The sequence below is a fragment of the Coenobita brevimanus genome, chromosome 61 (genome assembly GCF_032717465.1).
Source record: "Coenobita brevimanus isolate Jiangsu-jjx chromosome 61, ASM3271746v2, whole genome shotgun sequence".
NCBI classification, from domain to species: Eukaryota; Metazoa; Arthropoda; class Malacostraca; order Decapoda; family Coenobitidae; genus Coenobita; species Coenobita brevimanus.
Window position 1 is genome coordinate 39,295,327 of NC_137014.1, and position 60,948 is coordinate 39,356,274.

Consider the following 60,948-nt stretch of genomic DNA (forward strand, 5'->3'; position numbering starts at 1 on the left):
TTTCTTCTGTAAATATTCTACACACACCTTCCACGTCCCCCATCTGCTCCAATTCATATTTGCCCAATCGTTCCTCCACTTCTCTCTTATACTCTGCCTTTCTCTCATCCTCTTGTAACCTTTCCACTCTCCTTGCAACTACTCCTTCCTCTCGTCTTTCCCTTCTTCTGTTCCTCCATCTTACTTGGACTTTAATTCTGGCCACCACCAAGTAGTGGTCAGAAAGTCCACTCCCCCAACCTCTATAAACTCTTGCATCCAATATACATCTTCGCATCCTTTCATCCACACACACATAATCAATCATTGCCTTCCTTTCATTCAGTTCACCACCCACCCTTCTCATCACTCGCCATGTATACCTGTGGATCATTTTATGCCTGAAGAGGGTATTGGCTATCACCAACCCCCTCCCAGCACAAATGTCCACTAACGCACTGCCATTCTCATCTATCTCAGCAGGCACACCCCACTCACCAACTATTCCATCCACCTTCACATTCCCAACTTTACCATTCATATCACCAATCAAAAACACTCTCTCATTCCTTCCAAACTTTTCCATGCACACTTCTACATTTGTCCAGAACTCTTCTCTCACTCTTCTAGCACGATCTTGCGTTGGTGCATACACACACACAATCGCCCACATTTGTATTCCAACTTTCAACTTTACCCACACAATCCTTGATCCAACTGATCCATACTGTCTTATGCTCTTCTTCCATCTTTTACTCACAAAAATAAATAATTGGTCATTCATTTTATTGTATTAATCTTATTGATTATTCCAGTATGACTGATAGTTACCCAGATTTGTCAACACATGCAGTCAGATGTCTTCTGCCATTTGCATCAACTTCCATGTGTGAGAGCAGATTTTCATGTTTGTTGCACATGTCCAAACAGAGGAATCGACTTGCAGTGGAAAGCGATACTCATTGTGCATTACCAAGGACCACTCCTAACATTAGAAAGCTTGTCAGTGAGAAGAGAATCCAAAAGTCTGGTTGCAAAGAAAAATGTTGGTTGTATACTCATACATAATTTTAGAATTTTGTTCGTTAGAAATAAATTTCACAGATAAATGTTAGAGACGTATTCATGTATTTCCTGGAAATTATGTTTAGAAGAAATATATTTCAGACCAAAATGTCAGCTGTCAACTAGTTTGTATCATTTCTCGAAATTCTGTTTGTTAGAAATATACTTCTAACCAAAATGTTTGTTGTCTATGCTTTATTTATCATTACTCAAAAATGAAATGGTCCACGATATTTTTTTTAATTGGGGTGGTGGTCCATGGCCTGAAACGAATTGAGAACCACTGCTCTAGACGATTAAATTAATTCAGCTTAGTGAAGTCCTCTCTTACTGATGGGGTCAGTGTCTCCACACACACACACACACACACACACACACACACACACACACACACACACACACACACACACACACACACACACACACACACACACACAGTGGTAACGTTCTCGCTTGCCAACTGGTGGACGGGAGTTCGCGCCTCGCTCAGGTTGCGAATAGTTTCACTGACGAAGCGGGTGGTTACTGTCCCCCTTGAGCAAGGGGACGGGTGTGTGCGTGTGTGAAGGTCACAGCCTTGCCCTTAGATCGGACTATATGAGCTCTCAGCTCCCTTCCGGGAGGGTAAAAAGCTGACTATCACGACCATCAAGTGATCCTGACCGACCCGGTGAATTACATACACACATGGTAAGAAATGCAAAGTATCGTGATCTTGTATTTACCCTATTCAATCTCATGACGTATTTTGCATCTATTCTTGCAATTTCCAGACGATTTTATCACCTTAGTATAAACTGATCCAACAATGGCGCTCTCCCAAGTTTAACAGAATCGTCTGGAAACAGCAAAAATACTGTAGGGAAATACACCTTCTGGCTGGAAGTTAAATCTACCAATAAGTAATGTAAAAAAAAAAAAAAAAAAGTGTCATGTCTATTACGATGTTTTTGTCTGTATTCAAAACGGAGAATTTGCTAGATCTATTTCCTCCTGCAGAGCTATTGCTGAAACTAGTTCTGATACTAAAAAGTTCGACTAAAACTAAGTTTTATATTACTGATCTTGATATTTTGGGTTTCCCCCATCATCCCTGTTATACCTAGATAATGTTACTGCAAGCGGGGGCGAAGCCCTCGCTAGTCTCTCGTCAAGTAGTGACATTTTCTCACATAAGAGAGGCCCGACCCGGCCCGACCATAACGTTTTTGAGCTCATATTTCGGCAACCGCAGCGCTGATCACTGCATGGTTTGCACCATATGATAATCTAATTCTTTAAGATTTGTTTTTGACAGGTTTCATCACACCCGGGCGGTGCACGTGGAACGTGACACTCGCCAAGTGCAGCATGTCAACCATCTTCAAAAGAGGGCCACAGGCCAGACAGTTCGTCGTAAAGGCGTGACACTTGGTAGGTAGATAGCCATCAATATACAGTAGGCATCCTCGGGGTGTAAGGCGGCATTTCAACGCTTTTGTATTTAAATGGCCTCGCTCGCACCTGGCCGGCAAAGGAGTTTTACTGGTTGTACACTAATACAATGGTTCTGTCAAATTTAAGCTAATTTTGACTTTAACTGCAACGTACACAGTGAGTCACAATCAAGCCAACGCAACTGACCACTTGGACTGAGCAAAATCGTCTGGTGTTAGCCTCAATCCCTAGATATTAGTAACAGAGAGAAGCTATTTGACAAAGATTTTGAAGCACATGATTGCCAGGATTTCTCATAGTTGAAAAAAAAAAAAGAAAAAAAAAAAATCTAGTATTAATCCGAAAAAAAAAAAAAAAAAAAATCTGAGTACACCAACCTCACAGTGAAAAGGTTAATGTAACTTGCCTTTGCCAGGGTGCGTGCCAGAAAATAACCACAAGCACGAATGATGTTAGGTATTTTTATGGTACGGGGAAATACAGAGAGAGAGAGAGAGAGAGAGAGAGAGAGAGAGATGTAAATATAGACAGATTTCGGCCAAATCTGACCACGGACAGTGTTAAGAGTTAATGAACTATGCATATACTCACACGGACAGCAACTTCACATTATAATTACCGCCCATGTAGTATGCAGGTAATGTTTTTGGTCGCCCTTGTCTATGTGCACGCATGTGTGTCTATGCATGTGCGTCTGTCTGCTCGTCTGTTGTCTCTATACGTCTGTGTGCCTGTCCTATTATGTCCGTCTACATGTCTGCAGTCTATCCTTCTGTTATCTCTATGTATGTGTGTCTGTCTGTTCGTCTGTTATATCTGTCTATATGACTTTATATCTGCCTGCTCTCCTGTTTTCTCTGTCTCAATGTCTGCGTGTCTGTTATTCCATCTAATCGGGCTAACTCTTGAAAGACTCCTTTTCTATTTGTGGGTTGCATTTGATCATATAGCTTAGTAAGGTTCGATTATGAAAGCAAATGGCCAAAAGCCAAGGTCATCTGAGTGAAGAGAAACCTTCCCCAAGCAAGCAGTTGTCCGTTGTCGCGGGGAAGGGAGGGGTGTCTACAGTGATTTCCTTATGAGATCAACATCACCAGTATCCTAGCTCAGTTTCTATATTCACGTGAATTGAGAAGATGAAAAATATGATTATCTCCTATTGGAAATGAATCAGAGGATTTTGTTTCTACATTCACGCGGACTGGGAAGATGAAAAATTTGATTCTTTTATCTCTTGGGGGACATGAATCAAAGGACGACGGAATTACTATCATTCTCTCCTCCTTAGATTGTAGGAAGTACAGTACAATACTGTTTGATACAGAAATGCCAATCAGTGTGGGCGCTATATCCCTGCATAGGAAAAGTAATAAGTATGATATTTATCTTTTTATCCATATACCGTATTAATTACGTAATGCCACATTCCATAAAGTGCTAAAACCCCACACTAAGGTACGAGACTGGCAAGCGAAGGTATGAAGTACTTTGTCTTGCAGCCCATTGTCAGGCAAGGTACACTCACTCCTCACTTAATCCTTTATGTGTGCAGGCAAAATACTAACTTACATTTTAAGTGATAAAGGTTAGCTGCTAAAAGCCCCAAACTACTCACATCTGACTTCAATGCAACTTATAATGAATCACCAATTACTTCAAGTGAGAAAGGTGAAGCGAGACATAAATGTGCCTAGACTTTGCTAAAGGCTGTGCTCTCGACAGCTTAAGAGTCTCCCTAGCACCTTTTCTTTGGGTAAATATTTTGTAACGCTTCTTAACCCTTTTGATACAAGAGGTCAATAGTGAGCTGAAACTAATGTTTGTAGTAAGAACTGAAGAAAATAAGACGTCAGTGAAATTGCCGTTTTGGGTGATTTTAACGTCCATAATGTAGAATGTTATTACATTCTGCTGGGACTAACGATACTGGTCTAGAATGCGAGCTGTTTGAAGAATCGTTTACCCCCACGCAATTGGTAAAACAACCAACCAGAATACCAGAGAATCCTGACCATAACGACTATATCTTGGACCTATTCCTGACAAATAATCTAGATCAGTACAGGATAGATGTACTACCACCACTTGGATCTTCCGACCACAATCTTTGCAAAGCTTCATTAGTCAGTTGTCCCAAACCTCCCTGTTCTGAACCAGTCAGGGTGACCAAATGGCACTTTGATAGGGCAGACTGAGATGGATTTAGAAATTATCTTGATGATATTCCATGGCAGTCTTTCTTCTCCATTGACATCAGTTCTACCCAGTCCCACATTAATGACTTAATACAAGCTGGCATGGAATTGTTCGTACCAAAGCAACAGCTCACTAAAAGATCGGACTCCCCAAAATGATTTGATAGCAATTGTTCCAGAGCAACGACCCAAAAGTCCTTAGCATATAACTCAAAATCATCTGAATTACACTATCAGTTCTAAATTGCTAGAAACCATGCAAATCAGGATAAATCTCGCTAAATTAAAATTTCTTCACAACCAAGCACCAATCCCAATGACAAAAGAATATTCTGGTCAACTCTCATTTCTTTCATTAATAACCTTAACAAGTCATCACCCATTCCCCCACTAAAATCTTCTGATGGTAACACTGTAAATGACCCTCGTGGTAAAGTGAACATCCTTGTCAGCACATTTGTCAGAAATTCTACCTTAGAGAAAGTCAGCCTTCCCTGTAGTGGATCGTGGCTCCCGAAATCGCTCCATTTAAGATACAGACTAGATACGTAAAATCCATCTTAGACAATATTTACCAACCAACAAATCTCCAGGTCCAGATGATATTCCTCCAGTTGCTTTGAAAAAGTGTTCCACAGAACTTGCTCTTGTTCTAGCTATATTATTCAGACTATGCATATGTACTTCTTCATTCCCTAATTCTTGGAAAGAAGCCAATATCCACCCAGTTCCGAAGAAAGGAAGTTCCTCTGACTCATCTGATTACAGACCAATAGCTATCACATCTTCTCTTGGTAAAGTATTTAAGACTGTAATTAACAGGCACATTGTTAAACATCCTGAATCCAACAACTTGATTAACGACAAACAGAATGGCTTTCGCCACGAAAGATCCTCTGTTGATATATTCAGTCTCCTGACTCATACCATCCATCAGTCAATTGACCAACATGGAGAAACTCATGCAACAGCCCATGATATTTCTAAAGCTATTGACTGAGTGTGGCATCGTTCCCTTCTGTCAAACTCCCTTGCTATGGCATATCATCTTTATTCCCCTGACTTCCTCATATCTCACCAACAGAATGATAAGAGTGAAAGTAGATGATGTACAGTATATTCCAATTTCCACTCGATTAATGCCGGCGTACCACAAGGATCCGTTCTGGCTCCAACCCTATTCCTAATTCATGTCAGTGATCTCTTATCTGTCACCTATAATCCCATTCATTCATATGCAGATGACTCAACACTTCACAGTTCATTCACACTTAATCAACCATTCACAAAGTTTAATATCTCTAACTCACAATTCAGTATAGCAATCTCCATGAACCAAGATCACTGAATGGGGACAAAATAACATTGTATCATTTAACTCAAGGAAAACCATATATATACAGTTTACTAAGCCTGATTCCTATAATACCTTCAATGCTACTAATATTCCTATCTCTAAAAGAATTGAAATTCTCTGTGTTTCACTTAGCAATGCCCTCAGCTGGACCTCTCATGTTAGACCACTTGCTAAAACCGCTTCAGCGAAACTTGGATTATTGTACAGAGTCCGTAACTTCTTCACTGGCGAGCAGTTAGCTATAATTCCAAGTCATGTACGCTCTCAGCTGGAATATTGTTCACCCTTGTGGAATGGATGTCGAGAGGCTGCACTAAAACAACTGCACAAAATTCAAAACAAAGCTATTACAATTATTAATAACCCTACTATTACAAATGAACCACCTCCCCTACATGAAAGAAGGAATGTTGCCTCCCTTGCACAGTTTTACAGGTACTTTTATGGCAAATGCTCAGAAGAAGTGGCATCCACTGTGCCACCTCTACACGCCTTTCCCCGCACTACACGGGCACCTGGTAGAGCTCATGACTGGGCTGTCACACTGCCATACCGCAGGACTTCAGCCTATCAGAATTCCTTTAGTCCCCGAGCTGCATCTCTTTGGAACTCGCTTCCCCAGAGTGGTTTCCCAGTCCCACCAAACTTCAACCTGTGGCTGTTAAAGTCCAGCTGTTACAGATTTTTTATAAATGGAGGACACCTGTAATCTGGTGTATGGATTTTTTTTTTATTCTTTTGTTTTTCCTTCTTCTGTTCTATTACTGAGAGAAAAAAAAAAAAAAGCTAAACCAATACTTCCACTTACACATGCAACACTCTCACTATAGTCATTCCCTCATGATCTGTGCCTGGCTAGCATCAGGAAGGGCTAATTTTGGCAATCGTTCTTCCTCGGAGGACAAAATTTGGTCCCACAGTGTACTTCATACGAACTGATACAGATACAGACATAGATATTCTTCAAGAGAAATTTCTTCTAACCTGTGCAAAAAGGTTTATGGCCAGTGTGTTCGCTTGCATGGGAGATTCCGAAACATCTCGTTCTTACAATCTGACTTTCATAGTACAGATCTACGAGTATAATCACTTGAAGGTATATTAATGATCTATTGTTCACAACTTTACATCCGTAATATATTAGGTTTAATGTACAAAGCATATCTCTGAAGAAGGTGTTACGCTGTTTATCTGTGTCCACGGCAGATGCTGGGCTATAAGAGATACTCATCGAAAAGGATACAGTTTGGTGTTACTCGTCATTTTTAATTTTTTATAGGAACTTTGAAACTGAAAAAGGTTATCCACATCCTGTGGCCGTAGGGAGTGTTGCTGTAATGTTTCATCAATATCAGATCACGTGTCTAGGAGTAGCTGAACAAACAAATATGCAGACAGACCATAGCACGAGTATATACAGTATAGTTACTCACAAGAAGGCTGGGATTTGTTAATTATTATGGTAAAGGTGCAATAAACCACAGATACTCCCCTCTTATTAATTACCATTATTTAGCACCATCTGTCTGTGTGTCTGTCTACCTGGTTATGTCTGTCTGTCTGCCTGTAGCTAGAATTAAGAATGAACTGTCTGCCTGTAACTGGAATTAAGAATGAACCGTACAAACGTGTTATAACCTCTTCAGTCCGGGTCACGTCCTTTATATTTTATTTTTGCTAATACCAGATGATTTTATGCAACTTAGAAAATGCTTTTCGTATTTCGGGAGTCTGGTAAGACTAGTTAACCCCTCCACTATAAAAAATCGAAAAAAATAAACAGCCAGAATGTTAAAATAAAAATACAAGATACAGACGTTCTAGGGCTGACTGGATTTACTACGCCGAAAGGAAAGGCGAGCTGCACGTGAAACAGGCAGGGGTGTGTGAGACGCGTCCCCAGTGCAAGTGTTGTGACATAATCCAACTGGTACTGAGAATACCTGAGTTGCTGTGTGCTGCCCGGGTTTGGGAACTGGTGTGACGACTGAATGACACTTGATATGACTGCTTTAGACATGGCAAATCCACCTTTATAGTTCACCCTCTCACAATGAAAGGTCCTCGTAAATGAGTTGTTATTATTGTTTGCCTAGCCGAGCAGACTCGTCGACCACAAGTAAGCAACCACCTCTGTGAGGCCGTCCTAGAGATACAGTGCAGTATATAAACAGTATAGGGATCAGGCGTCCCGTATTGGTTGACAGCGCCTATCTAGGGTTGGACAAGGGTCCTTCCCCATCGCAAAGTGCGAGAAAATGTGAGGAAGATTGGCTTCCGGGTAGACTGAGCGTTTGCTCCTCCCAAGATGTAGGCTACAGCGCCATTACTTGTAGGCTTCTCATTTCTCTTAACCTGAGCAATTTCATCAGGTGGTAGATTACACAGGTCCCGATTTAGATGGGATGTGAGGGAGGCAAAAGATTCGTATCCAAAATTTTCTTGCAATGTCTTTTGTTATTATCGCCAGCCTTTACCAAGACGGAACGATAATGTTTTTGCTTGCCTCTTTGTGTGTGTGTGTGTGTGTGTGTGTGTGTGTGTGTGTGTGTGTGTGTGTGTGTGTTCCCATTATATCTCATGACCGGCTTGAGCTATCAACGTGAAACCTTCAGGGTATCGAGATATGGCCAAAATCTTGGACAAGTTCGAAAATGGGCAATCGGGGTCTAGGTCAAGGTCACCAAAATGGCTACCAAAGGTCAATTAGTTTTTATCACTAGCCTTTAGCACCATTATATTTAATGAACGTCTTGTGCTATCAACATGAAACCTTCAGGATAGCAATATATGGCCAAAATCTTGGACAAGTTTGAAAATGGGCTGCCGGGGTTAAGGTTAAGGTCACCAAAATGGCTGCCAAAGTCAATTAGTTTTTATCACCCGTCTTTAGCACCATTATATCTCACGAACTGCTTGAGCTATCAACATGAAACATTCAGGGTATCAAGATATGGCCCAAATCTTCCGTTCTCCCCCCTTGGGGGGCCGCCGCCCCCTGGCCCCCTTGGGGGTGGCGCCTCCCGGCCCTCCCAGAGAGAGGCGCCGCCATCCGTCCCCGCAAGGGACCCCCTGGGGGGAGGGGGGGCGCTTGTAGCTTAGCCAACAGCATATTCTGGCGGGCGATTAGCATTCGCCTCCCGAATGCTTTTCTTTCATTTTTCAAAATGGCTTGAGAGTATGATCGAAAGGTTGTTTTTGAATCCTGATCCAGAGCTGGAATATGAATTAGAACATGATATCATCGCACTGAAGGGATAGAACAAAGACCGCTGACGCCAAAGTAAAGAGGCGTTTGGAGGGGTGGCATTGAAGCAGACATCATCGTATTGAAAGGGAGAATAAAAACTGTTACTGACCATTAATTCATTTACTCCGATGACATTTTTTTCCTTTTATTTGATTTGGTAGTGTAGTCTAGTTTAGTCAGTTTAGGCTAATTTGCTTTGGTTAGGTTAGGTATGGTGGTAGGCTAGTAGTATAACGAATGATTGCTTTAGTAACTGCTGTCATTAGTACTGTATGCCACTTCAGAAAGCATAAAACTTGCTTACATTTTGCCAGGAGTTTTGCATAGCACCCGAGTCAAGATGGTTGGTATTTACATTACTTCAATGTCCCTCGTTCAAGCATAAATTTGCCTTTTTGATATGTTTTCTGCGCCCTGGAATTCTTTTTGCCTTTTTTTTTTTCTTCTTCTTTGACACAACTATTCTTTGGTCTGGAATGGAAGAACAAATTTAAAGACCCTTTCAGGTATTATGTCGAATTAAGGCAACGAAAATCTGCTGAAAGGAATCCCGTCTGCCAGCAGTAATAAATTATTACCATAAAATAACAAAACTGTGGATATCAAGGAAGAGTGTACAGCCAAACTTACACATTTCTGACGCCCTAGTTTTGTCGACTTTCTTTGAGGCTAGCCTTAACTTTACCTAATAACACTACTAGAGTAAGGCAAGGTTGTTATATGAACACATTATAGTGGTTTTTGCACTCACATATTAATTTCCTTCCACCCAGAAGAATATTGCAAAAGCCTCCATGTCGGATGTTTGTGTAGAACCAGCAAGACAGTTGTCATGGTTACGTGCGACGTGAATTTCTTGCTTTACCACAGCATTCACAACTGTGTGATGTCAATTTTAGGTTGTTCAAATGAAATTAGTTAAATTTCCCCTCCTTTTGACGTCGTTTGAGGGTTAGGGTATGCTGTTTTTCTAACGTTGCCAAACTGTGAACCCCATTAGTTGTTATTATTATTTTTTAGGGGGTTAAGAGAACTAATTACAGCCACACTAGAAATACGGATAAAATAATTGCAGTCATTCTCGAATTCCGCATAAAATGCGGGTTATCACATTTACTGTTAAAAAACAAACAAAACGGAAATATGGGAGTGGCAACTATTCAGCCATTTCCATTGAACTCGAGGAGTCGAGCTGGACCGGTTCAACTCAGTCTGCTTTGGAGGAGGTATTGTACTGTATGTGCGATCATCATTACCTCTCCCTTACTGATAGCAAGAGGCGTTACGTTTCTTATCAGTACGCCTGGCTCATGCGTTTTTAGCAGAACGGCAGCAGGATTCAGCAGAACTTTCAGGATGGGGAAGGAGAAGAAGCACAATGAGTTTTATTTCTTCATGTTGGATAAGAAGGCCGAGGTGGAGAAAAGGTTGGGAAGGACCGTACCCATTTCAGAGATGCCCCAGCATGTGACCGCTGAATGGAAGGTGAGATGCAATACCAAAGTGTATTGCTTACACAGCTTTCTAAGCATGACAGAAATATACTGAACAATGTGTACATTAGGAATATAAAGTCCCGATATGTATGCCAGTTCTCCCCGACAAGGAGAGTATCTTTTCACCCCGGATTGTTCTTTCCGACAATGAGAGTATTTTCACCCGTTAGTTTGTCTGTTAAGAGGATTACTCAAAAACTGAAAGAGATATCGACCAAATTTGGTGGGTAGATAGCCCATGTCCCAGGGAACAATCGATTAACATTTGGGACCGATCCGGATCGTATTACAGGTTCTGGATCCGGAAAACACTTTGCGAAATCCTAATAGATAATGAGAAACCCTAACCCGTTATGAAGAGTGGTTTGGAAATTACGTTGCCCCTCTAGTTTGTCAGTCTGTTAGGATTACAATTAGGCCTGAATGAGAGATTTGGACCAAATTTGGTTGGTACCTTAGATAGCCCATGTCTCGGGGGAATAATCATTTAACTCTTGGGACCAATGTTTGTTTGTTGTTAGCAGTATTATCAAAAACTAAAAGAGAGATTTGGATCAAATTTGGTGGGTAGATAGCCTATGTCCCAGGGAACAATCAGTTAACTTTTGGGACCGATCCAGATCATATTACAGATTCTAGAGCCAGAAAACACTTTCTGCGTAACTAATTGGCGTTGAGAAAACTTAACCCATTATGAAGGGTGGTTTGGAAATTACATCGACCTTGTTGGAGAGTTGCACTCCACTGAGTGCCCCTGTAGATATTCCCTGGTCTAACAGTGTTGTGACTGTTTTGTGTGCTGGGCGAAATCACTTAAGCTGCCATAAGTAAATAAAACCCTGTGTTATTATATTAGTAATAAAACTGTACCATGGTATGGGCTCATCAATTCCACTTTACTTCATACATGCACCGAAAACTACCATTAGTACTGTGTGCAACACAGATAACAGATTTTTAATCTTAGACTCCAAAGTTTGTTTTTCATAGCTACCCCTTATGATTTTTAACCACCTAGAATGGCTACGTGACCTAATGTTGAAGCCCTCAATCCAAGCAGACCAAAACTTCTAACCTAACCTGCCCTAATTAACCTTTGAAAGACTCATTCGATTAGGAAATTTAGAAGACCTGTCCCTCTGCTGAAGCATTAATCTTATTTAAGTTGCCAAGTAGCGGTACCAGATAACTGCAGAAGCATGGCTTTAATTGGTTTACTGTATCATATGTATTGTCAGGTGCCTGAATCTTATGCCTGTCCCAGGGGGGGTGGCCACAAGCAGATCTTCATGCTCCCCCAGCCTCAGCCAGCAGGCTGACCTTCCTCCAGTTTGCCACCTTCATTCATATACCTCTTTCCACCCCATCCCCCCACCTTCATGGTCTCCCCCATCTTTCTACTCACCGTACTCCAACGCTCCTAGTCAGTCTCTTATCCTCCATTCTCTTCACATAGCCCTACCAATTCAAGGTAGTCAGCATCAAAAGACCTGTCCCCTCTTCCATGTTCCTCTTCTTGTACCATACTCTGAATGTTGTTGTGGTGAATCTGCAGCAACTGACACTAATGACTTTAATTGGCCACAGAGCAGCAGCATCAGTTTTGTTTACTGGGGATTCACCAAACTGATTTTCAGAGTCAAAGATGAAAAAAACAGGAGAGGTGACAGGACTTTTGATGCTGACTATACACTTCTAGCACTTTCCAGCATATCCGCTCAACACAGCAGCAGTCTTTAACTTCCATAATTGTCTGTCTGTCTCTCTCTCTCTCCATGTAACTCAACATGCTCTTTATGAATATACGGTAATACAGTACAGTAACCCATTTCCACTCCTCTCATCAAGGCACAGAACTAGAAGATATACTCTGCCATAGATCCTGAACCATGTTTTTTCTGACCAGTTTGTTCCTACATGATCCATCTTTCATAGGTTCATACTAAATGTACTTTATGGAACAGCCATTATGTTGATTCCCCAGTTCTAAACAATTTTTGCTAATGCCTCATACAGGAGGAGTGCAGCTAAGATTCAAAAGATAGTCTACCATTATTATTATTATTAGTCCCCTCCTATAGTCAGGGACTATAGGTTTGCTCGGTTCCGTCAGTACGTCCGTCTGCAGTTTCATGTCTGCTCTGTAACTTCCACATGCTTGGACAGATTTTGATTTAACTTCACACCCAGTTGTTCCCCATACCATTATGGTGTGTTGTGCACAACCTGCCACCTATCATACTCCCAAGGTCAAGGTCACACACAGGTCTGAAACGAGGTCGAGTGCTGTCATATTTAACAGCAATACTGTACAGTAATCCCTTGATTATATTAAATAGTAGAGCCAAAGGCATGTCCAGAAAGTGGATCCATCCGGATAATGGACTTCTCCCCTGGCCCCCCTTTGTACATAATCTAACATTGAAATCCATTGTAAAAGGCCACTTCAGTACATCGTACAACCCCTGTTCCTATTGTTTTACACTACTGTATCTGGTCAAACAGGCCTATAAACCACGGCCAATTATTTACCATGGTCAAGCAGATCCGGCAACCACAAACAAGCAATTACCACTGCAGGGCCATACCCTGCAATCATTCGTTCATTTTCGTTCGTTTTTAAAGGCTCCAACATGCTTGCATGTGTCGGCCTTGGTCACTTAATGGCGGCTCTTCACGCTGCATGATCCATTGCAGCCTCCCTGTTCAGTCCCTTAACCCTGAGGTCACACTTAATGACCTCATCCCATGTCTTTCTTGGTCTACCCCCTCATAACCCCACCCCCAATATTAACACTTCTCACCTTCCTCACCCAATTATCATCCCTCGTCCTCTCCACATGTCCAAACCATCTCAGTCTACCTCTCCCCATCACAACACCAATACACTCCAGTCCCATCCTACCTCTCAACTCTTCCATCGTAAACCCAGCCCCTCCAGGTCTTGGACGCAGGGTCGCACCGCACATCCACCTAATCATTGTCATTTTTTGTACGTCTGAGCCGGCGAATATCTTCCTCTTTCACTGCCCAGGTCTCACTACCATACAGCATTACACTCCTAACACATGCTGCATACAAAGACATAAAAAAATTGGCTGCACAAGAATATGCAGTGGACACACAAAACATAATGGTAAAATGGAATAAAATCATGGTAAAATAGCATAAAATCATGGTAAAGTGCAGTAAGCTAGAATAAAGTCAACATCATCACTCATAATTCCTCACAGGGCATCGTGCTGATTAACCTCCTAGCTCCTTGACTCTGTTTCACTGCTGCTGGTGACGCTGTTGCGCTGCACAGTCATCCTTTGTGGTCTGGTGACATACCCTGAGGAGCTCAGTTGCAGTCAGAGTCAAGGAGGAGCTCCAGCAGTCGGCCCAGGGCAGCAGCTATGGGGCGTTGTGATGTACTGCCTACTTCAGGTGACTCGGAAGGCAGACGCAAACTCACGTCCGGGGAAGACACAACAGCTGACGACTTGCTAGGTTTTGGTTCCGTCGTTGAAGGCATGGTTTGATGCTGTGATGTTGGCAGAGAAGAGGTGGACTGAGTGAGGGTCAGAGGCCTGAAAAAAAGAATCGACCTTTGACTGACGATAGGAGTGAAGATTCAAGCATCAGGTGACACTCTGCTGCACAGAACGAGGATCCTCCACAAGGTAAAGAGGCACACTCTGTCACAGTCCGGGCGCTCAGCATACTCAAGCACCTGTTCGAGGATTGCCCGGACTTTGCTCAGGCGGGAGATGGCTGGAGTCCTGCAGTTCTCTGGGTCATCCGCATCATTTTCGTCATCCCTGCTGCTCTCTTCTGGCTCTGCAGCAGCAATAGAAGTGGTGATCTTGACGTCAGACATAACTTGAAAGCCGGGATCGCCCCCATCCTTGTCTAACCATGCCTTCACATCATCAACATCAACAGCCTCGCCTGCATTACAAAGGCGAGTGTGGAAATCATCCATGTCAAAGCCCAGAAAGTAGTGTCTGCTCCTGTGTACTTGAAGGAGATGAGACCAACCACTTTCCCGGGTTTTCACGGAGACCTCCTTCCATGTACTCTCTGAGTTATACTACAGACTTGAGGTTGTAGCATCGCAGGTTTTCCTGTGTCCTCTGCCCTTGCATGTCCAGCCCCTGACTCTGCTCATCCTCATCCTTGAGAACAGCCATCACCTTGTCTAGGAACCTCCGCCAGTACTGTATAGCCTCTTCGTGGCCATGATAGCACCCTGGTCCATTGGTTGAATCAGAGCAGTGGTATTAGATGACAAAACTATGCACCTAATGTGACAGTCATCTGCAACCAATTCTTTCTCAGAGGGATGTGCGGGGCATTGTCATTGAGAAGAAGAGCCTTTACCTGGTCACGAGGGTTTCCAAGTTCCTGCGTTTGATAACAATTGATCTCCTTTACAGAATGCCTGTGGAACCATCTGTGAAGATCTTGGAGGTAAACCAAGTCTTCACAGAATGGCACCACACAACAGGAAGGATAACCATTAGCCCACGAAGGCAATGGGACTGCTTTGCCTGACCAACAATAATGGGCATCAGCCGGTGCGTCGCGTTAGCATTAGCACAGCACAAAGCAGATACCCGTTGCTTGAGCAGCTTGTGGCCAGGCACATGCTGCTCCTTCTCATCTACCAGGGTGTTAGTTGGTACTGAGTGGTAGAAGAGGCCAGTTTCACAGCATTATATACTTGACCGAGAGCGAGGCCCTCCTTCACAATGAAGCCTAACAGTTTCTGATGAAATTCCTCCGCTCCCTCGCGCCATGGGTCTTACGATTTGTAAGGCCATGCCAAAGCTTGAACCTGAACAACCAACCTTTGCATGCCTTGAATTCAGGGACATTGTGAAGGTGGGCAAACTTCTCAGCAGCGGCTTTCAGCTGGATGCCATGCACTAGCACCCCTGCAGCCCATTGCTGGCGGTACCAGATCAGTGTTGAATGGTCTACATTGGCATGCTGAAGCCCATAGCCTTCCACTTGGTGTTGCATCTGTTTTTCTTGCTGAAGTCTGCCACATTCAGGGTGAGTTTGTCATGGGATTTCCTGATGGCATATAGGGTTGAGTGGGCCAGGTTTTACTCCTTTAAGGTGCGGGAAGTTGACCATCCAGCATCAGTTTTACCCAAGATCTCTTGCATCATTTACAGAGTCAACACTACTCTCTTCCATTTCCCTGGTGGAGGAACCATCATCACACACCCTAGGAAGAGGCATGCAAGGAATTGCAATGCCTGAAACAGATAGGGAACAGCCACAAAAGTTACCACGTGTGCCACCATAACAACTGTCTGAGGGGAGCTGCACATTATATGGTCGCTGTGCGGGAACTGAACGACTGATGGGGCCTCTAGCAGGGCTGGGTAGACTACCGAGCCAGACAGCACGACGCCACCAGGCTATTCCTGCCCGGGCAAGCGAAAATGTTCGCGTGGCCATAATTTCCACCCAGATGCAAGCATTTTGTCTGGATAAAATGGAAAAATATACATATAATGGTTTAATACAGCCAGATCACAGCATCCGGATTATGGATTGTTTGGATAATGGACGTCCGCATAATGGGGAGATTACTAACATTCGTTTCCGCATGGTAACTTCTTCATGCATGGAAACAGTGTGATAGAACTTCACACAACTGTGCCCCACACCATGACAGTGTGTAGCGCGCAACAACCATCCATCTACTCCCAAGGTCAAGCTCTTTACATACCCATATTTTGTACACAGTGCATACATATTGATATCATACCCACATTGTATTCACAGTATTTATGTGTGGTTATCAATTGGTAGGGGACTCTGTATTGCATGACAAGACTTCATTCACTTTTTAATTTTATTGCTCTTACTGTTATTATTATTTATTATTGTTGGTAGTAGTACAGTAGTAGTATCAGCAGTATCTTCATTATTAATTGTTTATGATTGTCATATCAGCTTTTTCATTTTAATAGAGTGAATGGTTGTGATAATGTATTGTGAAAGCCTTATTAGCACTTTTGTTAACCTTTTTTGTGAGGCTTTTATCATGTCATGTATTATTCTGAGTCTGCATTTTGTTATTCCTTGCATTTAATTTGCATCAGTATTTTGACATAACCGTATTAAACAAGAGAAGAAAAGTGACTGTGTATCAGAACGTGAATTATCTCCCAGACATAATGACATTTGACACACTTAACTTTTTAGTACTGTACTGCACTGTACAGGATCATGTATCACAAAGTAGATTTCGTTGGCCTCGAAATGCAACAGTTAGACTGAAAATTCTAAAGTTATCAAACTTTGATCGTTCATTACTCATTTAAAAAAGATGGAATGTACTTTTTCATTCTGAGTGCTTCAGATAGTAACAACAGACTGTAGAGCACCATATTTTTTTGAGTTAGATATTATATTGGCACCCGTTCTTACAACAGTTGAGATACAGTAAGCAGGACAGAAGAGTATCATTAAATCTTTGCCACCAGAGGTAAATGTAAGTTATTTTCACCCATCACTTGTTTTTTTCTGTAGCATAGCAGATATGATATCAGTAGCAGGCTGTTTGTGAACATCTGGGGGGATGGAGATGGTCATACCATATTGACCCAAGGATGAAGTGATTGTATTGTAGTATGAGAGTACTGTATGCCTGAGAAAAAGGACATAGTGATGTGGTGCCGTTAAAGTCTGCATCTTCATAAAAATCTGATAAGTCCTGGTTAGAATCATCTTGTTATGATACTGGTATACACTTTGAAGTTCTGTTATTGCTATTCACTAGAATACTATATATTTACCAACAGAGCCTTCCTGATTCCAAGAAGAAAAAATATACAGTCATGAAAGAGAAGCAAAACAAAAGTGTGGGTAAACTGGACTGTCGGGGAAGACCTTTGAAGGAGATAGAGGAGGAAATGGAGACAAAACGCCGCAAGGAGGAGGACATGAAGAAGGATATAGCGGGCACGGTTGACCTATATCATGCAGGCAATGGTGAGATGCTGGGTTTCCTGTTTTTCTCCTTGTTTTTCATGTTCCCTTCTTGCAGTCTATTCTTTTTTAAAGTCTTTTGCTTTGTAGTCACCATGTTCCCTCAGACTCACATTGCATTCCTTTATCCAGTGGATACTGTGCATTTCCATTGTTCAGTTACCACTGTGCATTCCATTTAAGTTGCTCCTATGAATTCTGTTTAAATTGCTCCTGTGCATTCTGTTTAAGTAGCTCCTGTACATGCTATTTAAGTTGCTCTTGGGCATTCTATTCAAGTTGCCGGGGCTGTGTACTCCATATAAGTTGCCTCAGTGTATTCTATTTAAGTTACCCCTGTGTATTCCTTTTAAGTTGTCCTTGTGTATTCCATTTAAGTTGCCCACGTGCATTCCATTTAAGTTGCCCACGTGCATTCCATTTAAGTTGCCCACGTGCATTCCATTTAAGTTGCCCACGTGCATTCCACTTGTGTCCCCTGTATTTTCCATTGTAAGTTGCCTTTGTGTATTCTTGTTAGTTGCCCTTGTGCATTCCACTTAAATTGCTCCAATGCATTCCCTTTTAATTTGTTTATGTGCATTCCCATTATAGTTGATCTTGTCTGTTTCTTTTAAGTTGCCTCTATGAATTTCCTTTTTAGTTACTCCTGTACATTCCATTAAATTTTCCGTACGCACAATACTATCATTAACCAATTGCTTTTATGCTTTTTCCTTGAAGTTGCCTGTGTGCATTGTCTTTCAGTTGTCCCTATGTGATATGTGCATTATTTTGTAGCATCATTAAAAGGTCTATTTATCTATAGCCAGATGCCATAATCCCATAAGGGATGGCCATTTTGTCTTTGAGTTAGTTGTTTTTTGGGGAGGGGCACTAACCCTCCTCAGACTCACTTGTTGACCCGTAGGAAACATGTTCAGGTTGGTTATGTGGTTACCACCCAGCAATGCCATGGTTACCTGGTTTGCAGGAAACCACCAAGTTTGTTACATGTAAAGACTTTTTTTTATTTTTTTTTGTGTGGTAAATTAGTTTCATTTTTTTAAAAACTTGAAAAAATGTATGCATAATACAATACTCAACCTTGGTATTGTAGGTTAATGGGCATTTAAGTGAATGGTTCACGATCAGTGTGGGCATGCGACAAGGTTGTGTGATGTCCCCATGGTTGTTCAGTATATATATATATATATATATATGGATGGGATGATGAGAGAAGTAAAAACACGAATAATGGAGAGAGGGATGGTGTTGGTAATGAATGGTGATGGATGGAATATCTCAAATTTGTTGTATGTTGATGATGCAGTATTGCTTGCAAGTACTGGACAAGAACTTGGTAGGCTAGTGCAAAGTTTTGCTGATGTCTGTGAGTGTCATGCCTTGAGAGTAAATGTAGAAAAGAGTAAAATGATGGTTATTGAGACAGAAGGTGTCTCCCAGTGTGATGTTACAGTGAATGGAGAGAGACTGGAATTCGTGAGAGAGTTCAAATACTTGGGTACAGTGATAAAAAAAGAGAGGAAAATGTGCAAAAGAAGTTGAAAGTAGAGTGACAAAAAGAAGAAAAGTAGCAGGTGCAATGAAGGCCTTGATAAGAAACAGAGGTTTGAGTGTTAGAGCTGCACGAGGCTTACATGAGGGAGTGTCAGTGCCAACTTTAACATATGGATGTGAGACTATGGTATGGCATGAAAATGAAAAGTCAAGAGTAAGAGCAGTGGAGATGGGACTGCTGAGGAATGTACGTGGAGTACAGAGGGTGGATAGGATACAAATTAATAATAATAGTGAAAGGTGTGGAGTGAGGAGGTCGGTGGACACCAGAATCGAAGAGAGTATACTGAGATGGTATGGTCATGTGGAGAGAATGGATAACATTAGAGTGGTGAAAAAGGTATTTCTGAGTGAATTTGAAGGAGGGAGGAGGCGAGGTAGGCCAAGGAGAAGATGGAGAGATGATGGATGAGTGTGTGAGGAAGAGAGGTTTGGAAGTCAGTGAGGCTAGGGAACTGACAAGCGATCGAGCTGGCAGGATGAATGTTGTGAGGAGAAGTGCATGATCAGGGATTTTGGCACCCCTTTTTAACATGGCAGCATCTGGATTGACTCAATCAGATACATTTATGTGAAGCTACTGAATGTGGTGAATGTTTTTGGCATATCCAAGAGCCAGGATTCTGGGGGCATGAATGATGAGTGAATGGAAGTGTGGCCCATTGGATTGGGCAAATTTGGGCTGTCTGGACATTGCTACAGTACTCCTCACCCTGCCCTTGGGTGGGAAAGGAGGTCCAGATGATGATGATGACAATATTGTATGTATAACTTTACTCATTTTGTTATCTGCTTGATTGAATAAATATTTAACTCTTCCAGCTCTCCCAAAAGCAACTTTCTACATCTTTAGTTGTAGCTATTATATCCACACTGATGATGGAAGATACGTACCCGCTGAGCTGGGGGTGCTGCAGTTTAATCTACTTAGAGGCATCATCAAGGAGCACAATATTATTCTCAAACGTCAGTAGCCCTTTGTTTTTGTGTTCTGACTTTTGCTTTGTTCATAATATTTAACTTTAATTTTGAAAGGCAGTTTTGGATGAGGCAGAACCTTATGTTGTGTGGAAGAAGAGAGTGGAGCAGTATATTAAAGAGAGAGAGAGAGAGAGAGAGAGAGAGAGAGAGAGATGAGAGGTATTTGAGGAAAAAAGTCGTGAAGTGGCTCTTCACTGTTCATATAATGTTCTCTTCATCCATTCATAGGTCATTTATAATACTTCACAATATTGTGCACAATTCCAGAAAGTGTACCTAACCCTGAGGCCCCTTCTCAGCGCCTAATCCATTTTCTTGTTTTTACTGGTGCTACCTACAGTATACTGTCCTGTTCATTCTAACTACGTGTCAGGTTGCAGTTTCACCATCAGTGCTATGCTGTAATTAGTACTAGAATATGGTACTAGTTCCAAAGAAGTTGTGTGGAGAGGATGTAGAGCTATAATATTGTCTTATTCTGCCACTGAGCTCTATGAAATAAGCTGCAAAAGAAAAAACTCTCCACTTTTAAAAGTGAATGTACTTTTTTTTTTTTTTTTAACCAAAGTGGGTGCATAAGAGATGTACTGGTATTAGAGGTAAAATGCAAGATAATGCTGATTTCATGTGTGCAGTGTGTCAGGGAGAGCAGGTAGAGGTTGTCAGGCGTGAAAGGATTGAACTTGTTGGTGGGTCTCATGAGTATGTGGAAGAGTCTTATTTGGGAGACATGTTATGTACTGGAGGTGGGGATGGAGCTAACCCTGTGGCTATAGTGAGGAGTAGTTGGAAGAAGTTTAGGGAGCTGTTGCCTCTCCTGACATTGAGAGGGCTCTTCCTCCATGCTAAAGGATCTTTTTATGCAGCATGTGTTAGGAGTGTAATGCTGTATGGCATTGAGACTTGGGCAGTAAAGGAAGAGGATATTTGCAGGCTTCAACATACAGAAGGGACAGTGAGTAGGTGGATGTGCAGTGTGCCCCAGAGTGTAAGGCATAGAGGGGCTAGGTCTGTGATGGAAGAGTTGAGGGGTAGGATGGGACGGGAGTGTATTGGTGTTGTGATGACGAGAGGTAGATTGAGATGGTTTGGACATGTGGAGAGGATGGAGGATGATAATTGGGTGCAGAAAGTAAGAAATGTTAATGTTAGAGGTAGGGTTGCGAGAGGTAGACCAAAAAAAGACGTGGGACGAGGTCATTGAGTGTGACCTCAGGGATAAAGGACTGAATAGGGAAGCTGCTAGAGGTTTTGGAGCATGGAGATCTGCCATTAGGTGACCAAGACTGACAGTTGCAAGCATATTGGAGCCTTCAAAAACGATTAAATGAACAAACCTCCACAAATCACACAAGATGGAATTTCTGCCAATCCCTTTGATATGACACAAGGCCACTGAAAACTTTACACCAGTGTGCCACAGTCTACCTTCTTAACAGTAGAATGCTTGAAAAGGCATGGTTGTTGGTGGTGGTCTGGCTGAACAGACCCATCAACAGTAGGCAATCTGCTGTCCCTGCAGTGCCATCTCGTGCGATAAAGTAATGTTCCCATGTGGTTGACAGTGCCCCACAACAGCAGTGTGCATGGAAAAGTGTGGAGGTTTTGTTTTTGGATGGACACTGCATTTGTGTTGCTCCACCCAATTAACAGGGCATCATAGCAGCCTCCACATCACCCTGTTATCTGGTCGTATGGTTACCACCCAACACTGTAAATAGTTTCCTGGATTTCAAGAAACCGTTAAGCATGTCATTCAGTGTAGAGCCACCTGATATGGAAGGAGCAATAAAGTGACAGGAAGGAAAGGGAAAAAAAGGAAGAGGGGAGCACAGACAGAGACAAAATGATAACTGTGAAAGGAGAAATAGGAAGAGGGGAGGGCAAACACAGAGATAACGATAATTATGAAAGGAGAGGTAGGAAGAGGGGATAGCAGACACAGACTGAATGGTAAATGTGAAGGAAGAAGTAGGCAGTACTACTCAGGTGAGTGGATGATGGTGGCCACCACCAGCCTGAAGGCCGTGGTAAATGACAATGACAAAGTGAGGTTCCGGAATATGGGAATTCAAAATTACTTACAAAGTATGGATTTGGATGGAGGGAGTGTGTTTGGAGAAACACAAAACCAGGGTTATTTATTTAAGAGTAGCAGTTGATAATGGTTGTATCCCACACACACATTTGAAATACTTGTAAAAATCAGTTTAGGATGTTTTTGCTGTTAAGTAGGTAACAGTTTTAAAGGGTTGAGTGATTTTGAATGAATGTATGACCCATTATTCTTGCTGCATCTGAATCCTACGTATGCCATGTCTTTTAGTAGGAAATAAATAGTCGAATAAATTTGTCAATCACCTTTATTGTTGCTTTTATGATATCTACTCTGCTTCATGCCATATTCACATAATGTATATGTGGTAGGGGCATTTGTCTTCTTAGTGTAATGGGAAAAGTGCATGGTAGGATACTTATTGAATGAGTTAGGGAAATAACAGAGGAATTAGTTGAAGAAGAACGGTGAGGTTTTAGGAAGGGAAGAGGTTGTGTACATCAGATATTCATTCTTAGATCTCTAGTGGAAAAGTTTCTAGAGAAGGGAAAGAAGTTGTATACGACCGTCATGGATTTGGAGAAAGCATATGACAGGGTGGATACACAAGGATTGTGGAAAGTATTTAGAATATATGGAGTAGATGGGAAGTTGTTGAATGCTGTGAAGAGTATGCATGAGGGTGTTAAAGCTGCAGTGTGTGTGGATAGTGAACTGAGTGAATTTTTCTATTTGAAGGTTGGATTGAAACAGGGATGTGTCATGTCTCCATGGTTGTTCAGTCAGTATATGGATGGGATTGTAAAAGAGATACAAGGTAGGACAGTGGATGTTGGAGCGGCCCTAATGAGAGAGGGCAGTGTTTGGAAACTCCCTGCACTGTTGTTTGCAGGTGATACTGTGTTGTTAAGTGAAGACGAAGGGGAGCTGCAAGGCATGGTGGATGAGTTTGGGAGTATGTATAAGAAACGGAATCTAAAAGTGAATGTAGGGAAGAGTAAAGTTATGGTCTTCGAGAGAAGTGAAGTCAGTGAATGTACAGTGAGGTTGGATGAGGAGGAAATGGAAAATGTGAGTGCCTTTAAGTACTTAGGTAGTGTGATGAGTAAGGATGGAAGTTTAGAGGGAAGTGCTTGAAAGGGTACAAGAAAGAAAGGTTGCTGGTTCCATAAAAGCAGTGATAAGAAACAGGGAAGTGAGCATGGAAGTGAAAAAGTTACTTCATTACAGTATTGTGATACCAGCTGTAATGTATGGATGTGAAACTTGGACCTTGTTGGAGGGACAGAAGTCAAGAGTGAGAGCAATGGAAATGAGTTATTTGAGAGGAACATGTGGAGTCACAAGGAGAGACAGACTGACAAATGAGAAAGTGAAGGAGCATTGTGGTGTGGATATGGATGTGACAGGAAGCATTAGGAGAAACGCATTGAGGTGGTTTGGCCATGTGGAGAGGATGGAGAGTGAGAGACTGATGAGGAGAGTGTATGCTAGTGAGGTGGAGGTGGGAGAGGGAGGGGGAGGCCAAGAATGAGATGGAGGGAGGGAGTGGAGAGGTATATGAGAGAGGGGTGTGTGAGCTGGGAACAGGGCGGCACGGAGGCGATTTGTTTGTAGTCATCCCTTACGGGATTATGGCATCTGGCAATAGATAGATAGGTAGATAGTATATGTGGTACCAAAAAAAAAAAAAAAAAATCTTAGCACCATGTGGGACAGAGTTACGAGAGTGTGAGGTATGAATTTTCAGATAAAGTTTAACCTCATTATAGTATTTTGTATTCAGTTACAGTATCATGGTTACATATCTTCAGACATTACAGAAATTGTTTATTAACTGATTCTTATTTATTACAGTACAGTACGGGCATCATTCATTCATTGTTATTTAGTTACCCAGTGTCAGAAAAAATAATAAAATAAATTCATTTTGAAACTATTGTTCTACTAACACAAAGTTAAAACTAAGGAATCAGAGTCTCCTTAAGTGACTGGGTGTAACTAACCCTAACTTACGTATTCTTTCTCCTCATATCCTAGCTAGTTTCCCTCAATTTGGCCAGATCTCAAAGGATACGTAGCTAGATCATGTAAGAATGACAGATGATGATGGGCTAGAGGTCTTAGTTAGGTTTGTGAGGGTCTATCCAGGCATCCTGGAGCAACTTATTTACAGCATGCAGCTTGAACAAGCTTAAGGGACTAACTGAGTAATGGCGATCTCCTCTCCTTCATAGGATTCAGAGATGCCAAACATTATTTAATTACAGTTGGGCGAGAGTAGAAGCATGTATGGACAAGTTTGAGAGGAGCGAGAGAGTGCTGTTGATTGGAGACATGAATGGCAAAGTTGGGAATGTACGAGTGGATGGAGTGGTTGGTCAGTGGGGTGTGCCAGCTGAAGTAGATGGGAATGGTAGTGCTTTGGTGGACATCTGTGCTGGTAAGGGGTTGGCAATAGCCAACACCTACTTTCGTCATAAGATGATCCACCGGTATACATGGAGAGTAATGAGGAGGATGGATGGTGAACTTGTTGAACGAAAGGCAATGATAGACTACGTGTGTGTGGATGAGCGAATGAGAAGACAAGTGTTGGATGCAAGAGTGTGGAGAGGGTGGGGGAATGGAGTCTTGGACCATCACTTAGTGATGGCCAAGGTAGAGCTGCAAAGAAAGTGGTTGAGGAGGCGAAGGGGAAGACAGGAGGAAGCAGCTCCTGTGAGAAGAGTGGAGAAATTGCAAGATAGTGAGAAAAGGACAGAGTATAAGAGCATAGTGGAAGAAAGATTGGGAAGGTATGAGCTAGAGCAGATGGAAGGGGTGGAAGACGTATGTAAGATATTCACGGAAGAGTTAAGCGCAGCGTGTGAGGCGGTTTGTGGAGTGAGGAGGAGATGCAAGGGTGTGCAAGGGACAGCATGGTGGAATGATGAGGTGAAACGAGCTGTGGAACAAAAGAAGAAGGCATATGGTGAATGGTTGGTGAGTAGAGGTAGGGGAGAACATGAGAGAGAGAAGAGAGAGGTATATGTGAGCAGGAGAAGGGAGGTTAAGAGACTGGTGAAGGAGAGTAAGAAGAAAGTGGATGAAGAGTTTGGGAGGAATCTGAGTGTGAAATGGAGGGAGAGTAAGAAATTGTTTTGGAAGGAGATAAAGAAAGTAAGGCAGTGTGAAAGGGGAAATAGTAGGGGAGTGAAAGATAGGAATAATAGATTGTTGGTGGAGAAGAGAGAGAAAGTGAGGAGATGGAAGGAGCACATTGAGGATTTGTTAAATGTAGAGAGTGAGAGCAGTGTGAGTATAAGTGGTTGGGGAATGGCTGGGAGAAGAAGAGATGAGAGGAGGGAGGAAGAGATCAGTAGGTCGGAAGTAGTGGAAGCGATGAAGAAGATTAAGCTGGGAAAGGCCCCAGGAATTGATGGAGTGTGTGGTGAAATGCTTAGGTATGGGGGTGAGATTGTTGTGGAGTGGATATGGAAGTTGTGTAGATTGGCTTGGGAAGAGGGAAGGGTTCCAGAGGACTGGAAATCAGGTATAATTGTTCCTCTGTACAAAGGAAAAGGGGAGAGAGAAGTATGTGGTAACCATAGGGGTATTTGCCTTCTTAGTGTGACTGGTAAAATATATGGTAGAATACTCATTGATAGGGTTAGGCATTTGACGAGGAGCTAGTTGGAGAAGAACAAGGGGGATTTAGGAAGGGAAAAGGGTGTATAGACCAGATATTTGTTCTAAGATGTTTAGTGGAGAAGTATCTAGAGAAGGGAAGGAAAGTGTATGCTGCCTTCATGGACTTGGAGAAAGCTTATGACAGAATAGATAGGCAAGGTATGTGGAAGGTATTAAGAATATATGGAGTGGAGGGGAAATTGTTGAGTGCTGTGAAGAGTATGTATGAGGGAGCTAGGGCTACGGTGCGAGTGGATGGTGAGCTGAGTGAGTTCTTTGATCTCAATGTGGGACTGAAACAGGGGTGTGTAATGTCTCCATGGCTGTTTAATATATATATGGATGGGGTTGTAAAGGAGGTTCAAGGTAGGGCAGTGGATGTGGGGGTGGCCCTAATGAATGAGGGTGAGATTTGGAAGCTTCCGGTGTTGCTGTTTGCTGATGATACAGTATTGTTGAGTGAAGATGAATGGGAGTTGCAAGGTTTGGTGAATGAATTTGGGACAGTGTGTAGGAGGAGGAAGCTGAAAGTTAATGTAAACAAAAGTAAAGTTATGGTGTTTGAGAGGAATGAAGTCACAGAGTATGCAGTGAGGTTGGATGGTGAGGATATGGAGAATGTGAGTGCATCCAAGTACTTGGGTAGTGTGATGAGTAAGGATGGAACTTTGGGGGATGAAGTAAATGAAAGGGTACAGCAGGGAAGGAAGGTTGTTGGTACACTGAAAGCAGTGATGAGAAATAGGGAGGTGAGTATGGAAGTTAAGAAGTCACTGCATGATGGTATTGCGATCCCTACCCTGACGTATGGAAGCGAGGCGTGGACCTTGCAAGAAGGGAACAAGTCAAGAGTGAGAGCAGTGGAAATGAGTTACTTGAGAGGAGCATGTGGAGTGACGTGGAGGGACAGGTTGACGAATGAAGAAGTGAAGGAACGTTGTGGGGTAGATGTGGATGTGGTTGAAAAGATTAGGAGAAATACACTGAGGTGGTTTGGACATGTGGAGAGGATGGAGAATGAAAGACTGACTAAGAGGGTGTATGTAGGTGAGGTGGCGGGAGGGAGAGGGAGGGGTAGACCGAGGATGAGGTGGAGGGATGGAGTTGAGAGGTATATGAGGGAGGGGGGGGTGAGTTGGGGGGAGGGGAGTCAAATGGTGGGTGACAGAGTGACTTGGAGGCGTTTTGTCTGCGGCCACCCTTTGTGGGATTAGGGCGTCGGGCTATAGATAGATAGATAGACTTAATGTAAGTTGAATTAATTACCTCACAAAACTTTCAAGGAAGGTCTGCCTTAACAAATCAATCATATTGTCAAAGAAGAATAAGATCAAATATTCATTTTATGTACATTAAGGTACAGTATAATACTTTCTCCCATTTTCCACATCACCACAACATGCAGGCACGGTCACTTACAGTGGAATCTTCCTACGTACGTACACACACATTTACAATATAGTTGTCCATATGGGTTAAATGCAGTAGCATTTAGTTTATTAATAATAAAGATTATTAACCAGGAACTAGTGCAAATCCCTGGGTTAATAACCAGCTTGAAATAACCATAAAAGTTCTCTGGAATTTTCCTCTGCCTTTTAGCAGGGACAACCATAAAAAAAAAGAAAAAAAGAAGCAAATATTGTACTGCTAAACACAAAATATCTCTATCTGGGGGAAAATAGTTTCCACTTCCAGCATGTATGAAAGAAGTGTTTTTTGGAGTGGAAAGCATAGAAGAGCTGATGTATTGGTTGTGTTGAATTAATGAAAATTTTGTATGTGTGTGTGTGTGTGTGTGTGTGTGTGTGTTCTTACCTAATTGTTCTTACCTAATTGTATCTTTACAGGAATGAGTCAAGCTCGTACTGTCCCGTGTCTTAAACCATATTTATCGTACATATCCTTAAATTTGTGAATTGTTTTGGCACACTCTATTTCATTCGGTAGTGCATTCCATTGATCAATTGCTCTGTTTGGGAAACTGAATTTCCTTACGTCTTTATCACCTCTCTTCTTATGCAGTTTTTTGCAGTGTCCTCTTGCTGATGCTTCTCCATATGTTAAGTAATCATTTATGTCTATTTTCTCCTTTCCTGATATGCATTTATATAGCATTATCATGTCACCTCTTTTCCTTCTCTCCTGTAGTGTTGGTAGATTCAGTTTATTTAGTCTTTCTTCTTAGCTTAGGTCCCTTAAGCTTGGTATCCATCTTGTAGCGGCCCTTTGAACTTTTTCAATCTTGTCTATGTGCTTTTTGAGATGAGGACTCCAGACTACTGATGCACATTCCAGGGTTGGTCTAATGAATGATGTTATTATCCTTCTTAGCATGTCTTCATTTATGTATGTGAATGCTATTCTCATATTTGCAAGCAGTGTATACATGTTCCGTACCTTCTCGCTGATGTGGTCAGCCGGAGATAGTCTGTTATTGATAATCACACCTAGGTCTTTCTCTCTTTCTGATGTGTATAGGGTTTTATTTCCTAACTTATAATCCCAATCAGGTCTTTTTCCACTTTTACCAAACTTGATTACATGACACTTGTCCACATTGAATTCCATTTGCCATGTACTACTCCATTCATGAAGTTTATTTAATTCTTCTTGTAGCTCTTTACAAGAGTCTGTGTTAGTAATTCTCCTTTGTATTTTTGCATCATCTGCAAACATATTCAGATAGCTCTCATTTCCAGTGTTACTGTTTATATCATTTATATACACTAAAAACATGATTGGTGCCAGCACTGAACCCTGTGGTACTCCACTAGTCACTTCTTTTCATGATGAGTAGTTTCCTCTTAGTACTGTCCTCATTTCTCTTGTTATGATAAAGTCTTTCATCCAACAAAACAGTTTGCTTCGAATTCCTCCTTGATGGTACAGTTTCCATAAAAGTCTTTGGTGTGGTACAGTGTCAAAAGCTTTCTTGAAATCTAAATAGATACTGTCCACCCATCCTTCCCTTTCCTGTATTGTGTTTGTTACTCTGTCATAGTAGCTCAACAGATTAGTAACACATGATTTTCCTTTCCTGAAACCAAACTGTCTTTCTGTTATCATACTGTGTTCTTCTAGATGATTTACCCAAGCTTTTCTTATAAGTTTTTCTAATACCTCGCTTACAACACTGGTCAGTGATACTGGTCGGTAGTTGAGTGGATTTTGTCTATTTCCTTTCTTGAATAAGGGGACAATATTTGCTTTTTTCCAAATATCAGGTAGTTTACCTTGACTCAAGGATTTCTTGAAAATTAAAAATAATGGTTTACATAACTCCTTTGCACATTCTCGTAATACCCAACATGAAATTTCATCAGGACCACTTGCTTTTCCTCTGTCTAATCTACTTAACTCTTCCTGTATTACTTTTTCTGCTATTTGTATATCTGGTAGTATGTGTGGACATGCGTGTTCCACAGAGTTCCTCTCAAAATTTTTTCTTCTGTAAAAACTACTTGGAAATTCTTATTTAGTGCTTCACAAATATCTTTCTCTTGTGTATAAGTGATTCCCTCGTCCGTAATGGATTGTATTATATCTTTTACTTTAGTTTTGCTTCTGATATAGCTGTAAAACAGCTTTGGTTGATCACTAATTTTATTTATTATATCCTCCTCAAACTGTTTTTGGGCTTCCCTCCTTATTCTTGTATAGTCGTTTCTTGCCTGTTTGTAATTATTATACGCCCTTTCACTATTGTGTCTTCTGTATCTATTCTACAACAAATCTCTTCTTTCTTTTGATTTTTTACATTCTGTATTGAACCATTTCTGTATTTTCATCTGCTTCTTTGTGCTGTGGGATGTACTTCTGGACTCCTATTTCATAAAATTCACAAAATTTTTTATATACAGCATTTAAATCTTGTCCTCTAAGCTCATTTTCCCAATCAACTTCTAAGAAATACTTCTTTAGGTCTTGATAATTTCCCTTTTTATAGTTTAGGCTCTTTTTGTAACTATCATTGCTGTTTACTATGTCATATGCTATCCTGAAGTTATAATTTAGTACTGCATGATTGCTTTTGCTGAGTGGAGTGTGATATATTAAACTGTTAATATCATTTTCTTGCCTTGTAAATATTAGATCTAGCACTGAAGGTACATCAAGTCCTCTTTTTCTGGTGGTTTCCCTCACATGTTGCGTTAAGAAAAACTCTTGTACGAGATCCAGGAGCTTTTGATCCCAACAGCTTTCAAGCTATTTATATCTAGAGTATTCCAATTTATATTTGTATTGAAGTCCCCAGTTAGTATAATTCTTTCCGATTTCTCTTCCATTTTATGTAGCAATGATCTTACACTCTGAATTGTACTCTCTGCCAGGTCCTCATATTCGTCTCTTTCCCATGTGTTTGATCTGGGTGGCATGTACAAATTGGCTACAATTACTTTACCTTCAGATGTGTCGATCTCTACTGCAATCAGTTCTACTTGTGTTGGTATATCTAGTTTTATTTCCTTGACTTCTAGATTTTTCTTAGTTAATATTATAATTCCTCCTCCTTTTTTTAAATATCTGTCTCTTCTCCATATATTGTATTCCTGTAAGTTTAGTATGTCATTTGATATCCTTGGTATTAATTTTGTTTCAGTTAGGCATATTATTTGTGGTTCATTTTCTCTGACATAATCATTCATTTCTAGTAATTTAGATACCATTCCATCCACATTTGAGTATATCAACTTTATCATCTTGTTTATATACTTGTCATGGCATGGTTCTACTACCTTCCTCCTTTTTCTTCCATCATGTTTGTGTACCACTTTCGTACCTGCAATCCTATTACTTTGTAAAAAAAAATTTTCTTCTCCTCTTCTGATCTTCCCTCATTTTTTGTTTTTGCTTCCTCCCTTTTCTCTTTCAGTAATTCCAGTTCCTCTTGTGTTAGGCATCTTTTTATCCATACATTTTTGAACTCCTCTTTTTCCTTAAGATTCTTTGGATTTTTTAGTATCTCTTCCACAGTGTTTACACTCTGGAAAGTCACCTTTAGAGGTCTGGTCTTGCTTTTCTTGTATTTCCCTAACCTTTTGTGTTCCTCTATGTCTTTACTACAGATTTCCTCTGATACTTCTTTCAGTAAGCTCATTACATTTGCCATCTCCTTTTTGTCTCTTGTCATCTTGTTTTTAACTTCATCCTCTTCTATACCAGTGATTACTATTGATTTGTTTATCTCTACTGAATCTCTGGCTAACTTTGGATTGTTCTGGATTATTCTTTTCACCTCCTTTTTAATGCTTTTTTCCTCCACCCTTGTTTCTAAGTCTTTCTTTACTTTCACCATTTCAGCATACGTGGTTTCTACATCATTTTTGTAGCTTTGCACAGCTTCATTTACTTGTGTTATCTTCTCCTCAATATCACTGCTCTGGTCAATAAGACTGCTAACTTGCCTAATTGTCTCTGTGTCATTTTTGAACTCATCCATAACACTCTCATGATTGACTACTGTACTTGCCATTTCACTCATTTTCTTCCTAAGTGTACTCAGTTCCACGGTTAGTTCACTGATGGTTGTGTCTTTCTTATTGGCCTCCCTTCCTAGTTTTTCTATTTCTTCCTTTTGCAAGTACATCTGCTTCTTTATTTCATCAATTTCATTTTTGAAAGCCATTTCTAGTTTGTTTACACGTTCAACCAGTCTATTGTGGGTCTCTACTTCAACCAGTTCTTGGTAGAAATCATCATTTTGCTTTTTACCTTTATCCCTTTTCTTTTCCAAATTTGTTTTACTGAAGTATGTATCCATTTTGCAATACTTAAAGTGTGTGTGTGAAAGAGGGTGATGTCAGTAAAGAATGAGTCACTTCTGAGTTTTGCTGGAATAACCAGGAATTTATCAAGGCCACTGTTCACAGACAGGTTGTGGTGGCAGAGAATATTCTGTAGCCTAGACAGTTTATTACAGTAGAAGTTTGAGACAAAGATGTGACACCAGTTACATTGCCCGCTGAAAATTAGAGGTTTGATTTTGACATAGTCTGGTTTTGAGTTTGGTATTTACTTAATGTATTTCCATATTTTGGATTTGCCTAATATGTAAAACTTTCTGCGAATCCACTGTACTGTACTCAGTTAAAATCTTGGATATGTGCAGGCAAAATGCCTCTTATTGAAACAACTTTAGACATTTTTCTAGCTCATGATCAGTATGTTGAAAGCTTAACTCATTTTCTTTAAAACAAGTTCATAATGAGTCACAAGCCACTTTAAGTGAAGAAAAGGGGTTAATTCATTAGTAACAATCTTAAAACATTAAAATGCACTTCAAGGGCTAACTTAACTCTTACTTTTTACTGATTAGTACTGTCACAAGCCCCACTTTCCTCCTCCTCCCCAGCGATCATCCCACCGACGTATGGATTTTTGGCTCAGCAGCACTCTGAAGACACACACAATCTTCTGGATGAGAACAATATTAATGGAAGAGATCTTGATGAAGCCTTGAAGGAACTTTGCGAGTTTGTGGTTGAGGTTTGCCAAATATAATTTTTTTACAATAGGGAACTAAGGTTTGCCTAGTACTTCACCTTTTGTACTACTCACTTTCTTCTGCTGGCTGATATTCCTGTGTAACCAGGGACAAAGGTTTGCCTAATATTTCACTTTTTCTACTTGCTTTCCTCTTCTGGCTAATATTCTTGTACAATACAGGAAAAAAAAAAGTTTGCCAGCTATTTTGTCACTTCTCACTTTGCTTGCTGATATTCCTTAACTGAAGAAGCCCTCTTTATTTCTCTGGCTATTGATGATGCTCACCGATGAATGTATGAGGGAGGAAAGTGATAGACATGCCATAGCCATAAGTTTGGAGTACACAATGTATGTAATACTGTAGTAGGTAAGCTTTTGTCCTTGATTGTCCTATATAGTCAAGAACATGTGGCTGGACTTGTTTATGTATTTCCGTACAGATACAGTAAACCCTTGATATATTGAACCCTCTTTTAGCACGTTCCAAGTGTTAGGGCAATATGAGTTTTCTTCCATGCTGTGATACACTTCAGAATGGTCTCCCACCAGTCTGCATGGACCTATCACAGCGAGAGGAGGTATGTCACTTCACCGAGTCCCAGTGAGGGCTATGCCATCATAAAAGTAGTGCGGCACTTGTGGCCCAATATGCAGTGTCCTAATATTTTCTTCTCATATTGCATGTTGGGCCACTGGTGGACCACTGATGTGGTGTACTACTTTGGCCCAGGTAGCATAGTCTCCCCTCACTTCTACCTAGCTCTTCTGTGGTGTTTGGTTTCTTACCATCTTGCATTCTCTGTCACGAAGTTCCAGGTGGGACTTAGCTATTTAGGAACTGGGCTACCCCCGTTTTATGATGAGATATGTTAAGAAAAAAAACATCACTTGGTGGTGTATCACATAGCGGGTAGATTTAACATGTAAGGTATAGGGATGAGTTTTTGAGCCATGGGATTCTCCTCAGTCAAGTCAGCTTTAAAAGAAGCTATCCTAAGTCTAAAACCTGTTGATAACTCACCAAAACCAACAAATATAATCTGAAAATCATATGAAATAGGTCAGAAAATATCACAAGCCCCACCACATGCTGCACCTTGACCATACATTATCGCAAATATTTAGCACAAAATTAACAAAATCTCACACCACACACAGTATCACTGCACCACTCACTGGCGCCGCTGGAACATAGTTACGATGCACTATGATAGCGGCTTAATGTAATATTGGTGATGTAACACGATGCGGGGTAGGCGAGCATACGAGAAATCCTCACTTGGTGATGGGTGGTGCGAGAAGAATGATATGGGTGCACAGGGGGTGAGCGATGGGTGCTGGAGCTGCGTGAGCATTACTGTTTGTGTGTGTGTGTGTGTCTGACTCTGACTCTGGGCTAAGGTTTCAGGGCATATTTCTCTTGGCCAGTTGCCTATCTCAAGGGCCCAGTAGTCCTCCTCCACCTCCACATGTCACCACTGCGGCACCAACACCCGCTGCCCATACTGAGTACAGTACTGTACATGCTAGGGCTGTCTCATACATGAGTGGTTTACTGGTTTTAGCGGTGGTACTTTTATGACATGTCAGCTGGTAGGAAAGTCTGCTTTTATGAAATTCAGATCCTTAAACTGTTCCCTCTCCCATCCGGGATTTGAACCTGGGTCCATTAGGACTGCAGGCCATGTGGCGGGCGGGCTCAGCTGGTTGCGGAACAAGCGTGATTCAAACTTTTAGTCGATCACCCCCAGACAATGCCTCACAAGACCCATTGCAAAACTGAGGGTAGGCGTACGATAGGCTGGATAGGGTGGTATTTCTACCCGTCGCTAATCCAGGGTATCATATAGTGAGGTGTCCCTGTACAGTACTGTAGTTAGAAATCCAAGCAAAAGTCCAACACTACATTATCTTATATCTTGTTTCTTCTTCCTCCTTTCTCCTTCATTTCTTTATGAACGTTCTGAAGGTTTTTACATTGCTGTAGAGTGAGTTTCTTACAACCAGGCATCATGACAGCTTGGTACATTGAAAGCCACGATGGTAATCAGCAACATCCAGGTAAGAGTAATTAAAATTAATTATGTATAATTAATTTTAAATAATTTATAGTAACCAGAAACATCCATTTTTTTTTTCTTCAATCCATCCATCACCCAATCCTATGCCCCCCCCCCCCATGAAGAGTGTAGGAGCCAGAGGCTAGACAAGTTTGTCTTGACATTGAAGATGAGAGTGACCAGCCTCACTCATCCCTGAGTGGCATTATGTGAGCAGTAAACCTCAACAACCTCTACACAGGCTCAATCAGATTGGAGTGCCTTAATTACCCACTAAACCACCAGGTGCCGTAATTTGGTTATATGGTTACTACCCAGCATAATAAATGGTTTCCTGGTGTACAGGAAACCATTTGGCTTGTAACTCATTGTAGAGACACCCATAGGCAGAAGGAAGAGTGAGTGAAGGAAAGAAAGTCAGAAGAGGGAGTGTAAAATCACCCGCAGGCAGAAGGAAGAGGAAAGAATTAAGGAAAGAAAGACAGAAGAGGAAGGAAGGAAGAGAGGAAAGGGCAGACAACCAAAGCAGCACTACATCGAGTGTGTGGATGGTGAGCGCTGCCACCTACCACAGTCCAAGAAAGTAAATTTAGAATTGTTCAAAACAATTGGTTGCTCCGTTTTTTCTTATAGTAAAAAATCGTAAAACGTCGTCATTAGTACAGTAAATACACTCCTTGTTTTTTCTTTTTTTCGAGAAAAGTGTATTTGCATCTCATGGCCTGGTTTCTGCAAGACAGGGTTGTCTTTCAACGCTTTTGTGCAATTAATAGTATTGTTTGACATGTAAATGAAATATAATGGCCACTGCTAGAAGTTTGATATATATTTTCTTAATAAATAGGCATTTCCCTAATCATATATCATTATCCTATTCATTGTGTCTTCTACTGCAGAAACAACAACAAATCTGCCCAGTCATTATTCATGAAGGTGAAACTCTGTACATGAAAAAGTGAAAACAAAATTTTACTCATTATTGTACCATCTGTGTACCAACACGTTAGTAAAGAATACAGCAAGTGGTACATCAGTGGCCCAAAATGCAGGTAACATGTTAATGAATTTCGGTTTTAGTGACCATCTTGAGCTGACTGAATGTTTTGTTCATTTAATGAATTTTGTTCAGTAAAAGAATGGATGCGCGGGAAGCACCGACCAGCATGGTGTCCCTACACACACACACGTGCATGCGCACACACATACACGCACTCCTGCACATCCCACAGAATGCAGCATAAGTTAGTAAATAGAGCATTGATTGAGAAAAAGTGCCATTTAGACCTATCTGTATGTTATTGTGTACAAGTGTATGGCCGAACGATGCTCTATATTTACTGATCTTTGTTTGGAAGAAGCCATGACACATAGGAAATTACCGAACAGCACAGTGTTCAGCTTTAATGAACTGTAAGCTTTACTGTCAAGGGTCTGGTACCAGTTAGTTCACTATATGTAGGGTTTACTGTATTTTGATCCTTTTATAGCACCTAAGCAGTTATTTTTCAGTGTCACTCTTACCCAAGCTTGGTTATTTCCAAGAATGACTGAATAAGAAGAGTAGCTCTTGTAATTCAGTTTTTAACTCATTTGTGTCAAAGCCTAAGCACACTACTTTGCTGAATTTGTCTGTGAATGGTAATTTAATTACTTCTGCATATTGAGCTATCAAAACTTGAAACACAGTTCTTTTCACTAACTCCATCCAACTTTTGTAATGTATTGAAAAATGTACATGAGAGTTTGAACTAAGTGATATGTAGTTGCCAATGAGGAACTTTATGAGTGTTGTCTGCTACCTAGCAGGTAAGCTTAACTCTGTTCTTGGGCCGAAAAAGTAACATAACTGTGGTGACCATTGTATATGTCTGGGTAAATTTAAGAGAGTTGGCAAGACCATAGACCATTCAAGTCGATGAAATACAGTACTCAATGATAAAAAATACCGCACCCATAAATGAATACTTTTGACTGGCTGTTTTGCTGATACTGAATTGGTCTTTCATTCAGCAATCCCTTACACACAGTCAGTTCATTATATTACTACTGTAATGAGTTCAGTGGAGTTGGCTTTCATGTCTACATTAGTTTCGTATTTCTGAGTAAGAATAGGGCGTTAATGATGCTTGTCATTGCCATAGTTTCATGAAATTTAATACTGATTATATACTGCCACTTGAAATCTGTTTCCACACTTCATAGGCAACCGTCCCCAAGATAGGATAAAGCGTAGCTCATTTTCAGTACCTCACGATGCAGGCGGGCATGCTTAAGTTTCATCTAGCAGAAGACTGTTGTGGCCAATGATCAAGGCTTTGAAGTCCAATATTTGTTTTATTCATATGATGCACCCTGATTCATATGAGGAAAAATAAAAAAAGACAAAATTACAAGTTAGCCTAGAGTGTGAGCTGCTTGATGAGCTTGGTAAACTACTTCCTTCACTCGGATGATGTTTTATTCTTTGTCCTGATGATTTTGTTCACTCTGAGAAGACTTAACTGAATGATGATGCAGCCTTCATTAACCCCCTTCAGTATAAGGAAGTTGTGAATAGAGTAAAATCATCTGGTTGTAGCAAGAATATAACTAAAGGTATATCATCGGACTGAAAGACTTAGGTTCCTGACATCATTTTCTCATTCAGAGGCTCGGACATGGTCTTCTGATCTTCATGTCTTTCATCTGTCTATCGATCTATAGCCAGACGCCATAATCCTGTAAGGGGGTGGCCATTTGTCTTTGAATTAGTTATATTATGGGGAAGGACATTAACCTTCCGCCAACCCACTTGTTGACATGTAAGGAGCACTTATGTTTTGATTATGTGGTTACCACCCAGCATTGTAAATAGTTTCATGGCCTACAGGAAATCATTAGGCTTGTCACTTAATGTAAAGCCACCTGAAAAGGAAGAAGAGAATAAAAAGTGACAGGACAGATGAAAGAAATAGGAAGACAGGAGGGCAGATGCAAGAAAGAGTGATAAAGGTAATTTCATACATGCTGTGTGATTTATTTTACCATCCCTTCCATAAATTGAAGGAAGGAAGGAATATATTTGATAGGACCATTAAATTCCAAATGACAGGTGGAGACATGGTACAGCTCCTTTCTTTGTTACATAGTAATATCCTTATGTTACAAGTGATGTAAACTGGTGATATTAAACAGTATACAATTGATTTCAGAATTTTATTTTTTTATAGACATTTAGGTGGCAACTTTTATTCAAGATGTCAATTAAATGAAAGGCATTATACAATTAAAACTTGGCCAGGCTATGTAACTTCGTCAGAAATACAAATCAAAGGGTAGTGACATTATAGCAGTAGTAAGAAAAGTCCCTAGCGACTTTATATTTTGGCACACCTTTCATGTTACTGTGCAGATCATAAATTCCCCCTAATTGTACATCTGCTAATAGAAAGATAAAGCTTAAGAAAAATAAATATAAATGTCTATACAGTAAATTCTCTATATAACGAGCTTCAGTAGACTGGAATTCGCTTTTATCGGAATCGAGGAGCCACCGGACTAAATTCTTATATATCAGAAAAAGTTCGATAAAGCCAGAAGCAGTTCGGACTGCCTGACCACTTCAACCATGTTCACCACAATAAGGTAAATAAAAGACATGTTTATCAGAGTACAGTACAGTATTATTATATATATTATACAATTTGATTATTGTAGTGAATGTATAGTACAGTACAGTACTGCAATGGTAGTGAAAAGAGTTTAAAAACCATTGGTGTGATCCGGACTAGCGTTCGTTCATTCGTTTCGTTTTTAAAGACTCCAACATGCTTGCATGCATCGGCCTCGGTCACCTAATGCCAGCTTTCCATGCTGCACGATCTGTTGCAGCCTCCCTGTTCAGTCCCTTAACCCTGAGGTCACGCTTGACCTCGCCCCATGTCTTTCTCGGTCTACCCCTCATAACCCCACCACCAATATTAACACTTCTCACCTTCCTCACTCAGTTACCATCGCCCATCCTCTTCACATGCCCAGACCATCTCAATCTACCTCTCCTCATCACAACACCACTCCAGTTTCATCCTACCTCTCAACTCTTCCATTGTAAACCCAGCCCCCCCAGACCTTGCACGCAGGGACGCACTACACATCCACCTAATCATTGTCAATTCTGTACGTCTGAGCCTGCGAATATCCTTCTCCTTTACTGCCCAGGTCTCATTACCATACAGCATTACACTCCTAACACATGCTGCATATAAAGACCTTTTAGCAGGTAGGGAGAGTCCTCTCAGTGTCAGGAGAGGCACCAGCTCCCTGAACTTCTTCCAACCACTTCCCATCCTAGCCACAGAGCTAGCTCCAGCCCCACCTCCAGCACACAACATGTCTCCCAAATGACAAAACTCTTCTACACACTCGAGAGATTCACCAGCAAATTCAATCCTTTCATGCCTGACAATCTCCACCTGCTCTCCCTGACACGCCGTACACATAAAATCAGCATTATCTCACAGTCTGCCTCTGATACCACGACATCTCTTGTGCAACCATTTATCACAAAAACCGCATAAGATGGAATTACTTCCCATGCCCATGTGGCAAACTGCACATGGCCACTCTCCCTCGTCTTTGACAGTACCGCCGCCAACCCTAGATATCATCACTTTTATATTGTCTGCATTTTCCCTTAAGCCTTTGTGTCCCATACCATCTCTCCACTTCCTAAATCTTTCCTCCACCTCCCTTTCGTTCTCTGCAATCAACACCAGATCATCAACATGCAACATCTCCTACGAGAGTCTGTTTCTGAAGTCACATGAGAGGGCTTCAAGTACAGTACCATGATGTTGCTTTTATCGGAATATCGCTTTTTTCAGAATGGCTTGGGCCCCAATTAGTCTGCTATAGTGTAGTTTTACTGTATAAAAAAAAAAATGTTGGCATTACCTGCTCACCATCCACTCAACTCGATGTAGTGCTGCTCTTGGGTGTCTGCCCTTTCCTCTCCTCCATCCTTCTTTCCTTCCATCCTCTTCTGTCTTTCCTTCATTCTTTCCTTGTCCTTCTGCCTACGGGAGACTTTACATCCCCTCTTCTGTCTTTCTTTCCTTCATTCCTTCCTCTTCCTTCTGCATGTGGGTGACTCTACACTGAGTGACAAGCCAAATGGTTTCCTGTACACCAGGAAACCATTTACTATGCTGAGTGGTAACCATATAACCAGATTTTGGCACCTGGTGGTTTAGTGGGTAATTATTGTGCTTTAGTCGGATTGAACCGGTGAAGGTTTATATCCAAGGGGTGGTTGGGGTTGATTGCTCATGTAATGCCACTCAGGGATGAGTGAGGCTGGTCACTCTCATCTTAAATGTCGGGACCAACTGCCTAGCCCCAGGCTCCTACGCTTCTCATGGGGCAATGTAGGATTGGATGATGGATAGATGGATGGATACTAAGATACAACATGGATATCATCATCATCGTCATTGTCATCATCCGGACCTCCTTTCCCACCCTATGGCAGGGTGAGGAGTAGCCCAAATTTGTCCAGTCCAACGGGCCACGCTTCTCTTCACTCATCATTCAAGTTCCCGGAATCCTGGCTCTATCTGATATGCCCAAAACATTCACCACATTCTGTAGCTTCACATAAATGTAACCAATAGAGTCAATCCCTTTGCTGTCATGTTTAAAAGGGGTGCCAAATCCCTGATCATGCACTTCTTCTCACAACATTCATCCAGCCAGCTCGATCTCATGTCAGTCCCCTAGTCTCACCAACTTCCAAACCTCTCTTCACACACTCACTCACCATATCCCTCTACCTTCTTCTTGGCCCACCTCACCCCCTCTCTCCTTCAGATTCACTAAGATATACCTTTTTTACCACTCTACTGTTATCCATTCTCTCCACATGACCATACCATCTCAGTACACTCTCTTCGATTCTGGTGTCCACCGACTTCCTCGTTCCACATCTTTCACGAATCACATTATTTCATATCCTGTCCACCCTCTGTACTCCATATACATTCCTCAGCTGTCTCACATCCACAGTTATGTTAAAGTTGGCACTAACACTCCTTCATGTAAGCCTCGTGCAGCTGCAACACCCAAGCCTCTGGGTATCAAAGTAGGTAAATAAGCAGTTCCTGAATTTATTTGACATCCTCTAAATTAGAGGTATCACATATAACTCCTTTAATTCAGTATAGTTCATATTCTCAAATATTAGCTGAGGACAGACGGAACAAGTGCAGCTCTTGTACAGTCATAGTAAATGAAGTGTGCTTTGGCAAACAAGCAATGGCTTACCTGTTCAGGACTGTCTCTTTGATGCACATGCATGAGTCTCTAAGCAATATGTTAAATGCTTAAATGTACTAAATATTAAATTTCAGATAATACAAGGACTGTCAGAACAATGATTGATGTTGATAATGAATAACCAGCAGCCCTTAATAATATGTAAGAGATCAGATACAGTGACCAATAAACCAAATAGAATTTATGCAAGGCAAAGTTGTGAAATGCTGACATTTGAGTAGTGCATCTCAGTTGTAGATCATAAAATTATAAAAGTTAAGATTTTCGGTGGTATATGCCACTACTGTGTCTCTTGGTTCAGCATGAGAATAAAAATAATCCACGACTATTACAAGCATGATAATCAGCAGAGGACTGGTGTAGGACTGAGTTGATGATGCAGCACTCTAAAGTCCCCCATTGAAAGCCCATTTTCTGAATTCATCTAATCATAGAATGTAAAAATTTAGTACAGGTACTGTAATTAAAAAAAAAATCAAGCACTTATGTCACCTCTTTTATTGTGACATCTAGCTAGCAAAATCAGTGATGTTGTGGCATGAAAAAAAAAAACGTCATTATGTAAAAAAATTGCCACTTTTGGCAACTTAAGCATATAGACTGAATATATTTTCAGTAATTTATCTCAAAACCTATCAAAAAACCTTGCAAATATCCTGGTGTGCATCTTTTTCAGGAGAAAAACAAGATACCCCCACTGTATACCCTGGAGGAGGAGGTGGAACAAGCAGAGGGAGTTCTGAATTACATTGGAGGTGAATATATTAGTACTGCTGGCTTTTTTTTTTTTTTTCTTATACAAACTTGTTTTTCATTTTTCTAATACCTATGAACTGTTCTTCATAACATTAAACTAAAACATTTCTGTGATATTGCTTATTTGTTTGGTTCCATAATTTGTTGCACAGTATCTACCAGTTTTTGTGTGTTCTTTAACCACTTCACTCCAGTGTTTCATTCTTAATTTCATTCTTGCTGTCTCCAGACGATTGTTTAACTTGGGTTAAGATGTGTCTTAATGAAGGGAATAATGAACGCTATATCTAACCCTTGAGTTAATTTTGTTTGACCAGAACTGATTAAAGTTGTCTGGTGATATAAAAAACAAAATACAAAATACACTGTGGGTTGTGTTTATTTAGATACAGCTCTTACATATATATATACAGTATATATATATATGTATATATATATATATATATATATGACAGAGTGGATAGACAAGGATTGTGGAAAGTGTTAAGAATATATGGAGTAGATGGGAAGTTGTTGAATGCTGTGAAGAGTATGTACGATGGTGGGAAGGCTGCAGTGCGTGTGGATGGTGAACTAAGTGAATTTTTCTCTTTGAAAGTTGGTTTGAAACAGGGATGTGTCATGTCTCCATGGTTGTTCAGTCTGTACATGGATGGGGGAAATAAAAGAGGTACAAGGTAGGGTAGTGGATGTTGGAGTGTCCCTGGTGAGAGAGGATAGTGTTTGGAAACTCCCTGTACTGTTGTTTGCAGATGATACTGTGTTGTTGAGTGAAGACGAAGGGGAGCTGCAAGGCTTGGTGGATGAGTTTGAGAGAGTGTGTAAGAAACGGAACCTAAAGGTGAATGTAGGGAAGAGTAAAGTGATGGTCTTTGAGAGAGGTGAAGTTAGTGAATGTACAGTGATGTTAGATGGTGAGGAATTGGAAAATGTGAGTACGTTTAAGTATTTGGGTAGTGTGATGGGTAAGGATGGAGGTTTGGAGGGTGAAGTGCTTGAAAGGGTACAGCAGGGAAGAAAGGTTGCTGGTTCCTTGAAAGCAGTGATAAGAAACAGGGAAGTGAGCATGGAAGTGAAAAAGTTACTACATGACAGTATTGTGATACCAACTCTAACGTACGGAAGTGAAGCTTGGACATTGTTGGAAGGACACAAGTCAAGAGTGAGAGCAGTGGAAATGAGTTGTTTAAGAGGAGCCTGTGGAGTCACGTGGAGAGACAGGCTGACGAATGAGGATATAAAGGAGCGTTGTGGTGTGGATGTGGATGTGATAGGAAGCGTTATGAGGAACACACTGAGGTGGTGTGGCCATGTGGAGAGGATGGAGGGTGAAAGACTGACGAAGAGAGTGTATGTGAGTGAGGTGGAGGGGGGAAGAGGGAGGGGGAGGCCGAGGATGAGATGGAGGGATGGGGTGGAGAGGTATATGAGAGAGGGGGGTGTGAGTTGGGAGCAGGGCAGTGAAATGGCGGGGGACAGGGCGACTTGGAGGCGATTTGTTTGTGGCCACCCCAAACGGGATTGAGGTGTCTGGCAATAGATAGATAGATAGATATCTACAGTAAGTAGAATGGCTGGTTTGTATGTTGGTTACTAAACAGTAGGTCTGTGTGAGCTGTTAGTAGAGCTGTGTAGCCTGATAAACATTAATATACAGTAATTATTTTTTCTTACAGTACTTTTTTTTTCTTTTTAGCTGATGATCACTTCAAGATTTACTCACTTGAGTTGCTGTTTCAACACATCTATGTCAGCACCTTCCAAGGCCAGTATCTCCCCATTTCAGTATCACAGGAAATGTTAACACACTGTGGCCTTGACTACCACCCTAATATGGCTTGTCCGGTAAGCTAATCGTATTGTAATGTTACTTAAATCATTGTCAGTGAAGATACTTGCCATTTGTTAGAGTAGATGCTGAGTTTATTACTGTGATACTGAGTTCATCACTCAAAAAGACATATAGCTGATGTTGAATACTGAAATCTCTTGAGCCAGTCACTACACGAGACCAACCATTTAACATTTCACCTAATAGGTGGTGTTGCATTCATTAGTCACTAAGGTCATAATCCGTTAAGCTATGCACTGGTATTTTAAGTATTGTACCGTAATTTTTTTTTAAACGTTTCAAAATTGTAAAACTAGTAATTTAACCGTACTATTCTCTTGCTTGAGAACCTTTTCTTAACCTGTTTTTCGTGCACATACACTGGCAGTGGCATGTGATGAACCATCCAGACTTTGGCAAGCATTGCACTTTATCTTGTGCCAGACGGTGGGTCTTTCTCATGTGCGATAACCTTAATTTGGAAGAAACCTACGGGATTATACCAAAGGAGGGAAAGCATCTTCCCCGTGCTGTCCCTGCTAGAGGGGTCATTGTGGATGTTCCTAGAACTTTGTTTAAGGTGAGATTTGCTTTTATTAAAGATAATACAGCATTTCTGTTTATATATATATATATATATATATATATATATATATATATATATATATATATATATATATATATATATATTTTGGCGCCTGGTGGTTTAGTGGGTAATTATTGGGCTCCAATCAGATTGAGCCAGTGAAGGTTTATATCCAAGGGGTGGTTGGGGTTGATTGTTCATGTAATGCCACTCAGGGATGAGTGAGGCTGGTCACTCTCATCTTAAATGTCGGGACCAACTGCCTAGCCCCGGGCTCCTACGCTCCTCATGGGGCAATGTAGGATTGGATGATGGATGGATATATATATATATGTATATATATATCCATCCCTTCATCACCTAATTCAGTGTTGCCCCATGAGGAGCGTAGGAGCCTGCAGCTAGGCAAGTTGGTCCTGACATTTAAAATGAGAGTGACCAGCCAAACTCATCCCCGAGTGGCATTATGTGAGCAATAACACCCCAACCATCCCTTAGATATAAACCTGCACAGGCTCAATCTGATTGGAGCACCTAAATTGCCCACTAAATCACCAGGTCATATGATTCCCAACCAGCATAGTACTGTAAATGGTTTCCTGGTGTACAGGAAATCATTTAGCTTGTCACTCGGTGTAGAGTCACCTGTAGACAGAAGGAGGAGGAAAGAATGAAGGAAAGAAAGACAGAAGAGGAAGGATGGAAGGAAAGAAGGAAGAGAGGGAAGGGCAGTCACCCGAGAGCAGCACTACATAGAGTGAGTGGATGGCAAGTGCCCCCACCAACCACAATTTTATATATATCACTCTCATCGTAAATGTCGGGACCAACTGCCTAGCCCCGGGCTCCTACGCTCCTCATAGGGCAATGTAGGATTGGATGATGGATGGATGGAATATATATATATATATATATATATATATATACTGTTTTTTGTGGTAGGTGGGGGCACCCACCATCCACTCACTTGATGTAGTGCTGCACTTAGGTGTCTACCCTTTCCTCTCCTCTGTCCTTCTTCCCTTCCATTCTCTTCTGTCTTTCTTTCTTTCATTCTTTCCTCATCCTTCTGTCAATGGGTGACTTTACATTCCCTCTTCTGTCTTTCTTTCCATCATTCTTTCCTCTTTGTTCTGCCTGTGGTTGACTCTGCACTGAGTGACAAGCCAAATGTTTTCCTGTACACCAGGAAACCATTTGTTATACTGGGTGGTAACCGTACTGTATTAACAAATTTTGGCACCTGGTGGTTTAGTGGGTAATTATGGCAGCGTATTGAGCTAGTAAAGGTTTATATCTAAGGGGTGGTTGGGGTTAATTGCTCACGTAATGCCACTCAGGGATGAGTGAGACTGGTCACTCTCAACTTAAATGTCAGGACCAACTTGCTTAGCCCCGGGCTCCTACACCTCTCATGGGGCGACATAGGATTGGATGATGAATGAATGAAAATGAATGTATTTATGTAACTGGTAACTGGCATACACAGATTGATATATTTTTAAAATTATCTATTCACATATCAGTAAGGCAGCCTCCATATACTCCTTTGGCCCTTCCAGAGCTAAGGTACACCTTTTATACCCTGGGTTGCTTCTGTTTCCTGTGCCCATGCTGTCTTTAGCTATGTACTTTTTTAACATTGAGCTTCTTATTCTAGATCATTCATGTATTTCACCATTTCTTTATTCTTATCTCTACAGTCTTTATAGCCTACATGTATCGACAGGTCTGCTGTCATTGTACTTGGACATCATATTCTTACCATACTGATACCAGTGTGTTACACCCATAGCATTATGTGGATACCAGCACATACTTGTTCAGTCCTGTCATAACTTGTGAACTCAGATTTCTGTTAACTGTGTAAAAGATGTGTGTGGTGCTATGGTGAATGGAAAGAGAGAGGCATGAATTGGTGAGTTTAAGTACGTGGGTACAGTGATAGAAAAGAGGTAAATAATTGATACAGGGAAGGAAGGTAGTTGGCCTTGATGCCAAACAGGGGTCTGAGTGTGGTACGTGCAATGATTGTATGAAGAAGTTTTAGTATCTACATAACTTATGGGTGTGAGACTGGTGTGGCATGAAAACAAAAAGATGTTAGGCAGTGAAGCTTGGGCTATGGAGAAGCTTATGAGGAGCACAGAGAGTGGATGGGATTAGAAATGATGTGACTCAAGAAATATGTGGAGTAAGGAAGTTCATGGAAAATAAAGAGAGCATTCTTAGATGGTATGGTCATGCGGAGAGAATGGTAGGTATAAATTGTGTTGTGAAAAGTGTGTGTATAAGTTTACAAGTGGGAGGGCATGTGGTTAACCAAGAAGGTGGATAGATAAGGTAATTGTATGAGAAGGAGGTATGGAGGATGGTGAGGCTAAGGAACTGACAAGGGATCGAACTGGTTGGATGAGATTTGTATAGGCTAGCATATGACAAAGGTTTGCCATCACTTTGCTAACAAGTCATTGGAGAGACTGTCTGATAGGAAGATAGGAAGTTTTGTGTGCAAGATGTGCCCATTAGGTGGAGCTAGGACTACAGGGGCTTGAATAGTGAGTGAATGAGAATGTGGCCCATTTCATTAGGTATATTGCTGATTGGTTCTCCCACCATGATTTTTTTTTTTTTTTTCTTGCTTTCTGAAGCCTGAGTCGCCCCACATTTGGGTGGGGAAAGAGAGAAGGAATGATAGTGATGAAGACTATAATATGGATAGGTTGAGATAAAAAGGTCAAAACTAGAGGAAAGAGTGGTAGGGCTGGTGACAAATATAATGAAAGGTATAGTATTTCACAGCTGGTGAGTGCAGATGTTGTTCTGCCATTTGTTTATAATATATAACATGCTGTTTTCTGTCTAGTTCAAAATTTTGTGAAAATGGCATTATTTGAAAGTACTGTACTGTCTGATGCAGTGTTAATGAAACTAAATATAACTGAAAATTTTAGGACGCCATTGAAGGACCAAGTGCAGCTTCAGCCAGAAAGCCCCAGCAGGCAGCTGGGAAGATTAAGGATGAGTCATTCTCTTTCACACCCTCCAAGGTGGGTTATCAAACTTCTGGTTCTATTGTAATTATGTGTTCCAATAGGATGTGGCCCATGAGGGCTTAAATCTTTGGTTGGCTGTGGCTTACTGCTACGATACATGCAACTGAGAGGCAGGTGACCAGTCATTTTAATCTCAGTCATCTAGACTGAGCAGCCTTTCTCAATGCCCCAGTGCTTATAATGGGGCAATAAAGGATTGGATAATTGACACTGAATCTGCAGCAAAGATTCTTTAGCCTAACACTGTATGGATCATTACCATATATCAGGTATAGGGATGACATTTCCAACCCAAATCAATAGGCTGGATTTTGTAGCATGGTCACACTGAATGTCCATCCCAATCCATCTTTCCATTATTCAGTCCGTGTTTTCCCATCGGGAGTGCAGGGGCTTTGAGTTACACTACTCAGTCCAGATATCAAGGAAGGAATGGCCATTTGCTAATTTCTGAAGGCTTGATGAATAGTAAACTCTCAACCTCTCTGCAGCCTTAGCCTTATGGGTCACATCCAGTTGGAGTGTTTGAAACAAAATCTGAAAACAAAGAGGTGATGTGTGGATTATGAGTATTTTTTTTTACCTGTGAAGTGAAACCATTGTTTCAGAGGCTTGAATGATTGTGTGGTCCACTTCATTGGGTGCTTGTTTGATAGGTGTACTAGAGTTTTGTTTTCTCATTTTTGTTTTTGTGTCCTACCTGCCTGATTATTAAGTGGGGGTCAGTGATATTTCCATCTTCTCACATTACCCAGCTCTTCTTCCAAAGTTCTTATAAAATACCTATGCTGTGGCCAAATACAAGAAAGTATTGTCATGGTATCATATCGTATTGTTTATAAAGGCTCCGACATGCATGCATGCATCTGCCATGGCCACCTAATGGCAGCTTTCCACACTGTTCGATCTCTGGCAGCCTCCCTTTTCAGCCCCTAATCCATGAGGTCACACTGTATGACCTTGTCCCAGGTCTTTTTCGGTCTGCCTCTTGGAACCCAACCCCCCAGTGTTCACACTTCTCACCTTCCACACCCAATTGTCATTCTCCATTCTCACAACAAACCATCTCAGTCAACTCCACCTCCATTACCACACCAATACATTCCAGTCCCATCCCTTCTCTCGACTTTTCAGTCACAATAGAGCCCCCCCCAGACCTCGCATTCAAGGATGCACAACATATCCACTCAGCCATTATCACTCCTGTATATTTGAATCTACAGATATCCTCTTCCTTTACTGTGCAGGTCTTACCTCCGTACAGCATTACACTCGTAACACATGCCACATGCGGAGATCCTTTAGCATGGAAGGAGAACCCTCACAGTGTTAGGAGAGGCAACAGCTCTGAGAACTTCCATCCACTCCATACCCTAGCCCCAAAACTAGCTCTAGCCCCACCTCTAGCACATAACATGTCCCCCAAATAACAAAACTCTTCCAGATGCTTAATAGACTCCCCAGCAAGATCAATCCTTTCATGCCTGACAATCTCTATATGCTCTCTCTGACACACTGCATGCTCAAAATCTGCATTATTTTGCAGTCTACCTTTCATACCACTACATCTCGTATACACCCTCTTACACAAACACTGCATAAGTTGGAGTTCCTTCACACAATCTTGTGGTAGTGAAAAAATTAACCTCTTCAATAGAGTGACATCATTTTACCTGAAATAGTTACCTTCAGATCTGACTACGGGTAAACATCAACCCCTTCCTTTTTGTGTAAATACTTTTTTTATTTATTTATTTATTTTTTCTTCTGCTGTTAAATGATATGCAGCTCATAAAGGATACCACATGGTGAAGAGGTTATGACCGTTCACTGTTTCCCATCACCTCAAACATCAACTTATTTCTTTTGGTATTGTTTCACCATGAAGCAAAATTATACCTTAGCTGCAGCATCCAATACATATTTACGGTAGATTTGTCATAACCTTAGCTTTGTTTTTGCAGGAAAAAAAAAGAATGTTGTCTTCCTCTGTCTCCTGTTCCTCCTACAAAACATATTTTAGTTGTGAAAGGAAAATTATCATGTGGTAGGTTATATGGTTTCCAGAAAATGAAGGCTGAGACATAATCAACCTGTCAGTAGTTAATTTTGCAAAAACACTTGTAATGAATGACTGGGAATAAGTCACAAACACGATGAGAATCCCACCTCGGATGTACAAAACTAGACTACCCTGCTTGTTTTTTTTAGTCAGAATTAGTGCTAGACCAAACCACTTCACTACAAACACTTTCAGCTCAAGAAAGTCTTCCTTGAGCTGAATAAAAATATGGCTGTGGAATTCTTCTCTAAGCTGAGTTGATGTCTGGCATTGGAAATAACAATGATGTCATTTCACCGAAGGGGTTCATGATTATTATATCCAACCCTGTAAGATGCTTCTCTCAAATTTAGTATCTGGACAGTATAATTCAGGTGTTTAGTCTTATCCATGTCGGGACATATTGGTAATTCAGATCCAGATACAAGTACAGTAAAGCCCCAAGTTTCACGCTTAATTGGTTCTGCGAAAGGTACCACAAACCATGTAACCACTAAACTTGGGCCATTGATCCTATGGGAAATAGGCCACTTGGTTCCAGGTCCCATGCCAGTGCCCCCTAAGACCCATTTATACAATGTAAAATTTACTGATCACACCTGAAAAGAAACTACTATTAAGATAAAGTACATAGTAGGATGGTGAGGAATTGGAAAATGTGAGTACGTTTAAGTATTTGGGTAGTGTGATGAGTAAGGATGGAGGTTTGGAGGGTGAAGTGCTTGAAAGGGTACAGCAGGGAAGAAAGGTTGCTGGTTCCTTGAAAGCAGTGATAAGAAACAGGGAAGTGAGCATGGAAGTGAAAAAGTTACTACATGACAGTATTGTGATACCAACTCTAACGTACGGAAGTGAAGCTTGGACATTGTTGGAAGGACACAAGTCAAGAGTGAGAGCAGTGGAAATGAGTTATTTAAGAGGAGCCTGTGGAGTCACGTGGAGAGACAGGCTGACGAATGAGGATATAAAGGAACGTTGTGGTGTGGATGTGGATGTGATAGGAAGCGTTATGAGGAATACACTGAGGTGGTTTGGCCATGTGGAGAGGATGGAGGGTGAAAGACTGACGAAGACAGTGTATATGAGTGAGGTGGAGGGGGAAAGAGGGAGGGGGAGGCCGAGGATGAGATGGAGGGATGGGGTGGAGAGGTATATGAGAGAGGGGGGTGTGAGTTGGGAGCAGGGCAGTGAAATGGCGGGGGACAGGGCAACTTGGAGGCGATTTGTTTGTGGCCACCCCAAACGGGATTGAGGCGTCTGGCAATAGATAGATAGATAGACATAGTAGGCAAGGAAACTCACTCGGAAAGCTGGAGCGAGGTGCTTACTGGAAGGGATGGGGGTATAATTTCTAAGGCAGATGGTGAGGCTACTGTGCCTCGCCACCTCTGGTACTTCCACCCTCCTTTGCATGTACTACCTCCACTCTTCACGCAACATGTCCATCCTGTGCTGCATCTCTTCTGCAGCAATGACGGCGAACAAGTGACGATCACTTCTTGTGCGCACAGTTTGTTTTCTTGCCATGAATGGATTTTTTTTTTTTCCATGAAACCTGGAATTTGGGAATACAGTATTTGCAGGTGACTGCGAACAATGATGTCGCTAAACCTGGGGCTTTACTGTACAGGCATGGTGTGGTACCATAGTAATAAGTCTGTTGTATCCATGTGCCAAGTTTCAGTGTTACAATTGCTTCAGTAGCCTAGTTCAGATGGGTATGTGAAGGTAAAAGCAAGGCCTTTATATCTCTTAGGTAATACTGATCAGAGGAAAATGGAGATCCCAGTTGCATTATCTCCCTTCTCCCCTCCTCCTCCATAACCATTGAAATGTTACCGGCTGCTGCCCAGCCACTAATCTGGACACTGATTGTGTGAAATTGTATTCTGGGGGAACCAGCTGTGTGAATGTTGATCTTAGCCTCAGTTTTTCTTGGCTGACCCCTATGTTGGCTCATTTGCGACCCAGTTTAGAGCATGGCGTATCAGCGATGAAAAGGGTCAACCTGCATTGAATTACAAGGAGAGAAAGGAGGTGGAGCCAAACCCAGGTGATCAGGGTTGTCCCCATTGAATGCAACAGCCAACTCCTGCTGAATATCCTGGTGTGGCCACCCTCTCTAAACAGAAATAATGTTACTATTTAGATTGGCCAGTGGAGGAAAAAGGCATGGTTACTACGATATTTCAAGAGTGGTTAAGTGTGGAAGAGCACTTCTCTTAACACCAGTCTCCTCAGTGTCCCTTTCATAGTTTAGTGATATAGTGTAAGAAGTACTTTATTCCAAGACATCGTCATAAGTTAAGAATTTGTATTTAACTTATACATAGCAGCCTAGTAATGTAACTGTTCCCATATAGTATTCTGTTAGGTGAAGTTCATTGATCTTGTTTGAGTAGGTTTGTAGGTGTTTCTAATTAGGTTAGAGGTGTCCTGCTCTGCACCTTTTTATTAAATAAAAGAAACTAATTTTCTGATGTGTGGTGTAGAGATTTTGTAAGTAAATTAAAGTTATTTGTTTGTCACTGTCCTTTATTCGACTCTCAGAGCTAGAAATCTCCCCGCATGGACTGTAACAGAAGGTATGTACAGTTGGCTTCAAAAGACATGTTGCCTCTCTTGTTTCCTCACCCATCACTTTGAAAATCAATGTGGTAAACCTGTAGCAACTGACACTGTTGACACTGGTGTGGCCAGATAAAATCATTAGTCTTGGTTGCTGCAGATGCACCACAATGATTTTCAAAGATGGTGGAGAGAAAATAGGAGAGGTGACAGGACTTTTGATGCAGTCTGTACAAAGTGGCTGTTTGGAACACACATGCTGTTTATTTTCAACAGGCTGTTGATGTAGACCAGGAAGTCCATTTCTAAGGTCGGAATAGTCCCCCTGTGACAAACCAGCAATGAACTGAATCTCAAATGTCACAAAGCATATGAGCACTAATGCTTACAGGTGCCATACCTATACTGGCATTTGGTCTTTGGAATATCCTCTTGTGCCAGATCATTCTTGTCTCCCCAATTGGTTTGGTGGTTTACACACATTGGTGAAAGGTGCTCTGTAGTTGAACGTAACTTCTTTCCTAACCCAGGGCATATCAGATCTTGTTTCGATGGCCTGGACAGTTGGAGCTGTAACCAAAATTTCAGGAAATCATCGCACATTGATGCTGTGCAGGGTATATAGGATTTTATTGTGAGATTCAGCCTTGAGAACTGAAGCTGTATTTGTTGTGGTATGTTAGGCATATCACATATAATCTGGTGTTGTGGCATTAGTGGGAGTGTTTTTATACATTGATATTTGTCTAATTATTGTCCGCAAAATTTGTCACTTAGTCCCACCACCAATTTTATCATTCTGTATCACCTTCATCACAAAGTCTGGCATTCCATATCACCACCACCACCAGAACATTTTAGCCTGAAGAGTCCATCACAGAATTTATCATTTTGGTGGTAACAAGGAGATTAATGAGGTTGACAATTATTTGTTTTCTCTTAGTGAAGGGTCTCACCTTAGTTGAATAAATTGTCAGTAAAAAACTTCAATATTTTACTGAAGTGGCTAATGGAGAATACTTCTCTACCCTTCTCTACAAGGGGTCTCTCAAACTGGTTGTAATTGTCTGGCAGTATCATCCTGATCTTTTTCCCACCTAATCATGGGGTGAGAAATGATCCAGAAACAGGGTAAATGAAAATATAAGAATGGAGAAATATCAGCAGTATCTTCAGTACACTAAGAAGTAATTAGGAGTGGGAAAGTCAGCTCGGAAATAAAAAGTTGCTGCTTGATAGCACAGTATTATGATACTTGCTCTAACATATGGAATTGAAGCTTGGACCCTGTTGGAAGGGGACAAGCTACAAGTAAGAGCATTAATAAGTGAGGAGCATGTGGAGTTATATGGAGTCAGACAAACAAATGAGAAAGTGAAGGAGTGATGTTATTGCTGTAGATGTGTTACTAGGTGAAGTACAATATCTTGATGGTTTGGCCATGTGAAGAGACTGGGGAATGAGACTCTGTCTAGGAGAGTGGGGGAGGTTCACAGGGGAGGGGGATGCAAAGGGGAAAGGCAGGTAGGTATCTGATGGTAGTGTGAGTTGGAGAGAGGGCAGCTTAATGGTGGGAGACAGGGTAATGAGGTACTTTGCTTGTGACCTCGGCATCAGATTAAAGCATCAGGAGAGAGTATGAGAGTGAGGTGGAGGAAGGAAGGGAGACAAAGATGAGATGAAGGGATAGGATGGAGAGGTATAATGAGGAAGGGTGGTGTGAGTTGGGGAGAGGGCAGCCTAATGGTGTTGGACAGGGTAACATGGAGGAGATTCATTTAGGGCCACTCTTTCCAGGACCAAAGTGTGTGGTTATTGACATAGATACCCATTGAAATAGCCACACATTCACAAATCATTCAAGGCCTAAAAATTCTGGCACTACCTCATAGACCAAGCCTGCTGTACTTACTGCACTGATATTTTTCTTTATTTGCTGTTTTATCTCAGATACACCTACCAGATAAGAAAATAGTTGTATTGAGTTTAATCATTTTCATCCCTTATAGCTACAACCTGCCACATCTTTGGGGACTGTCAGTCTCCCTGCTGATAGTCCCTGGGATCCTGTGGTGGAAGAAGCTCCGGGAGGGAGTGATACCTCCTGTGGACCAAAATGGTCACAGGTAAAATCCAGTACAGCAGCCTCTCTTTTTACCCCACCAAGTCTCAACACTTACTCAGAGGATGATTTTCCATCATTGGGTGCTGGTCGGGCCAAAATAGGTATGTGGTGATAAATTTCCCCTCCACGCCCATCATCTTTTTTGTCTTCTTCTTCTAATAAATATATATATATATATATATATATATATATATATTTATATATATGTAGCATATATATATATAGCATATATATTTATATATATATATATATACATATATCTATCTATCTATCTATCTATCTATCTATATATATATATATATATATATATACATACATATATCTATCTATCTATATATATATCTATCTATCTATCTATATATATATATATATATATATATATGTATATATATATGTATATATATATATAAGTACAGTAAACTCTCAGTTATCCAGCATAATTCACCCAAGCCTTACGCTGAATAACATGAAATGCTGGATATTGCATAGTACCTCCATCAGCTCAGTATTCAGCATCGAGCAGGTTATTGTGTTACTGTCCGTCTGGATTGTCCATCCTATAAATCTTCCCATGAGTAAGAGATGATAATTAACCATTAAATACAACAAAGTAATGATATAGTAATATAGTGCTGGATGGCTACTGTTTACAAGCTGGATGATAGTAACATAGTGCTGGATGGCTACTGTTTACAAGCTGGTTGATACATCTCTACGCTGGATATTGCAGAGAACCGCCGGTTATGTCCCATTTCAGCACCAGATATTGCTCTAACAGAGCTGCATCACCAGCTCCGGATATTGCGTTGGGCCAGATGTTGTGATGACGGATAGTTGAGAGTTCACTGTATGTCTATCTACAGTAGATTGTACAGATGCAAACATTAATACTGATCCACTTCCTTCAAGTAAATTCAAGTAAATACTGTAATGTGAAAAGTGATCAGTAACTTTTGAAATCCAGTGATATCTTCAGAGTGTAAGATTTCTCATGGTATGTACAAGTTTCATAATTGTTCAGTTCGTGTGAATTAATATTATTGCCTGCAGCTGTATGTTGATCCCCGGTCATATTGCTGATATCCTTAGTTTATCACTGCTTTAACTTTACTTTTCAAATAGATGATTGATTATGGCAATCAATTACCCTCTCAGTGGACCATCGATCTTTACCTTAAAACTGGCAGTGATGAGAGACGGTATGTCAGCATGTCACGAATTAGTGGCAGGATTATATAATTTTGTATAGTACTACTTCAGGTCGTCCAAATGTATTGGTATATGAATGAGATCTATGGTAGAGAATGCACTGCCTTGCTTTTGCTAAATGGCTGCTCAGTACAATAGATCTCACCCCAGACTTTGAGAACAGATCAGTCACTTTCAACATTCATTTCTTTGGCACAAATAATGAACTGCTTATATTATGATATGCTAGAGCTGTCTTATTTCTTTGAGGACTGGAATGATGTTATTGATGGGTGTTTTTGACATGCTAGTTGGCCTTGTTGAAGTAGTTGAGACTGTTAGTGATGTTCAGTTCATACAGTTCTCAGCCTCATCCAGGATCAGTCCTGTGGTCCTACAATTAGCATTTCACTCCTCTCCCACCTTTACAGTCTTATCCAGATTTTGCCATTTCATTTCTTGAATGCCATTTGCACTCTAGATCAGTTTAATAAGCCTGAAGCACAACATTTAATTATTTGGATACCATTTGCACTCCAGTGTTATGCCAGTATACTGTGGTAGGTGGTGGTGACCATCATCCTTTCACATGATGTACTGCTGCCTCCTTTTTCCTTCATGTAAATGATTCTTTGTGACAAGCAGAAATGTTGGGTGGGAGAGACACAGGTTACAGCTTGAATTCTTTATTTTTGGGCTACACAGAGTTTGAACATGAAGTGAAAGAGCAGAGATATTAATACCCATCCCTCCCAGCATGAGAAAGGGGAGGGAATTTTCAGGGGTATAAATGTCTTGGCTCTGTCACTTGTTGTTCAGACTCCGAAGATGGGTTCTGTGTAGCCTGAAATGTTTGAGAAAATAAGGAAATCAAGCTCTAACCTCTCTTTCTTCTACCCAGCATCTTGTTTTACATTTATCTTTCTTTTATATGTCAGTCATCCTTTCTTCCTGTGTCCCCCATCCTTCTTGTCACCTTTATTCCTCTTCGTTCCACTTCATGTGGCTGCTATGAGTTAGAAGTCTGATGGTTTCCTGGAGCCTAGGATATCATTTACAACACTGGGTGGTAACCATTTAACCAAATAATGGAGTGATGTTCAGCTTAATGGATTGCCTTGTAGAAGTGGGTGGCGAGACACAATGCGGCATCCATCTGAGAACCAATCTTCACACTCTTCCCTCATGCTAAACTCTGGCGAAGTTCTGTCTGCTGCAGAGGAGCATCGGTTCACAGCTTGGGACAACGTTCCATGGGCAGTTGCTCTTACGCAGTTGATGGGTCTGGGTAACTAGACAGACCAGGGTTACCCAGCATCACCTTAACCTAAAAACCATGATCTTGTTTTTTTGATGGACCAGTTTACATAACCATAAAATCTTGATCTTGTCTTTTTTCTGATTAGGTCACCATGGTCATGAAGAGTTACTGAACACCCTGGGTGGGGTGGGGCGCGGCATGACCCTGGACCAGCTCTACACAGGCACATTGGGAGTAGGTGAGTCAACTTTAATCAGTATTTTTGTCGGCCAATTACTTTTATTCTTGTCAGTTAAGGTTTTTAACACATCATCCTTACCAGTTTATATTTGTGGAGTATGTTTAATATTCTTATTTGATGGTTATAAAAGCCATGTAGGTATCAAAAGGCTTAAATAGAGAGGAAAATATTACTGTATAATAATAAACACATTTCTAAGGAAAAAGTGTGAGAAAGCATCCTAACCCAATAAGAATACAACCCTACAAGGCTTTGTCACCTTTTACTTAACACTAAATTTTGCACACTATGCATAAATTTGTTGCCTTTCCTTTCTCAGGTCGAGGACAGAGGACCTTCAAGAATAAAAAAAAATAAGCAATAATCACCAGCTTCTCGTGAACAGCATATACAGTACATTGCAACTGTATAATTTTTCTTAATGTGTTTTTTTTTTACAATTTTATGAAGCTTTGTTCTTTCACTCCATGTGAACCACATGATCTTTAAAGGTAACTGACAAATCTTTTATAGTTTTTTATTAGTATCATGGTCAGCATTAAAATACAGAAGATAGGTTAATGCTTAGTATGTTGAAAAGACAACATATGAAATTGCTTTGCAGCTTACTAGTTATTTTATTACAATTTGACAAGCAGATTTTCTGTACTTGGATGAAGGAATGCCTGTACCTTCTGATTATAGGTTGTATCCAATTGGAGGTTGCATTTCTGAAAAGTTCATTGCACATTCATTACATTCTTATAGTATTTCTGAAAGTAGGGGTTTGTCTGAAATAATGATGCTTGGCAGCATTAGTTTTCACAAACCAGTATATTGTTAAATTTTACTTATATCGGTATTTTAATGATTGTTGTGTTCTGTGAAGTACAGTATGTAATACTTAATTTTATCTAAATGCTTTAAGTTTTAAGCATTACTGTAGTTTTATTTGAATTATGCAGTTAGCCAAACTTTAACATTGTGCCTTAGTGCTTGCTCAGTCAGGACTAACAGTTTAATGGTACTAGATACTGTAAGTTCTTTTTGTCAAGAGGGAAGATAAAGGGAGAGATGCAGTTGTCTGGTTAATGTAGTTTTGCAGTGAAGTTGTAAATAAGCTGTATAATTTCTTAGACCTTGAGCTGTCATAATATACTGTACTGGCAACTTTATTTACAAACAGAATCAATCCCAAGCCATGGTAATACTGTATAAAACTCTTATAAATCAAACATATTTTGTTGACTGCTGCCATTTTGGATGTCTAGCTTGATAACTTTTCAGACTAAAATAAAAACATATAATGGCATTATTTTATTGTATTATAGAAGAATACTACCTCTACTAGTCTCTTGAATCAGTGTGTTCTTTATTCACATTACACAAAACTGCAAGTTATTTGCTCTTTACTAATTACAACTGTCCCTACTACATCCTACTGTAGCTTATTTAGTGTTTAAGCTTTACCCAGACATTGCTGCGAAACCCATTTTAAACAATCTTTGAAAAATCTCCCACTCTACAGTATACTGTACATGTAGTGTCAGTTCATATTTATGGATTTAAAAACTAACCAAAAATACAAGACATATGAAATAAAAAGTATGTGAATGTATGGTGGCCCTCACCATCCACTCACTCAGTGTAGTTCTGCTTTTGGGTGCCTGCCCTTTCCTCTTCTTTCTGTCCTTCCTCTTCCGTCTTTCTTCCATTCTTTCCCCATCCTTCTGTCTATGGGTGACACTACACTGAGTAACAAGCCAAATCGTTTCCTGTACACCAGGAAACCATATACTATGCTGGGTGGTAGCCATGTAATCAAATTATGGTGCCTAGTGGTTTTGTGCACAATTAAGGCACTCCAATCGGATTGAGCCTGTGCAAGTTTATATCCAAGGGGTGGTAGGGGTTTATTGCTCACATAATGCCACTCAGGGATGAGTGAGGCTGGTCACTTTCATCTTAAATGTTAGGACTAGCTTGCCTTGCCCCAGGCTTCTACGCTTCCCAGAGGCAACACTGGATTAGAAGATGAATAAATGAAAAAATAATTCCAGCCATGACATATGATTTCGAGACCAGGAAACTGGCCAGATTGATGGAAAATAAACTAATGTTCTCAAAAAAACAAGAGAAAGGTCAATGTTGGGAGTATCTTTAAGAGACAGGAAAAGATCAGCTTGGGTGAGAGAGCAGATTCTATCTATCTATTGTCAGACGCCTCAATCCCGTTTGGGATGGCCACAAACAAATCGCCTCCAAGTCGCCCTGTCCCCCACTATTTCACTGCCCTGCTCCCAACACCCCCCCCCCCTGTCTCATATACCTCTCCACCCCATCCCTCCATCTCATTAATGTCAAAAACGTATAGAAGTTATGAAAGAACAGAAATGGAGATGGGCAGGTCATGTAGCAGGAATAAGGGATAACCAATGGAGCAAGAGACTGACTGAGTGGACTCCAAGATGTTGTAAGTGTAGCAGAAAAAGGCCAAACAGGAGGTGGAGAAATTAAAGTTTGCAGACCAAACGTGATGAGACTGACTCAGTCAAGGAATTCGTGGAGAGGATTGGGGGAGGCCTTTGCTCAGCAGTGGACTTACAATGGCTGATGATGATGATTGTATATTTACACAGTATGTATATATATAGACTATATATATATATATATATATATATCTATATATATAGCTATCATCACCATCATCAGCCGTTTGAGTGTCCACTGCAGGACCGGCCTATCCCTTCTGAAGCAGGGACGATACAGCCAATGTATCTCTACCCAGTGGCTTAGCCTGTCTGGTAGAGACTGTATGTAGGGTGAGAAGTGCTTGTAAGTATAATTGTAGTGTTGTAGTGGCTTTGGATGTGTGTGTAGTCTGTGGACCAAGTGTAATCGGCCCACCTCAAGCCAATAGGGTGCAAGCATACTAGTATGTGACACTGGTTCAACCACAGCACCCCTTATGTCCGCCAAAGTAGCAAGTGGCTAGGTGAACGATTCCCAAAGTTTTTACAACTTTGGCGGGAGGCAAACCCTCATCCACCTGGGTGCGAAACACACACACTACCACTGTACCACAGAGGCTTCATATATATAGATAGATAGATAAATAGATATAGATATAAAAGCTTTTGTAAAAATATTTTGCAGTGTCATCAGTGCCTTCTTTACTTTCAGCTAACGAAAATCTTCCAAAAATATTTTCATTACTCGAGTCACTGTTCTTGGTGACTACTTCACCATCCACAAGTCCATACTGAAACTTTGATAGGGTCTTTATTTATTTATTTAATTTTTGCTTTCTCAGACATCTCGCTGTCCTTTCTTAATCTGAAATTTAAATAGGATTTTGTTGGTACTATCAGATGCAAAAATTTGAGACAGTCCCCTGCCGGCATTGTGTCCTGCCTTCCATTTATCCCACTCCTTCCCAGACATCAGAGTTTCTTTCTTTCTTGTACTCTTATGTTTTGTATGATCACATAAAATTACATGTTAGGCTTTCGATTGCACTGCAACAGGATGTGTCTGCTGAATTTTGTTTGTAATGGTACACACTCGGTAATGAGACTTGCAATAAGAATGGCAACTTCATGGTCTCCAAACATCACTACCTGGGAGAGGTACAACATACTTTTAGTCAGGCAGTTACAAAAGTTCCTAGGAAAATATAGGGAAATGTACCTGATTTTTGTGGATTTGAAGAAAGAATTTAATAAGGTATCCATAGAGGTTGTAAAGTGGACATTGAGAAACTTTGGAAGTGATTCGCACATGAAATAGGACAAAGGAGATTCAAGAATGAAAGATGTAGATAGTAAGAAATTTGTAGCAAAAGTGGCAGTGCACCAGGGGACTGTTTTGTCTTCCTGTTATCATGGTGACTAACCTAGTACTGTCGGGAGATTTCAGGTCTGACTTGTCAGGAGAGTCGTCACATGTTTACTTCGTACACTAGTAAAATGCTCAAACCATATATTTTGTGGTCCCAGTATGGTGGTCTGGCCTTATTAGTCTACAGTTGGATCTTGCCAATAACATCTAATTGGTGCCAGAAAAACGCTGTTATTAGCAAAAACGTTATATGTGTAACATTAAAATACATGTATAAAGGGTTTACTGGTGCTGCCATCCAAGGACTTTTACCCATTTCTTCCCATTTGAAGCTCCCCTGTCACTAGCTGTTGTAATAGAAATAATAATACAGTAATTATTAAATCATCATGAGCAATATAAAGCTCACCTTAGAGAAGTTAACAAAGTGTTTGGTGTGATGATTGTTCTGAGGCTTGCCTATGGAGGCTTCTGCTGCGTACCCCCTGACCCCTTGCTGGCCTCGTCCCCACTCCTGCCTCTTGCGCCGGGGTCACCCACATCCGTCAAC

The 60,948-nt window shown here is 40.9% G+C and overlaps 1 protein-coding gene across 1 annotated transcript; it reads left to right on the forward strand.

Annotated features, from left to right (window-relative positions):
- The first annotated feature begins 10,639 nt into the window (after positions 1-10,639).
- LOC145403771 (protein maelstrom homolog) lies at positions 10,640-60,609 on the forward strand. Its single transcript, XM_080275449.1, has 11 exons — positions 10,640-10,768; positions 17,589-17,778; positions 20,158-20,301; positions 32,400-32,533; positions 41,582-41,660; positions 43,358-43,506; positions 43,881-44,072; positions 47,033-47,128; positions 53,774-53,990; positions 56,484-56,576; positions 60,557-60,609. Exons 1-11 carry the CDS (start codon positions 10,640-10,642, stop codon positions 60,607-60,609), a joined length of 1,476 nt encoding a protein of 491 aa, XP_080131575.1.
- Positions 60,610-60,948: the final 339 nt, after the last annotated feature.

Coding starts and splice junctions, on each gene's coding strand:
- LOC145403771 (XM_080275449.1), top strand. CDS start 10,640: ATGGGGAAGGAGAAGAAGCACAATGAGTTTTATTTCTTCATGTTGGAT. Junction 20,302..32,399: donor GCACAATATTATTCTCAAAC/GTCAGTAGCCCT, acceptor CCTCCTCCCCAG/CGATCATCCCACCGACGTAT. Junction 47,129..53,773: donor TCTCTTTCACACCCTCCAAG/GTGGGTTATCAA, acceptor CATCCCTTATAG/CTACAACCTGCCACATCTTT.